The 72,089-nt window shown below is 35.5% G+C and overlaps 4 protein-coding genes across 5 annotated transcripts; all 4 read left to right on the plus strand.

The window, feature by feature from the left end:
* The first annotated feature begins 1,740 nt into the window (after nt 1-1,740).
* LOC114515549 lies at nt 1,741-6,103 on the plus strand. Its single transcript, XM_028534832.1, has 3 exons — nt 1,741-2,037; nt 4,425-4,660; nt 5,924-6,103. Exons 1-3 carry the CDS (start codon nt 1,893-1,895, stop codon nt 6,101-6,103), a joined length of 561 nt encoding a protein of 186 aa, XP_028390633.1. The 5' UTR covers nt 1,741-1,892.
* On the plus strand, nt 5,934-38,332 carry LOC114515660 (uncharacterized skeletal organic matrix protein 5-like). Of its 2 annotated transcripts, none has more exons than XM_028534956.1 (4): nt 5,934-5,987; nt 6,871-6,919; nt 7,288-7,448; nt 37,183-38,332. In XM_028534956.1, the coding sequence occupies exons 2-4, from the start codon at nt 6,916-6,918 to the stop codon at nt 37,699-37,701; spliced, it is 684 nt and encodes a 227-aa protein (XP_028390757.1). In that variant the 5' UTR covers nt 5,934-5,987; nt 6,871-6,915; the 3' UTR covers nt 37,702-38,332. The 2 variants fall into 2 exon arrangements, with proteins under 2 accessions (XP_028390757.1, XP_028390758.1); XM_028534957.1 differs by lacking the exons at nt 5,934-5,987; nt 6,871-6,919; nt 7,288-7,448 and adding exons at nt 35,285-35,335; nt 35,679-35,727; nt 36,865-36,997.
* LOC114515659 lies at nt 12,849-24,054 on the plus strand. Its single transcript, XM_028534955.1, has 7 exons — nt 12,849-12,904; nt 14,298-14,452; nt 17,536-17,768; nt 19,171-19,225; nt 20,175-20,223; nt 22,875-23,007; nt 23,208-24,054. The coding sequence occupies exons 2-7, from the start codon at nt 14,323-14,325 to the stop codon at nt 23,724-23,726; spliced, it is 1,119 nt and encodes a 372-aa protein (XP_028390756.1). The 5' UTR covers nt 12,849-12,904; nt 14,298-14,322; the 3' UTR covers nt 23,727-24,054.
* A 17,441-nt stretch (nt 38,333-55,773) lies between the features above and the next one.
* On the plus strand, nt 55,774-56,550 carry LOC114515550 (uncharacterized skeletal organic matrix protein 5-like). Its single transcript, XM_028534833.1, has 2 exons — nt 55,774-55,872; nt 56,026-56,550. Exons 1-2 carry the CDS (start codon nt 55,774-55,776, stop codon nt 56,548-56,550), a joined length of 624 nt encoding a protein of 207 aa, XP_028390634.1.
* The last annotated feature ends 15,539 nt before the right edge of the window (nt 56,551-72,089 follow it).

The following is a 72,089-nucleotide window of genomic DNA, read 5'->3' on the forward strand; positions in this document are numbered from 1 at the left end:
AAATAATAACAACCAATCGCTTACTTGGAATTGGGTTATAATTATATAGCATATATATAGCAACATTTGAAGCAAAGATTGCACGAGAGTACTAGTACTCAAAACAGAAATATTTTGGAAGGCTCTGCTCTGACGCCTCCAGTGAACTCTATATATATGGAAAGATCGCTCCAGTTCAAAGTGTGAAGCCAAACATGGCGGATCATGAAGGCTGCTTGGGTACCGAACCAGACTTCCACGATCGCGAAGCGTAAAATGCCCGAAGTGCGCGTGGAAAATAAAAACACGAATTAAAAAGCTATGACGAAAAATAAAAGAGCTAACATTTCGGACATTACAAAGTTTTTAAAATGAATACATACTTAATTACCTGCATGGCAATGTTAATCTTTATGTTATCACGTATATTTGTGTTGTGTTTATAAAACCACAGTTAATAGAATATACATGGTTTGGAGACTTCATAAAAGTACAATACAACTCATTATCTATGTCGGGGAACATTTATGCAAAAAATTGTTCCTTATTCGTCACGTGTCTATTGTATTTTGAACAAGTAAACCAATAGTAAGGTCTGAATTAACATGTTGTTTAAGTCACGGTTGAGGAGCTAAGCCAAGCCATTGCTATTGGTTAGTTGGGCTAAAATACAATAGACATGTGACGGATAAGGAACCATTTTTTGCATAAACCTGGACAATAACATAGATAATGAGTTGTATTGTACTTCCATCTAGTCTCCAAACCATGTATATTCTAATAACTGTGACAAAACTAACCGCGTTCCACTCCTGCACGTCGCCGCCATATTAAATTTTAACCGCTCGAAGGTGGAGGTCTGGTTCGGTACCCAAGCAGCCTTCATGATCCGCCATGTTTGGCTTCACTTTTAGATTACGCAATGTACTAGAACAAGCCTTCCATATTTTTATAGAGTTCACTGGACGCCTTTGTTTAATTAATTCTTCCCAAATGTCGCTATATTGGTGCATTTACGGCTAGAAATGCACGAGTATTTCAAAGCCTGCCTTTTATAGTTGTGGACAGGGCCGCCGAAAGAAATTGTGGGGCCCGGGGCAAACACCGAAGCCCTATGACGTCATGGTTTTAGATATCTGCGAGGCATAAAGTACTTCAAAGCGATGTGAAAAAGTTAAACAAACAATCTTAGAAAAAATAAAATAACAATGACTGTCACTCGAACTTTCGACTAGTGTGCGAATATTACCATGAACCCATGCAACATTTTTTATAGTGCTTTAATTTTAGGTTCTTTCATCTGGGCCCGGGGCATGCATGGGTCTTACACCCACAGCCATGGGCTGGTAATTACATTATCCCATGATCTTAGCCGAGGTTCAACGAAGCGTAGAGATGATTTTAAGTTATTGAAATGTGCCTATAACATCTGTTACCATCCCGTGAATATTATTTATATTATTTCAATACCTCCCAGTTACATTGTTGAATCTCGGCTAGACGGGTTCATGTAAACAGACCCTATAGTCGTATTATAAAGCTGTCTTGGCGAAGATTGCGCGGTTTCTGAGACATATTCGCATCAAGACCGAGTCAACGCGTGATAGCATAATGGCATGCAGCCGACATACGTTAGGAGCCATTAAATTTCTGCGTTGTGACGTACGTATTTGAGGACAAACCATGGTCCTAATTGGCCAACGGGGAGCGTTAGCCATTTAAGAGCATGTTTTGTTAGATTATTTATAAAGTTGAAGCAGCTCGAACAGCGAGAGAGCGTTCAACTGCGCCTTGAATTAACGTTTTCTTTCGGGAAAAATATTGACTATTTGTATTTTTGCAAAGTGTTAGGAGGTAAAACGGAATAGTGATTTTGCGTTACTGGCAAGACATCTGTTGGTATAGTGAAAAGTATGGCAAAAGAAATTGGCGCCTCTTCCTGTAAAAGGAGTACGCGACGTATTCTTAAAATATTTTTCCTGAATTTCTGGATAATAACGTTAAGTTCACAAGCGAATGGTAAAGTGACGGACATTTGTTACGGCGGTCCTAAAGAAGGTCAGTGAGATATATTATGCTCTTATGCGCTGAGTTACTGCATGCATAGAATGAGGATAACTGTGAAATTGATTGCCAGCCTTAAGCGAACTAAACCCAATTGATGCTTTTTCCATTATAAAATGCCGCGGATGAAAAATGCAAACATTCATACAGAATAGAAAAATATATAGAAGAACGGAGCAAGAAAGTTTTATGTTCAAAGTTATTGAGTATTTTTAAATACACTATATACTACATTTAAATTACCAAATCCAATAATCAAAATATATGAGCATGCAGTGGCGTAGCCAGCCCGACAATTTAGTCATGCTATGCTAATATTTTAAAAACATGAAAACAATGAATTTCTAAAGAAATGAACAATGATAATAACATAAAGTTTGGATAGCATGACTAAATCGTCAGGCTGGCTACGCCACTGTGAGCATGGAATTAAGAGATTATCGCTGCGTGAACGTAAACATTTAAATCGTTTCGGCAAGAAGTCCTCTTATTGTATTTTACATTATTGGTGACAAAAAGCTATTTAACATAGCTTCTAATTGGTTCAGGATTTAAAAAGATCCAATCAAATGCATTGTTCGCAGAGAATGTTTATTTAAATATGAATATTAATTTTGAAACGTTGAGATGAACTGAAAGACGTCTTGGCGCGGGTTTCACCATGGTAACAGTTAATGCTCTTTCACAACAGGTACATTTACCTGTAATTAGTGACAAGATTGCTGACGTTTTCCATTTGAATATATCTTCAATTTAATACACGGACTTCACATTTAAACTAACTGTACTCTTCTGTTTGCCGACTGTCAGATTATTATTAGAAGCAGCTTCTTTTAAACGTCTTGTTGATCATGATCAATTACTTTGGTTAAATTCCGTGCTCTGAATTTTTTTGCATGTAAACATTTTTTTGCATTTCTATTCAGACAGTCGGTGCATTGTGTTATTTAAGATCTTGTTTCGGTAATGGTGATACAGAATTTTATCTTCTCTCTATAGTGCTTAACGATACTCTTTATTAAGGTAACTCCCATTCAGATAGTCAGTAAGAGAATATATGTTTGGAGAAAAAGGTGCATTTATTGAGGAGAATTATAGAAATGTTTTTCTCCTGCTTTTTTCCGGGTCCATATGCTTTCAAATTTAGTTTTACATCAACTTTTTCGGTTCAGACTTTAGTTAACGTCTTGCGTGTTGAATTATCCAACAACATTTCAAGCTACGCAAGTAGCGTAGCCACGTGAATAATTATAACCCAAATTTACATAGACAAAGTCGTCAAGCTGACTAGTGACTAAGCCATTGCTGCTGAAGAACGCCAAATACTTTTTGCTCTATGCATCTTATAATGAAACTGTGATTGTGAAAGATTTATTAAAAAATCTTCCAACCTGGCCCCATCGACATAATTATATTGCTTTATACTATACCTATCTACGTACTGAAAACGTTAATAGCTAAATCTTTTAGTGAGAAATACGTATTTTTGTTAGGTGTGACCTTAATAATCATTTAATAAACTGATAGTGCGCACGATATAAATTATATATTTGAAACTTTTTCTGAAGGAGTTTCCTTTTAGTTAGCAAGAACTAATTAGTTATTTCAACTTGTACACATTTATTATGAATTATACAATCCAAAATTTTCCAACCAAAGAAGGCAATAACGTCAGCCGACATTCAGACGCCATTGCGTATATGACAACGATTATATGGCAAATGGCAAAATTAATAATTAGTGCACAGCGACAGCCAACTTGTCACCATAAGTCAGTCCCGCGTTGATATTCAGTAGCATTAATTGTAAATCGAAAAATTATAATGACTCATTTTTTGTTTTACACCCAGACGTGTTGACGAGGATTTAACAAGATGTCTGTCGCATGTATGCTAATTAGCACTTTATAGATGATTTTGATAGCTCAACATATTGAAGTGTATCAAGAAGAAGTATTTTTCAAATATATTCGACAACTTGCGCTTTAGACTAATTTTTGAACGAAGCAACTAGAAAAAAATAAATCAAAGCTAGAAAGATCTTACTTAAATTATGAGTGCAAATGCAAAATACGGAAAATTTAGCCATGCGAAGTTGGCATATTCGAGAACTTCGCATGGCTATATTTTCCGTAATTTACAACTCGCAGCCAAACACTCAAAAATGTTATAATTTCTTCCCCATCACTCCAAAAAGTATTTCAATTTCTTTTTCATCATTACTGAGTAGAACTGTCGGGGATTTTGTTTTTGCTACTCACTGTAAATGAGCTGATATACGGTGAGCATCTTGACCAATCAGATTGCGGAATAGCTCATATACAGCGAGAAGCTATATTATAATATGTGCGTAACTATGGCTACTTCTTATTCTGTTTCCAGATCGCCGTTTGGAAAGTAATGCCACGATCTCTCTTAAGCTAGTTCATGTGAACTTTGCTATTGAGTGCATTCTGGAGTGTGCACAGGATAAAACAAGATCTTGTAGATCGGTTAACTACAAAATATACTCAAATTCTGAAGGAGAACTAAATTGTGAACTACTTAAAGTCGAAGAACAAGAAGAGAATTTAAAGAAGAACGAGAGTTATGAGTACTATATTGTCCAAAACAATAGAGTAAGGATGTATAATAATAGGAATGTAATTTTTTGACGTTAAATACTTCTGAATGTGATTAGGGAGCTTTAGCTGTGATTACGAGTAGGACTGCGAGAACAAGATTCGTATTAATTCGTAATAAAATATTCACATACAGAACTGATGCCGGAGTTATTCTAAGCTGGAGTTGCTACCACTTTATGAAATTGTAAGAAAATTTCAGGAGATGGAAGATTTCCAATTACTAATTTCCATATCTAGAAACTTTCTTACAATTTCAAAAAGTGGTAGCAACTCCGGCTTAGAATAACCTCTGCAGCTATGAGTCCAGCAAGTGCCGTTGCGTGTTCATTACGTGCACATTTTGAGAAAATTCGATCGCGAGGACACACTGAAAAGAATCTCCAGTTACACTTCTGATAATAAAAAAATATTGGATGAAGCTGAGCAGGATATCCAGAATAATTCAGGTTGAGGTCAATGTTATCTGCCGAAGCCGAAGGCTGAGGTAATCCCCCCTTACCCTAGCTAACCCTAACAACCCTAACCCTAACATTGACCGAATAATTACATTCAATTTTCAAAAAATTAATGGTATTTTGTAGACTTCTTCCGGTTTTTCGAATCTTTATTAGCGATTAATTTTTCCATTTCCTGCCTTGAAACTGATGTGAAATGAGCAATCGTGCTTGTAGCCATTAGCCATTCTAAATTTTATTATGTATATGTGAAGACAAGCTCGCGAATTTCCAGCGCTTGTGCACGATACCGCTGTAAAACGGCGGGCGATTTTCTGCCAGTCAGCAGACGATTACTTTATCTAATGAATAATGATATGTAATACCAGTTTTGGCTGATGGCGTGAGCAAACAACACGCGAAAATGACGAATCATGTACACTTATAGACGCACTCGTTGTCACTGCATAGTAAAGCTCCGGCCTATAACGATTTTGATTACCCAACACAACGAGATTAAGTGTGTCAAGAAGAAATATTTTTCGAAAATGCCATCTATCCTCCTGACAGTTAACTTGTATATCTTGCGGCGGTTCAGATTGATTTGATTCTTACATCCAACAACATATACTGTTTTGTAAAAACCTTCTCTAAATGATTAGGAATTATATAAAAAGCAAAAAAATCAATCCTGCATTTGAAATACCATTAGCTAACCGCTGCATTCTTAAATAATTTAAAATTCATCAAAAAATGGCCTGATCAAATTTATCTCAAGTTAGGCAAATAATCTAAAAAGAATGAACTCATTTTCTTTTCACAGAAAGTTGCTGATCATTTCCAATCAAATCCTAAGCCTTCGGCAACGGAAAAAACACTCGAAACAGGTAAGACGTGTAGAAAGCATACATTCGGTCAAATCGCGAAAGTGTTTCTTCAAGCTTTGCTTTCCACATGGAGGCAGATTTCCATTGTTAAACCAGGCCTTCATCACTGCAATTGAACAAGTTCTTGTTGCACTGATAAAAGTCCGGGTAACCAATGCAAAGAAGTTGGCGGGGGGAAAACGTGGGAGAAGGAAAAAACAATGTCTAGGAACAAGAGTTACATCAAAAGGGGGTCATTTTAGATACAGTCGTTATCTATATATATAGTCGTTATCTATATATATATATACAGTCGTTATCAAAAAGGTTGTCCCTATCAATATATATACAAATATATAAATATCAATCACGTGAGCATTAAACATTGTTTATTTAGCTCATTTTTGTCTTGTTTTTTTATTATTATCAATTTTGTTAACCTTACTATTATATTTATGAAATTTTTAACAAAGATTTTCACGGATTTCCAATAAAATTAACGTATGCAGTAAAATCACGTGACTGATATTTACGTATTTATATATATATTTCAATATGACAACCTTTTTGATAACGACTGTATATATAATATTATATATACATATATATATATACTATCTCAGTATTTATATATATATATATATATATATATATATTTTATCTCTGTAAATATATATATGTATATATATATATATATATATATATATATATATATATATATATATATATATATATATATAAGATCTAAAAGGTCGCTGAATTTTTTTTAATTTCTAAATGTAAAATCATTGTTATAATTATATAGAGCTGCATCGCAGAATTCCAAACGATAAACGATATCAAATGTGCCCAAATAATTTTATGCACTTTGCATATATTTTTTTTATATTCCATTGGTGTACAGTGGTTCAAAACTCTTCACGTTCATGCAATGAAATCCTAGAGAAAAATGGGTAAGTATCTTTGGTATCAGATTTCCAGAGACAGTTTGAGATAAATTTACATCAAATCATGCCTGACTTTGGGCTATTGAAGGTAGATCGCGTCCTACAAAGGAACTGCCTTTCGAATATCGTTCGCAATAATAATGCGTGGAATAAATTTAAGATTTCAGACATTAATGATTCACACGAACTTGCAAAATTAAAGGTTTTAAACCAAAATTCATTATATAATTAATATCTGATAAGATATTTCCTAAATTTCTGAATATTTGTATGTGTATTATTAAATTCTTAGTTCACAACACCACTTTTACATGCAATCAAATATTTTTACGTAAAAATAATTTCGTGGAATAGTAAACACAGTATTTCCGTAGCCATGATCCGAGCCTTTTTACAACCAAGGTCATCGCCAAGCGGTATTTATTCACTGCGAACTACGAGTGGGTCTTCGTACAGAGTTTACTGTCACATGGCCGAAATATCTGAATGTGGAAAAGGAGCTTGGACACTAGTTTTGAAAGTGGATGGCGAAAAGGTAAATATAACAATTTATTATATGCATGCCTGAGGTAAATGTCGCGCGCTGATTGGTTGATTATCGGTCTGGAAGAGCAGTTGCGTACGGGAGACGACAATTTGGGGGGGGGGGAGATTGTATTCATGTTGTGCCTTTCAGGTCTGTTAACATGAGTATATGAATATTTGCCCCACCCAATTATCGTCTCCCGTACGCCACTGTGGAATTTTTATACACACATATTCTCCGCTCGTGAAAACATTAATTATAGAAATCAAATTTTGGAAAAAGAAACGAATAAAAGCCATATGCCGTACAATGACGACGAGGAGCACTCTGCGGGTTGGGAGAGTTTTACTATCCTGTGGAAATAAATGACCCAAATGCCAAGTTTGAAGCTGAAGATATCAACGCTGAATAAAACAGCAACAAAAACAGCCAAGAAGAAATTGAAGAATTTATACACCACCAGAAAGCGAAAACCACGATATCGAAAACGAAAAGCGACACGAGGGTTTTCTAACGTTATTTGGAGACCATTAACAAAGGTGAAAAACAAATTGAGTACTTACTGAAAGCAGAACTTGACCACTTATTTTTCAAATTTTTCATCAATGTCCGTAAATCAAATGGCGACGTATACGAGCCGTCTACACTGTCAAGTTTTCAGAGAAGTTTACAACGATACTTGATACCTGAAAATGATATGGAAGAAAATGACAAATATTTTAAAGGACGGTGAATTCGAGAATTCGGGACAAGTTTTAGCTGCGAAAAGAAAAAATCTTGTAAAACAAGGAACAGAATGCAAACCACAAACAACGAGAGCACTTACGTGTGAGAGACGACGAGAACACTGTATTTGTCTCGGGCGAAATTGGTGATAGCTGTCCAAGCGCGTTGCAAAGAACTTTGTGCTGGTTTTTTACACGTTGGTTTTCGTGCAAGAGATGAAAGTTGAAAGTTATGCTTGGGCGACGTAGAACTACAAAAAGACCCAGAGGACAATCGTGAAATGTTAGTTTGGCTTGCTGAAAGAGGAACGAAAACCCGCTCAGGAACAGAGCAAGGTCACCATGTTATATCAAGTGAAGAAACATTTCCTCCCGTAAAGTTACAAGGTTTCTATCTTAGAAATGCGCGCTTACTGTCACCTAAAATTGATGAGTTGTCAGTTCCTTTAAATATGAAGTCGCTGGAGTTGGTTGCTAATACTGAGACGTTGCTTACAGATGAAATTAATAACCAAATAATATCCATAAATGGGTCTATCCTCGAAACCACAGGTCTTACAGTGGTGGTGTATCTGGCTTCGTCTCTACCGATATACCATATGTTAAAGGAAACATGACCTGGAGAATGAGGCTTTTAAGTGCACGTCGGTCTCTCTACGCCCTTATCATCTCCCAAGACAATTAGCTGGGCTAATTTGCTGTGTTTTATACAACCCGCCTGACACCGCTGTACAACAGGGATCTCGTATCCTATAATAGCGATAAATTAGATTTCGTTAAGCTATCCCATCCGGCTTCGGGCTGAGGTGTTGTTATCTTTGGTGATTTCAATAATTTGGATGTCGATGATCTTTTGATCCATCATAATATAAAATCAAACAAGTGCTGCCGAATTAATTGACATTGACGGCGATAATTAAACCGAGCAATAAACTATAAGTTGCATGTTTACAGTCGTTTGACTGTAAAAATGTCGGACGAACTGTTCCGAAAATTTTACAAACATTGTTTGTTTACAGCATTTTAATTGATTTTTTTCTAAAGATTTTTTTCCAGTATTTTTTTGTTTTGTTAATTTTCACTCTGCAAGCGCACCACCAGAAAACGACGGGAAAATACTCCTGAAACTTTTATTTTAGCAGCGAAATTTTATCTATAAGCCTGAAAAAAATTGCAAACTAACAAAGCTATGTAATAAATCCTTCGTCGCTCTGTCAGTACGAAAAACCTCAATAACTTTCTCGTACAGACCTCGCACTCGGTTAATAAGTAGTTAATATTTGTCCGAAATATTATAATGTCTGGACGGTGATTGCTTAAATTTGATGTCCAGGCAGCAAAGTATACATGCATGAAACAGTCTGAGAGTCTTCTGTAATCTGAGAGTCTTCTGAGAATCGTGTGTAGCTAAAACCAGCGAAAAAAGCGAAATAAAAAGCGGGAAAGAAGAAAAAAGCGAAAAAATGGACTAGAATTATTTCTAAAAAAACTATGATGTATTTAACAAATAGATTACAATGAACCGTTGTCTGTTCAGTTATAGTTACTCGCCCCGGCGGCTCGTGGCCACTTTTTTTGTTCTTATCACATATGACGTCATACCGTGTATCTATAACTGAACAGACAACGGTTCATTGTAATCTATTTGTTTTATATAATAAAACTGAAAAACGACGACTGAGATTGCTCGAGAATTAGCGAAAGGTCATTTGTTTCGACGTTAGCAAACCGGGGTTTTTTCTTTTCTTGTTGCTCAAAAACGTCAACTGCCTCAACTAAGTCTTCTTCAAGGTCTTCATTTGCCCAGTCAAGGATAAATTCTGGTAAATATTCAAATAATTCCGCCATTTGTTTGCAATTTAAAAACAAGAAAATTGCTGTGACGTCATTCCGTGCGTCTGTCCTCTTATAGATCATGGCTCTCGACCAATGAAATTGCTTGAATTCTTTACGTTATTATATAAAACTTAATAATAATAACTATGCATTACGTAGAACTTAATTTGCCATACATGTTTGTAAAAAATGTGTTTTCTACAAAAAATTGGTATTCACAAGCAATCACCTTTCTAACTTTTCTAAAGCAATTATTCGGTAAACATCACTGAATAAATATCTCGTCATGCCTTCTGTTTTTATTTAGCGACATATATTCACCTCGCCTTCGACATTCATAATTATAGGTATTTTAAATATTGTTGCTATATTAACAATGCAAAAATGAAGCTGTTACTGTTATATTTGAAATTCTTACTTCTTTTTGAAGGACACATTTTCACACAACTCCGCTTACTGGACCAACAAAGAAACATTTCGTGAAGAACATGGATTTGAAGGAATGACAAAAAAAGAAACAAAACTTGCTTCGTACTGGAACACAAAATTCACAAAGATATGCGTTGGAATGGAGAAGAGCGATAGCGCCGGTGTAAAATGGATCGTAATCAAACACGAAGCAAATTCTCTAATTGAAGTTATTGCCGATGAAGAATTCACAAGAATAAATGCTGGGAGGAATAATTGGGCATCGTTGATATCTGACTCGAAGTTACAGCCACACTGTGACAAAGAGGGTTTCAACATTCGTAGAGAAACTCGGACGTATGTGCGCTTCGGAATAGTCGCCAACAATGAAGATGACTGCCTGACGTGCAACTCATGCATTGGTTTCGGAGCTTCAATAACTGGCTGCAATAAATTCGTTAAACAGATATCATGTGGAAATATATATAGCTGTGGTCCTTGGATTAAACATCAGCATATTCCAGTTTTCGGATACATACTTGTCCAGTAACATCGCGAATGTAGGAAGAAAAACGAGGAAGAAACACTGAGACTTAGATTATTAGCCGTATCCTTAAATGTAGCGGCCAGGGGCGTAACTTTGCATCAAAATTTTTTGGAGGGCGGGGGTGTAACGTAATTTTGCCCGATTAAAAGGGCGTGGTTATGTCATTTTGCTAGTGAAGTAGGACATGTCGAAAGTTATGGTTTTGAGTTGTATATTTAAATATTGTTATCTATATTTGTAAAGTATAAATGTTAATAAGTATCGGGTACAAGCAAAATTTACTGTCATCTTGGGTAAAATTGCTTATGTTAAACATTTAAACAGTTCTGGGGCCGAACAGGATGCTTATGCGCTGCATTGTTAAGGGTGATTTCAATAGTATTAGGTTTTTTGGGACACGCATATGCCTTATTTATACGCCTTTTCAAACCAAACTTTAAGAGAGTTAAGTTCCAATTCTATAATGCATGATTCCTGGACAGGGACTAAGTTGAAATATTTCACTACAGTCGAAGTTTCAATAACATTTCGTTTTTTACGAAAAAAAACTTTTCGTTTACTGAAAAATATCCGCACGCGTAACTCACGCGTGATGATGGCGAAAGCTGACGTGATATCCGTTACTTCACTTCCGGTTTAAAATTTATAAATTAATTTTTTTAACAGCAAATCAGTAGGAAAAATGAAATTTTTCTATAGTAAATCACTTTCGTTTAGGGACACCCTGTATAACAACTTAGAAACTTGTAATCCTATAGTTACCCATACTACATCACTATAGTTACCCATACTAGTCACTCCCAATGGTGGAAATTTGATGATTTTTGTAAAAATGATAACAAACTAGCTTTTAACGCTAAAACGGCGGAATTCGTTTTTTTAGTTCTAAATATCTTTGCCTCAGAGCTGAACCTCAAATAAATAAAACGAATATTCAATGTTTTAGAAGCTATTAATATAAAACGTCTGCCCAAAGATCGATCTATATCTCAAATAAACAGTCGCATTTTACTTAGACTGAACGAATTACTACACTTTTAGGTTCACCTTCGACCCAATTGTCTTCAAAGTCTACCATGAAAATTTTATCAAGTTAGCTTTATTACTTTTTGAGTTATCTTTTCCCAAAATAAGGAGATTTCAAATTTGCTAAGGAAAACGTTAAACGGTTGCCAAGCACAAGTTCTGAATAGATTTCAGCTTTGTAGGTATATTCAATTTTAATCTTCTAGTCAAACATTTAGTTGCTTAATATCCCTGTTTAAAATGTCCATCTAAAAATTTTAAGAAACTGTAGGGAGCCACCTTAACACACTATAAAGACAGTCATTTGAAAAGGAATTAATTCCACGTAACATGAATAGATGAATATGGACCCCCCATTTGTCGTGCTGGTTACGCCACTGGAGACTGCAGCTAGCGCTGTTTTCGTTTAAGGGCAGCATTTTATTTGAGGGAACTATTCTTTGTTCATACATGACAACTACTCAATTCAATTGATGATAACGACCACAATCATTCATTCATTCGGCCGAAAAACCCAAGACACCGGAGCCACTAAAGAAAAAATAAAACATAAGACAAATCAGCTTCCGTGTTGTCTTGCAAATAATTATTTTTCCGAGTGCGTCACTAAATAATTCATTTAGCTGTAATGTCTTTTTAACAACATCCCTCCATCCCTCATTATTGCTCATAAGCAGCTGTTTTAAAGCGTTTCGTAGTATTTTGTAAAAGCTTATGAGCCAAACATTTTAATACACAAATTTTGATACAGACGACCAGTTGATTGATTGTGTTTTATACCTAAGAAACCAGTTCAAGATTTTGAATTTTTATAGTTATTTCTTGATCTCGAGTCTCGTTTGATATTTTCTAAATCTGCAAACGGGTTTGAAATTATCGAAGAACTGTCGACTTTTGTGTAGATGTATATGGTTCCAAAGACGGTGAGTTTTATTGTATAATATTAATAAATAAAAATTGTCTATAAACACGGATAATTTCGACGATGTACACTCGTGCATATTTCAGTGTTTTCCCGGCAGCGGCGATTACTTAAATACGACTTTTTGTTATTACATGTTTATAATACTAATACGACTGATAATTTTATTGATTTCGTTTACTACAATTCGTTTTAGTTTACCAAAGTAAAGAACTAGGAATGCGCAAACATCGATGGAAATTCATGCATGCTTTGATCTATAATAATCATATTAGTTGACTTTTCTAAAGCCGGTTTTCCACTAGCGATATTTTTCGCGCGAAGCGACTTTATTCCTTTGTATTTGAGTAATTTGCTCCAGATGGTTGCAGTTGAGAGCTTTAGAATAAAAGTAAAATGTCGTTTCGCGCGAAAAATATCGCTACTGGAAAACCGGCTTAATGCGAATTGTGGGCAGTTATTGACAGGTAAAAATTAACATGTTTCTTCGTGTCATGTCAAGAAAAATTAATAATTATACTGCACGAGAAAGAATGGCATTTCAGCTTACCCAAAAATTATGAAAATGCAAAGTTTATCTAGAACTGAGTTTTATTCAGGGGCCATAGCCATGCATATAATTATTCGTCTGATACCGACTTGATGCGATTATTCCTGCGCCTACGGTGTGAAAAAAACCCCTCCCTCCCTCGAGAGGGCGAGATAAGCATGAAATTTGAACGGAAATTTTGGAAAATCGAGAGCGTCTCAAACATCAATGAATAATATCAATCAATAAATAGTTCAATAGACTTTTTCAGCTTGTATACAAATTAACCCATTTCAAATGACATGGTCTGAATAGTTAAGTTTTATTGACCATTCCATGATCACAACATCTGAAATGAGTTAATTTGCATGCAAGCTGAAATTGTGCATTGTAGGAACAGTTCGATCATAATGAGACCTAATGGATTACATGCAAGCTTTTCATTGTATTGATAACTTGTTATTAATCAAGCGCGAGGTCATGCATATACGGATCGAAATATCGGACAGAGGTCTTATTGTATGTACACAAACTGAAAGGCTCTGGTTTTTGTCAGTGAAAAATAAGCCCTCTGAAATTGTGTCGTTAGAATAATAAGGCTCACTTTTCGAGTGTTCTTCCCCAACTTGCTGTCGTATATGGTGTTTTATAGTTAACCTTAATTATTTCTATTTTGGTGTGATATAAAACAAATTTTAACCTCTTTGAATGGAAAATTCCCTCTTTCAAATCAAAGGGTTTTGTGGAAACAAAGGAATTTTGGAGAACAGTAGCATGTAATATGTTTCAGAGGTGGAGAGTTTACAATGAAGATTAAACATCTACCTTTACAGAAGCATCAATTTATTCTTTTATAAATTTACAGGCAAAATAATCAACTTATTTCTGTCATGAACATTCACGGAATTCGGTTATTCTACCTGCTGCTGCTGTGTACGCAGACTACCACTTGTAGTGATGACACTACCATGACATCCAGTGCAATGACATCCCGTGCAAATTTCAGGTTGGCAGCTTCAGGTACGCAATTGATTTTGAGTATTTTTTCCGGTACTAGTCAATGTGCTAAAGAAAAACATGGAGGCCTGTCTATATATATATATATATATATATATATATATATATATATATATATATATATATATATATATATATATATATATATACAGTAGGAGGCAAAAGTTTGAGTCCAGTCGTTGTAGAATTCCAGTATTAAATCCTGGCAGCGTATTCCAGTTAAGACATGCGTGCTAGTGTTTCAATACTGTAAACCATATTAATTGCACATTGTATTGGTCCTAATGATCTAAATTATAACAAAATAAAGTCCTTATTCCTTTACACTGCCCAAGATGGGTGCGAAAAAGGGCAAAGTGATGGCGCACAAGGACAAATAGTTGCATTAAGTATTGAAGGATTCTTTCCTCGTGAGATCGCAGAAGAAGTGAGAATTTCAAAAGGTGGTATGCAACTAACCTTGGAGAAATTCGAAGAAACTAAATCCTACTCAAGCAAACTTTTAGCTGCTTTGGTCATGCTGGGTTTGGCAATATTGAAAGATGTAATAGAATCGTGATTAAAGGAAAGTATTATCAAATTCTTCAAGGACATGGAATTTCATCTGGCACAAAGATGATCGCGCGTCTAAATACATGATAATCACCCTAAACACATGCACATCTCCTATGTGCCAGAAATCTTTTAGAAGCAAACTCGTTCTGGTGATCTCATTCTCATGGCATTTTACCTCAAATTCCAGATCTAAAACCTATGGAGCATGTGTAAAACCATTTTAAACGGAAAAGGGCGAGGCACAGACCCACCAGCCAGGATGACTTGAGGCAAGTGCATGGTCGACGAATGCTGGCAAGGTATTCAACGTGTGACCTTAAAAAACCTATGGAATCTATGCCAGCAAGAATAAAGGCCGTTTCAAGAGCAAAAAAGAGGGATACTAAGCATTGACATGTAATGCATTTTTGCATATTAACATACGTTAAATGTGTATCATAACATCCCATAGTTGTTGTGCAGCATGTATTTTTCAGTTCACTTATTTACTTTTTTCTAGTTCACTTTTCAGTAAGGTTTTCTGCAGAAAATTAATATATTCTGCTAAAACAATGAAATACAGTCACTGGACTCAAACTTTTGCTTCCTACTGTATATATATATATACATATATATATATATATATATATATATATATATATATATATATATATATATATACAGACTAGCGAAATTTAGCAAACATGACGCGACGCCGAAAAAATGGCGTGATATGGCGTAATCACACACTCAGTAAGACATCACGCTATATCCACGCCGTCTTCCGACGTTTTAAACGCGTTTTCCATGCACTATACATGTAGGCGAATTTGTTCTCGCGAACAGATAAAAAGTATACAGGAAGCGGTTTTCGCAAACCAATAACATCACCGGATTTGAGATATGGCTTTGTGTCGCGCGAATAAATTTGTCTAGTGGGAAACGGGTTTTGAAACGTCACGTAGAGGGCGTCACGTCGTGTTTTCTAAAATTGACTTAATAACTGAAGCAGGAAGTTGCGCGTGCGGCTGCAATCTTATTGTACATGATCACTTTTAGTGAGTTCTTGTGATAGATTTTTTTTACGTTTCCCTATTTTTACGGGGTAGAAGAATTGATGCAAAGATACATGCATTAACAAATCTTTTAAAAAAAAAAGAGTTCAATTATTATTATTATTATTATTGAAGACTCTGATTTTTCAACCTAAATTAAAGTGGTTAATAAATTATATCAGTAATGAAATATAAAAAAAAATTTACAAGACACAACTTACTAGATCTAAGAACAATTCTTGGTAAAAATGTATTTTTAAAACAATCGTTTTAACAGAGGAAATGGTCGTAATAGACGTTGCTTTTTAGTTCCTAACTGGTAAAATATCTCTTTGGCATGCATATTCAAGAATCGGTCTGATTACTGTTGTATACAGTGTAAGGAAGATCAATGGATGGTAAAAGGAAATTTTAATATTTTTTATTACACGACAATTAGCGATAATTGGGGGGTTTATTAGGTTTAATTCAGCACATGGAAAACTGGACACCTGAAAGGGACCAAGGGTGGTCAGAATAAACTACACAGCTAAATTTTAAATTCAAAACACCTTAATAATAACGTTATTGGTTATGGACTCAAAAGAATATTTTTAAATAAAAATCTATACCAATAGGATTGGATTTAAAGCTGTAGTAATTTATTCTGACTACCCATAGATCCGCCACTGTACAATACTAATTACTCGATTTCATGAAAATAGTACGAAAGAGTGATTGTGGTTATGATTAATGTGAATTAACATGCCCATGCTACTCTAAGTTACCGACCGGACAATCTAAAAATTAGCTTGACCATTGATAGCATGCATGCAAACCAAATGCTGCGGGTTTGCTTTCCACCGAGTGGGTAAATAGATTAGCACTATCACAATATTATTATGAAAATATTTTAAATATCACATTATTTCATCAGGATGCTTAAATCTTTATACTTCATGTAAAATAGTAAATAATCCACCTTTCACCGACTCAACAAGTCAAAATTTATGCATTCCGATCGGGTCAAAAAATTGGGAACAAACTTGCTGATTGGTCTAAAACGAAATCCCCCTTTTTTGGTGTCAGTGAAATTTCTCAGCCAATCTCTGTATTTACAGATGCACTCGAGCTCCATGAAGTATCTTTGCTAAGTGATACCAATATTTAGCTAGTACATATATCGATGATCAAGGAATGCTAAAAATAATATTGAAATGCTGCTGTTTTTACAACTGTTTATTTGTTTTACGATGTAATTATTCACGATGCTGCTTTCACTACTAACCCTCTCTATATTTTTCGACCATCTAGTACATTAAAGTGAATTGGATTTGAGATTTTATCAATTGTGAGGTTAATAATTAATTGTGAGGCTAAAGTTAAATAGCAAGAAAATCTGCATAATTATGAGTAATTTATCAACCTGTACGTTCTAGATTACTAAAGAGTTTTACTTTTAGTGGCAAATAATGCTTTGGAAATGTCTTTTTCTTTGAATCTGTAATCGTTTTGCAGATTTCGGGTTGGTTGGCCACGTAATTCGCCGATATGATGCAAGGAATGCTTTGGAATGTGCTCAAATTTGCTTGGCTGAGCACCCTGCTTGCAAATCGATAAATTTCAACAAGGGGAAAAAGTCATATGATGTTGACATGAATTGTGAGCTAAACAACGCTACAAAGTCAGAAAATCCTGAAAAACTTCAAGAAATGAAAAACGTTAATTATTATGAAGCAGTCACTTTGAAGGTATGGCTTACAAACTGTTCTTCGAAACATGTCCTCGGTCTAAAAGCATAGAAGGCCATGTTACACGGTGCAATTTTTCTTGCAAATTTCAATGCAATTGCACTTTTAAGAGATGTAAATTAGCGTATCTAGAGTATTCAAAATCTAAGTGCAAGAAACGTCCATGGAGTGTAATAAATATAAATGTTTCCTAGTTGCCAAATTTACGTCTCTCAAAAGTAGAATTCCATTACAAGTTGCAAAAAAAATTGCACCGCGTAACATGCAGGGCCTCAATATGCATGGGCCTCAACGTAGCCAGCCGTAGTAACCCGAAAACTATTGAAATCACTCATTGTTAAAATTTGAATGCCGTGCTCACGAATTTCAAGCCGTGGAGATTTAATGCAACTTATAAAATGCAAAACGCTTTGTGTTGCTAGGGAAAGGGACATGTCGAAGGTCATGGTCCTTGAGATGCACGTATTGTTATCCATATTTGTAAATTGTAAATATTGTTAATAGATATCATTTTTGCGTACAGGCAAATTTTAGTGCATCAAATTCATGCAAAACAAGTACGATCGTACTATAGGGACCAGGAACTGCGTAACCGAGTTTAATTTCTGAACTGCATTGTATTTATAACAATGGAGAGGACAATGTATTTCTAATCGTTTCCGTTTACTTATACAGGGTGTCCCAAAAAAAAGTCCCTTCTATTGAAATCAAGCCTTTGTTAGAATCTGATTGCTTTAATATTATGATAAACCCAATTGAAAGCAAGACGCTTTATTTGAATGCCTCAACCTAATAACTATGCTATTTACACACTACTGCGTTGATCATGCATTCAAATCAACAAAGGCTTCATTTCAATAGGGGGACTTTTTTTTGGGACACCCTGTATATAGGCTGAATATTAATGATATGTATATATTATTTGCTGCAAATATATCAAGAATTGCTTGTAACTTGCTTCAAAGGTCAAAAGTAAAAATTCGAACTCCGTCAATCGATGCGGAATATTGCTTAGAATAATTGTGCCAAGTTTCATTCCGATCAAACAAGTAATGAAAGAGCCTTAGGGTTTTTTTAAAGAGCGTCGCCCCCTAACAACAACAACAACAAGATTAGCAGCGGTTAGGGACCAGTTCCTGGTCCAAAAATGCGTATGACAAACATTTATACACCTGTGGGTCCCAACAGAGTGCCTAGGCATGCAAACTCTAACAATTGCATTGTTATGTGTGATTTCAATAGTTTTCGTTTTTTTTGAGACACCGTGTATGAATATGGGCCCCCCAATTATTGATGCTGGCTACGCCACTGAAATCTATGAAGAATAAAGCATACATATGGATAAATTTCGGCCCATAATATTGAAGCGTTTCAATGTTTGTTTGATTTTTATTTCATGTAGGAAGCGGCTGATAATCCTGAGGTAAATCCCAAACCTTCAACGACACAAGAAACAGGTAAGACATGTGGAAGCGTGAATTATTCCAAAACATTGTTTTGCCTTTAGTTTCGAGTTGAAAATTCCGTCTGTCTGTCTGTCTGTCTGTCTGTCTGTCTGTCTGTCTGTCTGTCTGTCTGTCTGTCTGTCTGTCTGTCTGTCTGTCTGTCTGTCTGTCTGTCTGTCTGTCTGTCTGTCTGTCTGTCTGTCTGTCTGTCTGTCTGTCTGTCTGTCTGTCTGTCTGTCTGTCTGTCTGTCTGTCTGTCTGCCTGCCTGCCTGCCCGCCTGCCCGCCTGCCCGCCTGCCTGTCTGTCTGTCTGTCTGTCTGTCTGTCTGTCTGTCTGTCTGTCTGTCTGTCTGTCTGTCTGTCTGTCTGTCTGTCTGTCTGTCTGTCTGTCTGTCTGTCTGTCTGTCTGTCTGTCTGTCTGTCGTCTGTCTGTCTGTCTGTCTGTCTGTCTGTCTGTCTGTCTGTCTGTCTGTCTGTCTGTCTGTCTGTCTGTCTGTCTGTCTGTCTGTCTGTCTGTCTGTCTGTCCGTCTGTCTGTCTGATAAGAGAGATCGGTGTGAAGATCCAAATTAAACTTAGCAGATAACTAAAGCCCATTTTCCACTTAATTAAGCGGGAAAACTTATAAAATTGAAATAAATTTGTCCCACGGGGCTATGTGCACACGAGCGTCGCTAGCGTTTTCAAAATTGTTCCTGAGAAAAATATGCCTAATATATGTTTTAAATTTGCTGCAACGTCTATTGTAAATTGATGCTGTAAATTTTTTTTTGCAAGAAAAAAATGCAAAATCCTGGAAAACTTTACCGCGGGGGCATAGTCTGAGCTAATTCGTAAACATGCAAACATTTAAAATTAGCTAGATTATATTATATACACTTTGCATTTATTCTTTTCCATGCAGTGAGTGTTGAATTGTTGTTAGATTATTAATTTAACGTATATTTTTAATTTTCTTGTAGTGGTTGAAACGCTTTTACAGTCTTGCAAAGGAATCCTGGAGAAAAATGTGTAAGTATGCAGTGTAATGCATGCAGCAAGTGTAGTTTGAGATAATTTTTTCGTTCACATCATACTGACTTTATCACATTGTGCTACCGAATGTAGACCGAGTTTGACATAGATTTCGAGTTTCGGACTGATCGCATGTGGGAAGATATATATATATATATCAATCATATTACACAACATATGCATTTCTAATTAGATTTCGAGTATCTATCTATCAATCTATCTGCGGCCAACGTTTTTGCAAATGGGTGTATATATATATATATATATATATATATATATATAAATATATATATAATAAATATATATATATATAATATATTATTTATAATATATAATATATATATATAATATATATAATATATAATATATATAAAGATAAAAAATAAACTTGGTTTACTTCATAAGATTTTATTCACTACAAACTTGTTTCGTATGACAAGCAACGCTTGCCACACTCATCAGGTGAATTTAAATTCACCTGATGAGTGTGGCAAGCGTTGCTTGTCATACGAAACAAGTTTGTAGTGAATAAAATCTTATGAAGTAAACCAAGTTTATTTTATTTTATCTTTATACTAGCTCTATACTTTGGTATATCGAGCACTCTACTCATATATGATTCTAAATACATATTTGATATATATATATATATATATATATACAGTCGTTATCAAAAAGGTTGTCCCGATCAATATATACATATATATATATATATATATATATATATATATATATATATATATAATATATATATATATATATATATAAATATATAAATATCAATCACGTGACCATTAAACATGGCTTATTTTGATCACTTATCACTTGTTTCTTTATTATTACAATATTGTTCACCTTACTATGACATTTAAGAAATTTTCACGACAGATTTCCAACGATTTCTCATAAAATTAACGTATGTAGTAAAATCACGTGACCGATATTTACGTATTTATATATATTTCCATATGACAACCTTTTTGATAACGAACTGTATATATATATATATATATATTATATATTATATATATTATTTATAATATATATGTATATACACCCATTTGCAAAAACGTTGGCCGCAAATAGATATATAGATAGATACCCGAAATCTAATTAAAATTGCATATGTTGTGTAATATGATTGAAATCCTATGCAAATGTAATCATATGCAATTCTAATTAGACTTCGAGTATCTATCTATCTATCTGCGGCCAACGTTTTTGCAAATGGGTGTATATATATATATATATATATATATATATATATATATATATATATATATATTAATATTACTTAACGTTTGCAAGGTCCGGATGAAAAAAACTGTGTCCGAGGTCTCAAAAACAGCCCGCGCCCGCAGGCCGAGGGACATTTTTGAGACCGAGTCCACAGCTTTTTTGCATACATAGCGAAGCTACCGGTAAATAACGTGTTTAGTTTTTTAACCTTGACTTTATTGACTTTATCAAACACAAAAAAATACATCAAATTTAATGAATAAACCATAAAAAATATATAAATTCTGCATGCAATTTCAGAATTTTAATACATGAACAACTCCTTATAAGGATATCCTGGTCAAGAAACAGCCAATGAAATGGCCAATATTGTTACCATAACAACTAAATCACGGCAAATCGATTAAAAAAGCAAGGTATTGACAGGTGAAAGGAGACGTAAAAAATCCAAACTAAGAACTAGTTTTTCGGGTGCTTTTTTTTAACAGTCTTTTAGCCTTTTCCAAGAAGGTTTTCACACATTTTATTCGTACTTTGCTTTAGTTTTGTCGTTTTGCTTACTTTTTTCGCTTCTCAGCCAAGCAGATTGCTTCATTTACACAGTTAAGAAATAAATTTATTTATTCATTACAATATTCATATGCAACCCTACAACCAATAGCAGTGGCGTAGCCAGCATCAATATTTGGGGGGGCCTTTATTTATGTTAACAGACTGTAAAGACAATTGATTTGAAAAGCAATTAATCCTGCGTATCACGAATATATGAATATGCCCCCCCGAATTATCGTTCTGGCTACGCTACTGACGAATAGCTGCTATAATTTGGGATCCTAGACATGCTATTGGACATACTTGAACTGATAATTTTCAGTAAAAACCATAGCTAAGAGTGCGTAGGTACAGAACAAAATATTTCCTGTTGGCCTTGGAGAGCACTTCGGGTTTAATATGAAAACAAGCAAAAACTTTGAATGCTCTAATGTATCAGTCTCCTTATTTAAACATCCGTAATTAATTCACACATTCGCATCTACGAAAAGGAGAAAATCGCACATAAAATCGCACATAAGGCCCGTTTACACTTGGCGATTTTCCCTGCGATTTCATGTGCGATTTTCTTTCTTTGATAGATGAGAACGAGTAATAAATTATATACGAGCACCGATATATTTGTACAGACTAATCTTATCAGCGGACAACTTACATAAAACTGAGAGCAGTGTGAAAACGAAAAGCTTTTAATTTTTTTTGCGAAAACCGCTGGAAAACTGAGCCCTCTTTTTTGGGAGGAAATTTGCCAAATTTGATCAACGTGATCAGTTGTTATTAGATCGTTACGTCAGATCGTTACAGATCATAAATTTGTTAAAACTCATTTACATTACCAGAGCCTTTTTACAACCTAGATCATCACCGAGCGGTATTTATTCACTGCAAAATATGAACGGATCTTCGTACAGAGTTTACTGTCACATGGAAGAAATATCTGAATGCGGAGCAGGAGGTTGGACACTAGTTATGAAAGTGAATGGCGAAAAGGTAAACATAACAATATTGGAAGTAGCTACTTGATGCTTATGGGACTTATTTCGAATTGATATAGGAAAAAAGCAAAGAGGCTAAAAGTTTTTCAGAAAATTTGATTGCTAAATATTTTCTTATCACATTCAACTATTTTATTTTTCCTATTTGCTGATGATTATCGTAATTGATTGGAAATTTTTTGGAAATTCCTACAGAACACATTTCATTACAACTCGCCTTACTGGGGTGATAAGAAAGTTTTTAACGAAGACGATGGACTCGAGGGAATGTCAAAAAAAGAAGCAAAACTCCCTTCATACTGGAACACGCCATTCACGAAGATATGCCTTGGTATGAAGGACAAGAGCCACAGTGTAAAATGGATTGTGGTTGAACACACAGCAAAGTCGCTTTTCAAACTGGTCGCAAATGGAGAATTTACCGAAACAAAAGTGGGGAAAAATCAATGGAAATCACTCATCACTGACTCGGAATTACAGAACAACTGTAACAAAGAGGGGTTCAACATTGACGGAGGACAGCAGACGTATTTGCGTATAGGGCTGGTGGCTAACAATAACAACGACTGTAAGTCGTGCAACTCTTGCATTGGTTTTGGTGCTTCAGTACGTGGATGCGATGGCAAGATAGAAGATATGGCATGTGGCACTTTATACAGGTGCGCTGGTTACTATATCAATAAACCAGTGTTTGGATATATACTTGTGCACTAGCATCGCAATTTTAGGAAATTCATTCAAGTTGATGAGTACTTCGTTGTAACGTATTTAATTTGGGTGCAAGAACCAAATTAGAAATATTGCCTGTGGTAATATTTATGACTGTGGGCAAACTTACATGAGTACCCCAGTTTCCGGATACATATATGTGCAGTAGCATCATAGTTGAATTGAGCATGTTTGATACAGTGGCGGAAATATAGGGGTAGTCAGAATAAAAAAAAGTTATTTTGAAATCCATAGCGAATAGCGTTGTTTAAGTTTAGCTGTGTATTTTATTCTAACAAATCTAACATAGATCCGCCACTGGTTTAATAGAAACGTTGGGATTTAGTCTTTTGTATTATGATTATCATTGTACGTATATGCTATAACATGGTATTAATAATCGCAATCATTCCACTTCAAGTTACAGCAGACAGCAGACTTTCTGGGAAGCCAAACGGCAATTTTACAGAATTTGAGGTTCATCGCTTCATTTAATGTATTTTCCCGTCTGTAAAGGCATTGAACGTGCCTGGAGTTTTCGAAAATCGTATCCATTTGCCATTTAATGCCTTTTAGTATGAATCAATTTTTTTAGTAGTTGGTGACTGAAATGACAAATCAGATTTAACTGCCAATTAACTTTTTCAACTATCAGAATTTCTGAGTTAACTGCAATTTAAGTACGCAAAATGTAGTTAAGAGTATTTTTGTTAAGAGTTCACGTATAATGTGAAGTTTAAACCATCTTTTGATCTCTGCAACAACTATAGAAGAATACCTACAAATTGAAATATTGTAAGCTTTTTTCCAATTCGTTTTGGCAGAGATTTACTTTAACACAAGTGATACAATCCTACGAATTTGTAACTGTAGCGGCCACGATTGTTTGACCATTTTGGTCTTATTTTACTGAAAATTACGCGATAGAAGAACAACAAGATTCCAAAGCAAAGATCAAATGATATCAACTTTCATGTAATTTACGTAAACTATAAACAAATAAATTATACAAAGAAACAATTTAGTATAGAGCTACCTGCATGTACTACCGAGGAATATCAACAGTAATATTAATTACATATCTAAACCAAACAATTGCGTTTTGTGCGGATTATACTAATCCTTTTGTGTTAAACGCGCTATGTCATATTATACAATTGACAAAATAGTCCCGCCTATAAAAGTAAATTAAAGTCAATTTATGCTAATTGTGATAACGTTTGTGATTACAGTAACGCTACTTTGAAAATGCGACGGCCAGACGTACATATGTTAGGATCGAACTAGTCCCTGAGCGGGTGCAGAGCGCTGCAAAGGTATTAATTCCGCTCGGAGATTAGGAAGTACACCCGGAACCCAGAAGAACATAGCGGAATCCAAATTTGTCCAAATTCTATGTCATGGACACTGAGCTATAATATTATTATAATTCCTGGAGGGAGTGCTCCTCGAATTTCAGTTACGTCACCGCCGTCTTTTTGAAGCAAAAAACATGGCGGACTTCGCCTTCTGCGCAGTGGGCAGAAGCTCTGTTGACGACACATGGTCCTAAATGGCCATGGTAGTTACCACTGACTAGGGTGAATTATGAGCCCGCTTTGAAACAATCCCTTCCCGGATTTTTTGGGAAGTTTACTTATTTTGTGCGAATTGCGAAACCTCGTTGTGGATCATTCTTTGTTTACCCTTCTCGACCAATCTGATTGGTCGATCATACTTTGTTTACTTTTCTCGACCAATCAGATTCTTCTGCCGGCCGCCATTTTGGGTAGGTACTTACATGCCGCATGTATTCACGAAAATGTCGACCAATTTACAAAATTTGTGCACGTTTTTCCAGCACTTTCCTTTTAATTCAGCATTATTTTTATTATGAAAGTATAATTTGATTATTCTACTTAAACCTACGGTAGGCATTTAGCAGTCGACGTGCCGTTTTACTATTCATTTTTCTGGGCTTCTATGGTCTAGCGTAAGGCAAATTTAATGAAAAAAGTGATCGGAATTTATAACACAGTTTCCAAACATTATCAATTTTGAGTCGGTTTCATGCAAGGCGGCCATTTAAGGAAATTTCAGCAAAGACTTTAACTGAGAAGTTAAATATATAGCTTCAAAGTCCAGAGCAATATACATGCTATAGGTTATTGCTAGCGCTGTAATATACATGGTAATATTTTCGACACCTAACCTGACAGCTGTAGCTAATGTACAGTGCGACCGTATATTCTGTTTCAAAGACAGTATAATTTATATACTACAAGGAAAATAGGATCTCGTTCAATTCGTACGAAAAAGTAAAAGTTCGTTGAACATTTTTTCTGCAGCTCTATTTCGTATTAGCGAGATTAAAAACTCCCAGTGGCACAGGCAGCATCGATAATTAGGAGGCCCATATTCTTAAATTATTCATGTTAAGGTGGCTCCCTACATTTCTCACATTTTGAACAGGGATATTCAGCATCTAAACGTTTGACAAGAAATCTTGAATTTTATAAATATAACTTTCTGGCAACATTCCTAGTGCCGAAATCTATTTAGAACTTGTGCTTGCCACCCGTCGCTATATAGCCACAGAGACGTTTCAAAATGGCCGTTAAATAGAATTCAATGGAATTTACATCGCAAAGAGTTCGGTGACCCCAATTTCTTTTCCATCAAAATTTTACAAAATAGATGCTTCATCGAGAGTGAAGTTTTAAAAAAAATAACGTTTTTTGCAATAGAAAAATTCGCACCACACAGAATTTTTTTTAAACCTAACTATTAACAAATCATCTTGATCTATGGTACAAAATCTTGATAAAAAAAATGGGGATCACCGAACTTGCTAGTTTGCAATATAAACTCGATTTAAGGTGGTCTTATACACAAAATATTTTTCTTTTATTTTGAAAAATATAAAAATCTTTTCACGCGATTTTGCTTGCCAAGTTGCTCTGAGTGAAAATAGACTTGTAAGAGCCTTCCACCACCCATACTAGTCAAACCCAATGGTGGAAAATTGAAGATTTCGTATAAACGGTAAAAAATAGGTTTGACTAGAATTTTTTTGCATATATTCATTAATTATAGAGAACTCAATACAATAGAATGAAACGATGGAATAAGCCAATGGACTCCTTTTGTTTGCTCGGGGTAAAACCCTAATTGATATTACTTTTCGTTTAATTTTCCCATTCTTTATATATTTTTTGAGAAAAAATATTCAGGTATGATTAGGGAGACATTCAGGTTTGCACATTCGAAATTTTAAAAACAGAATAAACCGTGGCTTTTTTCTAAAAGACTACCTTAATTAACAATAATTGACGGCCATTTTGAAACCTCTCTGTTGCTATAGCAATGGTTGCCAAGCACAAGTTCTGAATAGATTTCAGCTCGATAGGTATATCAAATTTTGTCTTCAATGAACAAGATTCAATAATTGCTCAATCATGCATTCGGCCGAAAAACCTACGACACCGAAGCCGCTTAGCAAAAGAAAAAACCATAAGACAAATCAGCTGCCACGTTGTCTTGCAAATAATTATTCTTCCGAGTGCGTCACTAAATAATGGGTGGTGTCGCAGCTCCTCGCAAGAATGATTTTCACTGGCTGAACATTACAATATATTTCTATTTCAACCAATAACATAGCTTCGTTCTTTAAGAACATCCTTCCATCCCTGATTATTGCTCATAAGCAGCTGTTTTAAAGCGTTTCGTACTATCTTGTAAAAGCTTATGAAACAAGCATTTTCGTACACAAATTTTGATACAGACGACCAGTCGATTGACGTGTTTTACACGTAAGAAACCAGCTCAAAAGATTTTGAATTGTTATAATTGTCTCTTGATCTCGAGTCTCGTGTGATATTTTCTAAATCTGCAAAGGTTTGAAATTAATGAAGAATTAACGACTTTTGTATACATATATATGGTTCCAAAGACGGTGAGTTTTATTGTATAATATTAATAAATAAAAATTGTCTAGAAACACGGATAATTTCGACGATGTATACCCGTCCAATTTTTAGTGTTTTTCCTGGTAGCGCCAATTACTTAAATAAGACTTTTTGTTGTTTACATGTTCAATACTATATAATACGATTGATAATTTTAATGATTTCGTTTGGCTTTATTTTACCAAGGTAAAGAACTAGGAATGCACAAACATCGATGGAAATTCATGCATGCATTGAACTATAATAACCATATTAGTTGACTTTTCTAATGCGACATGTGGCCAGTTATCGACAGGTGAAAATTGACATGCTTCTTCGTGTCATGTCTAGAAAAATTAATAATAATTAGTGGCGTAGCCAGCCTGACGATTTTGTCCCGCTATGTAAATTTCAAGTTATTTTAATGATTCATGTCTTTAGAAATTTATTGTTTTCACAGTCAATGACTGGCTACGCTACTGATAATCATACTGCACGAGAAAGAATGGCAATTCAGCTTACCCAAAAATTATGAAAATGCAAAGTTTCTCTAGAACTGAGCTTTTTTGAGGGGCTATATATATAGCCATGCATATATTCGTCTGATACCCGACTTGATGCGATTATCCCTACGCCTACGGTGTGAATCAAGCCCCTTCCTCTCTCCACCATGAATTTTGCAGTCTAGCTACATCCCGAATGCCAGGTGGTGAGACAAGTATGAAATTTGAACGGAAAGTTTCACAAAATTGAGAACGTCTGAAACCTCAATGAATAATATCAATAATCAGTAAAAAGACCTTTTCAGCTTGTATGTAAATTAACCCATTTCAAATCACCTGAAATGGTTAAGTTTTATTGGCTATTCCATCATCACAACATCTGAAATGAGTTAATTTGCATGCAAGCTGGAATTCTCTAGTGTAGAATCGATCATAATAAGACCTAATGGGTTACATGCAAACTTTTCATTGCATTGATAACTTCTTATTATTCAAGCGCGAGGTCTTTATGGATTGAAATATCGGGCTTATTGTATCTACATAAACTGAAAGGCTCTGGTTTTTGTCAGTAAAAAATAAGTGCTCTGAAATTGTGTCGTTAGGACAATAAAGCTGACTTTTCGAGTGTTCTTCCCCCAACTTGCTGTCGTATATGGTTTTCTCACCTTAACTTATTATCTTCTTTGGTGTGACATAAAACAAATTTTGGGCTCGTTCAATGGAAAATTCCATCTTTCAAATCATGAAAATATTCTTACAATTGCACGAAAGAAATTCTTCTTATTATTACATTTTTGGCATGGAAACTAGGGATCCAAGGATAGTGCAAAGTTTCCATGCCAATGCATGTTTCTCAGTTTAGTCTCTTTTCCTCGTCAAATACCTGTGACTACATTACCTTCATTTATATGATAGCAACAATTTATCCGTCATTTCAAAAGAATGGCCAAAATATTTGCATTGTAAATTATGTAAATAAACCGCGGTGCATATTGTTTCTATGATGTGGATGCTTCGCCGGACGCGTAAAACGATACAAAACAATATACTTCAGTAGAATAAATACTGTATACCGCCAAAATAATTTGATTACTACACAAAATGTCCGCATGTATAGTATCAATCATGAACTGTACGCAGAATATCAGGCATCGACTTGCTATCGACATAATATATATTCGTGTAAGAGATCTATCAATACATAAACAACAAAGCGTCGTTTCTCCCTAACCTCTTAACTGTATTCATGGAATAACCGAATAAACCTTCCAAATTATGTTTGTGTTGAATTGAATGCTCGTAATTCATAACATAAGTTGATAAATTGCGTAGATTCTCAAAGAATTGCTTGATTTTTACGCCCGGAATGTTTCAAGCAACACTCGTCGCTCCTCGTTTCTTTCAATCGTGAATATTTATCAAGCCCAGCGGCACATGGGCAGTTGTGACATATAGGAAAAAATCGGGTGTCCCGGGGTAAATCCCTTTAAAACAAAACCCAAAGCACGGAAAAGCAATGCCTCAAAATTTACAGTTACGGTCAAAATTTCTCAATATTTTGGTGAACTTAGCAAAAGGGATTGTGCAATAATAAATAAAGCAAGTTAAACTGATTTAAAAACTTCAAATTACTGATCATGTACAAAAAGTTACTAAAACTGCATAAATCAACCTACCCCCCGGAAAGTTTACATAGCAAGTCGATGCCTGATATTCTGCACACAGTTCTTAATTGATGCTATACAAAACGGACATTTTGGACAGTAATCAAATTATTTTGGCAGTATACAGTATTGATTATAAGTACATTGTTTTGTATCGTTTTACGCGTCCGGCGAAGAATCCAAATCATAGACACAATTAATTAGACAAACATAGACAAATAATTTACAACGCAACTATTTTGGAAATGTTCATGAGAGGTCAATATATTCATGAGAGGTGCAGAGTTGACAATGAATATTAAACCTATTCGGAACCATCAGTTTATTCCCTAAGAATCACAGGCAAAATAATCAATTCACTTGTGTCATGAAGATTCATGGAGTTATGTTGTTCTATACATGCTGCTGCTGCTGTGTACGCAGATTACCACTTCCATGACATCCAGTGCAAATTTCAGGTTGGCAGCTTCAGGTAGGCAATTGATATTGAGTCTTTTTTCCCGGTACTAGTCATTGTGCTAAAGCAAAACATGGAGGGGGTCAATATAATTATGCAGACTAGCGAAATTTAGCAAATATGACGCATACTAACTGAAGCAGGAAGGGGCGTGCGGCTGCAATCTTATTTTACATGACCACTTTGAGTGAGTCTTTAACGTTTTCCCCATTTTTATGGGGTAAAAAAATGTATGCAAAAATGCTTGTTTAACACGTCTTTCACAAAATAGTAAAATAGTTTAATTATTATTATTATTATCATTGGGGATACTGATTTTGTGATCTAATGTAGTATAATCACATCACTAATGAAATTTGAAACAAAATTTACAAAAAAAAACTTACAAGATCCAAAGACACTTCTTGGTAAAAATGAATTTCTAACACGATCTTTTTTACAGAGGAAATGGTCGTAATGGCCGTTGCTTCTTAATTCATAACTGGTAAAATGTCTCATTGGTAATATATCTTGAAGTTTAGAATTAGCATTGTTTTTCTTAAAAAAATTGTCGCAAAGTTTATCACGGCTCTCTTTTAAAGAAGGCATATATTCAAATATTCTAAAGCATTGCTATAACTAAGTTAATTGACGGTGCAATTATCCTCAGTGAACACACGTTTTTGCAGGACTTCGATCTCTTCACATAAATAATCAGGAATACAAAAATGCCATACTTGGCATGGATATTCAAGAATCGGCCTGATTACTGTTGTATGCAGTGTTAGTAAGATTAGTGGATGTTAAAAGAATATTTAAATATTTTTATTACACGGCAATTAGCGATAAAAATTTATTAAGTTTAATTCATGGAAAGCTTGAAACCTGAAAGGGACGTAAAATAACATATAATAACAATACACTTGATTTCATGATAACAGTACAAAAGAGTGATTGTGGATTATGATTAATGTGAATTAACATGCCCATGCTACTCTGAGTAAAGTAAGTAGCAAATAATGCTTTGAAATTTTGTATTCTTTCAATCTATCATCTTTCTGCAGATTTCGGGTTGGTTGGCCACGTAATTCGCCGATATGATGCATGGGATGCTTTGGAATGTGCTCAAAATTGCTTGGCTGAGCACCCTGCTTGCAAATCGATAAATTTCAACCAGGGAAGAAATTCAAATGATGTTGACATGAATTGTGAGCTAAACAACATTGTTAGCGTAGCTGGAATATTCAAAATCTAAGTGCAAGAAATGTCCATGGAGTGTAATAAACATGAACGTTTCCTATAGTTGCCAAATTTCTACATCTCTTAAAATTGGAATTGCGTTGCAAGTTGCAAGAAAAATTGCACCGCCTAACAGAGCCTTGACATTGCTAAAGAGTAGTATTTATCTTCTTTCAACACAAAACAGAGAAGCGTCTATTGGAATTTATCAATGATGCTCCACAAAGTATATTCAGCTAATCTGAGTATAAAATCAACCTATCAGTAGCCTGACCCTCGAGAAAGCTGAATTATCCTAACATTTTCTTAATTCTATATGACTTCGGCATTGTTAAATTTTCCGGAAACATGTTTTTCGCTCAACTGTAGAGCAGTTTTGCTAGGCCAGCCGAAAGTCAAAGGTCAAATGACTGAATTGTTAGTATTGTGACATCTTCGAACATTTTTCCCATTGAAATATGCAAATGCTGTTCTTTTAAATCGTTCTTTTCGAGATCGACCATGAAAATAGTCTCGGAACTGTCAATTAGCACCAACGGCCAATTGTTCTTCAAATATCGCCACTTTGCCAAATTTTTCTCCATATGATAGTGAAGAATTATAGTCAAGAATTAAGTGAAGAGTTATAAATATTTTAACATAAAAAAGTATAAAAAGCGGTAATAAAGGCTAGATTTTCAATAAAATACGAATATTTTGTCTGTTCTATCGATAGGATAATTTGAAGCACCAAATACATGCACTAAAGAATATCGGAATTAAAAAAAAAATCTCGAGACTTTCGAAAACCTGTGAATCACAATGCTGAAAACTTCAACATTCTTAAAAATTGCAAGCAAAATATTGAAAAGCAAAATTTTTCGTACAAAACCCCGTGAGCCCGTGATATTTAAATGCGGCGTCGAAAAAGTTCCCTCTGTTAATAGCTTTGCCCTGGCGCTGCCAGCTGGAGTGACGAATTTTAGGATCTACCCAAATTCAATTTCATCCGTCTTCCGACGTCTTAAGCCCGTTTTCCATGCACTACATGTAGGCGAACAGATAAAAAGCTGTATACCGGAAGCGTTTTTCACAAACCAATCACATTACCGGATTTCAGATATCGTTTCGCGTCGCGGGAAAAAATTCGCCTAGTGGAAATAGGTTTTAAGGCGTCACGCAGAGGACGTTACGTCTGTTTTCTAAATTTCTTTGCTAACTGAAGCAGGAAGGGACGTGCGGCTGCAATCTTATTTTACATGACCACTTTGAGTGAGTCTTTAACGTTTTCCCCATTTTTATGGGGTAAAAAAAAATGTATGCAAAAATGCTTGTTTAACACGTCGTTCACCAAATAGTAGTTAGAAATATATTTTAAAAATTTATAACGTAAATTAGCGAGTGAGTGGGAAACTTTATTTCGAGAGGGTAGTATATAATAGTACAAAAGTACTAATGAACTTGTAGCCCTCAAAAAATAAGGCATAAAAGCAATAAGGCATTTTTAGTCTAGGACCTGTAAAGGAGTTTGTATGCATTTCATTTAGGACAGATTATCTCAACTGTTTTAGGGTAAAATAACCATGGCGGTCAACATGGCATATGTGCCAAAATGTGAATCCGGGACGAAAGTCTTGAAAATGACCACACCCAGAAACGGCATAGTCGACATAGCTCTAAATCCTGAATTATCAAAGCAACAGTTTTTCTGAATTGTTTATATAGTTCAGAATGGTTGCTTTTAGGGGTGGTCACTGGAGAGTGAAATTACCCTAAGTTTCATATTTTACAAGAAAATGAATGTTTACTATTCCAGGTCAACTGCTAATTATGCATAAAATTACAGATTCACCTGGCAAAGTCTAATTTTCCCTATTTTCTAAAAATTTTTGCCATATGAAAAAAAAATGCTTATTTTATATATTTATTATAAATTTCCTAGGAAATAACAAAGTTTTGTTGCGATACGACATATTTCATTTCACTTACCCCCCGCCATAACACGATTTCAGCCATATTTTGCAAGTTTGATCGCCGTTTTTCGCCGTCCGTCGCAAGCACCATCCAAATACTTTACTTTAGCACGATTCTAGTGGACTAAAGAATTATTCAACCAATTTTCGATGGGTTTTGAAGTAGTGCCATGTAATATTTTATCATTTTTGTGTCCCTTGACATTTCATCAATTATGTCGCCATTGCCATGTCTCGCCGCCTTTCTGCACGATAAATGCCAGTTCTTGATCCCCAGCTGTATTTTTTTCACAGCATCGATAAATAATTGATAGTACAATAGCAGCTATCCAAAATTTAAAAGCATTTGTCCCACTTGAAAGTAAAAAACCACCCCTCGTTTATCGGGAATGAAATTCAAGTACGAACGATTCAAAATAATTTGAAAGTCTCGCGCAAACTCCGGGACGAGCCATCGTGGACAGCATTCCGGGGGGATAAAAACTCAAGCATACATTTGTTCACAACCACAATCAGTCAACAACCCGAGTAAAATTTTGGTGTGGTCATTTTCAGGACTTTCGTCCCGGATTCACATTTTGGCACATATGCCATGTTGACTGCCATGGTCATTTTACCCTAAAACAGTTGAGATAATCTGTCCTAAATGAAATGCATACAAACTCCTTTACAGGTCCTAGACTATTTAACTTTAAATTAAATTATATCCGAAATTATTAGATGGAATATTGATAATTACTAGATATACATGCATGCAGCAACCCCTCGCCTCGGTTGAACGAAATCAGTTAAGCATAGGGATGGTAACATGATTGTTAGAAAATTTATGTGGGTTGGGGGTTTTGGAGAGTACATGGTATAGAGAGAAAAAGAAATTGAGAAAAGTATGGAAATATTTTTCTGTACGTGGAAACACTGTAGTCATAGCAACTCGCAACGGCCGTATATTTTTAAAGAATCCAAGTTTACTCTCATATTTTTGTGAAAAAATGGCAAAAATACGACAAGATTTCTACCTTTTTCTGGAAGTTAAGTCATTCATCTATAGTCAGTGTTATGGTAAATTGTTTTAATTATTAATTACCATGAAATATAACATCAGACGTCTCATACAACTTCCGAAGTTTTATGTTACGCTTCGACCGGTTTTTGTCATTATGAAAACGGAGTTTATAAATGAAGTTATAATGTCGTTTATCACATAACACATTCAGATTTATAGTGAAATACATTTGAGAATATTAAAGTTGTGTTTACCACAAGAGAATTACTTTTTAAAGCTGTGCCGGATGAAATATTATCAAGTGTAAAAAACTAAAATCTTCCGACTTCATTATACACGGTGAATTCGGTCGAAACTCGAAAATTTGGTCTTGTTATTTGTTAAAACGTGAAAAGTCCTGACCACATTCGAGTTTTCCCCTAATTTAATTAAAAATACATATATTCCATATATATGAAAACATAAATTTAAAAATTTCATCAAAATTTTGCGAAATGACTGTTAATCACTGACGTTTAAAAATACAAATTTTTGTCTCGCCCAATCAAGAGCTTAGTAGTTCACACTGGCGCATGCGCATAACGTAGAAGACCGTCCATCGCGTGAGGTCCATTGCATAATGGCGGACGACTTTGCATTGATTTCGCATTTGCACATCGTGGGTGTAAATATCCGAGCGGAATTAGTACCCTCGCACGGTGCTCCGCACCGGCTCGGGGACAAAATAAGGCGGATATCCCAATTTATGCAACAAATCTCTGAAGAATAAAGCATATGAATAAACCGCAGCCCATAATATTGAAGCGTTTCAATATTTGTTTGATCTTTATTTCATAGGAAGCGGCTGATAATCCTAAGTTAAATCCCAAGTTTTCAACAACACAAGAAACAGGTAAGACATGTGGAATCGTGAATTATTTCAAAACATTGTTTCGCCTCCAGTTTCAGTTGAAAATTCCGTCCGTCAACTCGAGCTTTCATCAAAACAATTAAAACAAATATTTTTGTTGCACTGATGAGAGAGTTAGCGGATAACTAAAGCTTAAGAAAAAAACGTAAAAACCCTCGAAAACTTTAACGCGGGGTCATGGCCTGAGCTGATTCGTAAACTTGAGAAGGATTTCAAATTTGCTAAATTATATTATTATATACTTTGTATTTATTGTTTTCCATGCGGTGGGTGTTCAATTGTTGTTAGGGTATTAATTTAACTTATATTTTCAATTTTCTTGTAGTGGTTGAAACCCCCTTACATTCTTGCAAAGAAATCCTGGAGAAAAATGGGTAATTGCAGTTAGTGCAGTTTGAGATAATGTTTTCGTTCACGTCTTACTGACTTTACCACATTGTGCTACCGAATGTAGACCGCGAGTTTGAAATAAATTTCGAGTTTCGGAATGATCGCGTTTGGGAAGATATGTATTAATATTATTTAACGGTTGCGAGGTCCGGATGCAAAAAAATGTGCCCGAGGTCTCAAAAACGGCCCGATCCCGAAGCCGTTTTTGAGACCGAGGGCACAGCCAAAAGTGGCGGTAAACAACGTGTTTGTTTTTTAACCTTGAATTTACTGACTTTATTAAACACAAAAAATACAAAAAAATTTATGAATATTGTTACAATAGGAACTAAATTACGGCAAATCGGTTAAAAAAACAACGAATTTCAAATTTCCAATGACTTGACAGGCGAAAAGAGGCGTAAAAATCCAAACTAAGAAGTTTTTTCGGTGTGTTTCTTATCTTTAACTGTCTTTTAAAAAGGTTTTCACACATTTTAGCCGTACTTTGCTTTAGTTTTGTCGTTTTGTTTACATTTTTCACAGCGGGCCGGATGCATTTCACAACGCCTATCAGTTTCAACGTCATGCTGCATGTTCAACACCATACACACTAGCGTCTCACCAGGTCCGAATTAAAGTGTAGTAGGTCAGACACATGAACAGCTGCTATAATTTGAGATCCTGGACATACTATTGGACATGCTTGAACTGATATTTTTTTAGTAAAAACTATAAAGTGCGTATATAGGTACAGAACAAAATATTTCTTATTGCCTTTGGAAAATCGCACATAAAATCGCACATAAGGCCCGTTTAATTTTGCGATTTTGCTGCGATTTTATGAGCGATTTTCTTTTTTTGATAGATGTGAACGAGTTATAAATTACCAGCTCTACCGTAACTACCGTATCACACTTTTGCATTTATGGAAAAAAGAAAATCACTCGTTCAGGCTCATATTGTTAGCGGACAACTCTTGAGAGCAGTGCAAAAACGAAAAGCTTTTGATTTTTTATTTGAAGACCGCTGAAAAACTGAGCCCTCTGTATTGGGTGGAAATTTGCCAAATTTAATCAACTTGATCAGTTATAAATTCGTCAAAAATAATTTAAGTTAGCAGAGCCTTTTTAAAAACCTAGACCATCACCAAGCGGTATTTATTCACTGCAAAATATGAACGGATCTTCGTACAGAGTTTACTGTCACATGGAAGAAATATCTGAATGCGGAACAGGAGGTTGGACACTAGTTATGAAAGTGGATGGCGAAAAGGTAAACATAATAATGTTGGAATTAGCTACTTCATGTAAGATAGAACTACTTTGAATCAATAAAAACGGCGAAGGGACTGAGAGAAAATTTGCTGTTTATTGTTAAAAATTTTTCTTATTCATCTAAGTATCTTGTATTTCCCCCTCGCTTGTGATTATTTCAAATGATTTAAATTTAAATTACAGGACACATTTCATTATAACTCTTCTTACTGGGCCGATAAGAAAGTTTTCAACGAAGACGATGGACTCGAGGGAATGTCAGAAAAAGAAACAAAACTCGCTTCATACTGGAACACACCATTCACGAAGATATGCCTCGGTATGAAGGACAAGAGTGACAGTGTAAAATGGATTGTGATTAAACACAAAGCAAACTCGCTTTTCGAACTGATCGCAAATGGCGAATTTATCGAAACAAAAGTGGGGGAAAATCAATGGAAATCACTGATCACTGACTCGGAATTACAGCCCTACTGTAACAAGGAGGGGTTCAACATTGATGGAGGACATCAGACGTATTTGCGTATAGGGCTAGTGGCTAACAATAACAACGACTGTAAGTCGTGCAACTCTTGTATTGGTTTTGGTGCTTCAGTACGTGGGTGTAACAACCAACTTAGAAGTATTGCCTGTGGTAATATTTATGACTGTAGACAGACTTACAGGAGTACACCAAATTCCGGATACATATATGTGCAGTAGCATCATAGTTGAATTGAGCATGTTGGATCCAGTGGCGGATATATAGGGGTAGTCAGAATAAATTATTTTGAAATGCATAGCTAATTGCGTTGTTATTAAGGTGTTTAAGTTTAGCTGTGTATTTTATTCTGACCTAGATCCGCCACTGGTATGATGGAAACGTTGGGATTTAGTCTTTTGTAGTATTATTATTCAATGTACGTAGCGTCGTATTAATAAGCGCAAGCACTCCACTTCAAATTAATGGCGTAGTCACACACACATATCCACGCCATTTTCTCGACGGCTTAGACTCGTTTTCCATGCACTATACATGTAGACGAATTTATTCGCGCGAACAGGTAAAAAGTAGGTAGCGTTTTTCGCTAACAAATCACATCGGATTTCAGATATCGCTAACATTCGTCGCGCGAATAAATTTGCTTAATAGAAAACGGGCTCTATGGCGTCACGCAGAGGGCGTCAGGTCGTGTTTTCCTAAATGAGGCAGGAAGTAGCTTGCCGCGTACGGGCAGAGCAAATCAGAACGCCAAAATTTTTCATACTTCATGTAAAATAGTAATTAATATACAATCTTCGTGGATTGGCCTAAATCTAATAACGCGATTGGTCAATCACGTGGTTTCTTGTTTTCTGGCGACAGATCATGGGAAGCTGAGACGAAGCCTGTATCTTCAATGCAGCAGTCAATGCATGAACTCAGATTGTATATTAAAAGTGTTATATAGGCTTTATGTTCGTGTTTTGTTTGCAAATAAACGCACTTGTTGACCACACAATGAACTCGAAATTTCAATACTGTACTCTGCCTATGGCCTGGTGCAATATTGAAATGTCTCATTTATTGTGTGGTCAGTGCGTGCGTATCTTTGTAAACAAAACACTCAAAACAGTCTATAACCCTTAAATAATCTACCTCTCACCTACTCAACTAGTCAAAATGTATTCATTCTGATTGGGTCGATAAAATGTAAACAGCTTCGGCTTCAATCTTTGTATTTAGAGATGCACTCTCCAAGTAGTACCTTAGCTAAGTGGTATTTAATTAGTTCATATATCGATGATCAATAATATTGAAATGATTGTGTTTTCACTACTGTTTATTTATTTCACTATGTAACTATTCACGATGCTGTTTTCACTACTAGCCCTCTCTATATTTTTCGACCATCTAGTACATTAAAGTGAATCGGATTTGAGATTTTATTGATTGTGAGGTTAATAATTAATTGTGAGGCTATAGTTAAATAGCAAGAAAATCTGCATAATTATGCGTAATTTATCAACCTGTACGTTCCAGATTACGAAAAAAATATGCTTTAAGTGGCAAATAATGCTTTGGAAATCTTTCAATCTGTAATCTTTCTGCAGATTTTGGGTTGATTGGCCGCGTAATTCGCCGTTATGATGCATGGAATGCTTTGGAATGCGCTCGAAATTGCTTGGCTGAGCACCCTGCTTGAGAATCGATTATTTCTAACGAGAGAAGAAATGTAAATGATGTTGACATGAATTGTGAGCTAAACAACGCTACAAAGTCGGAAAACCTTGAAAAACTTCAACCAATGAAAAACGTTAATTACTACGAAGCAGTCAGTTTGAATGTCCAAAGCATCTGATGAATCATATCGGGGAATTACGCGCCAACCAACCCGAAATCTGCAGAAAGATGACAGATTGAAAGAAAAAGACATTTCCAAAGCATTATTTTCTACTTAAAGTAAAATGGCTTACAAACTGCCCTTCGAAACATGTCCTCCTCTTAAAAGCATAAAGGCCATGTTACACGGTGCAATTTTTCTTGCAACTTACAATGCAATTCTACACACTTTTAAGAGATGCAAATGAACGTAGCTAGAGTATTCAAATTGTAACGTCCATGGAGTGCAATAAACACGGTGAACTAAAATAGGACTGGAACACCAGCTTTCTACTTCCTCTCATTAAAGAGTGAAGTCAAGATAACGGATCATGCCAGAGGCGACGGAACATAATATATTTTGGGGGGGCTAATTTCACGAGGCGCTCCCATGGTTGGCGCCGAGCGAAATTTTTTGGAATTTCAATGCTCTAGATCTTCGGAAATGGCCATTTCAGAGTGTTACTTGCCACTTTCATCGTAGTTTTTCATGGGCAAACACAAACTGAAAACGGCACAGCGCGTGTAGTGATATCTCCTACATTTGAAAAATAATCTCTCAAAATCTGAAAATAATTCCCAAACAAAATGGCGGTCCGAAAATAATAACAATATACAACCACGAATATTCTGCTGTTAAAGACAACTATGAAAGATCAAAGAAAGTCAATTTACATTCACTTGATCTGTATCACACAATATAGGATATCTGATTTGCATTTAATACGCCGGCGAGCACTAAATTGACGACTTCGTGGTAACTTAGTTTGTATATTTGCTCTCCCATTCTGGCTTTCTTCATGATTTTTTTTTTGCGGGGGGGGGCACTCGAATCTTTAAATCAGGGTATTATTATGTTTTATATTAATATAATAATATTATTATGTTCCGAAGAAAAAACGTAACAGGCCTGGAAGTCGAATGAGTCATCACCGGTTGGTACGTACCTATAATTATATGAACAAGCTTTGCTATTGGTTGATGACAGCAATAAAACACAATATTTCTAAAAAAATTGGTAATTTTCTAATTCGGGTATACAATGGTTTTGTCATATTTACTATTGATGGATTAATATGTGTGTTAGGTAAAAATATCATACCCGCATAATGGGAATATTTCATTATGCACCATATTATTTCAGTAAGAAACCTAGGAGTCCACCGTATAAAATTAGATCTTTGCTCTTAAAGGCTAACCTTATTATACATACATCTGCACAAAACAACAGTATTAACCCCTACGACGACACCCAGTAAGGCCATAAATTGGGAAAAGTAGAGTGACACATCATTTTTATTCTAAGTAAAACAAAAATCATCTAGTTACTCTAGAAGTAAATTGGTTCCCATCAACTAAGGACTAGAAATTGCACATTCATTTTGCATATTGGTAGAGTATACCGAAAACAAGTTAATTTTTGGAAGTTTATTTAAATTTTTACAAGGAAATTACCTGAACTACCTGTCAGCCATTAAATTCATTTACACATTTTCAAACAATTTATCAAATGATTCACATGTAGCTGCTTTGCATTGATCTTTAATAAATGCAAATGAATTAAATTAACTGGAGGCATTTTACTTAGATCGAGTTTTTGCTTTCTTACAGTTATTTAGTATGGATATTTATTTTTCAACCGTCGAGCCAGAGAAATTCTTACGAACAACCCTGTCATCTTGACGCGATGTTGCAATTTAGATAATAGACAAGCCAAATGCGCGCTTGCGCGCTTGCGCGTCACATTGCATTTGAACGATAAGTATCTTTATAATATAACAATATCGCCAATTGCTGAACTGGAGAGCACGTTATGTTAAGTACATATTTCATGTTCGATCAATGTATGTTTATTTGTCTTAATTTAAAGCATAACAGTTCGGTTTGGTTACAGAATACCTATGAGAAGGAAACATTTTTTCGCGTAAGTGTGATTCGTCATGATTTTTCACCAACAAGCACCGTAAATAGAAGCAATAACCCCCCCCCCCCCGTGAATACTAGAAATGACGCTATTTGAAAAATTTGCACAGGGGCGATTGCTTCTATTTACTGTACTGGCTGATTGACGAATCATGACGAATCACACTTACGCAAAAAACAATGGGGTAGTTCTTCTGATAGGTACTCTGTGATTTTGTTGTCACGATGTATGACTCAACAAAAGAAAAAACTGCACGCCAGCATAGAAATATTTCGTTGTTTTTCAGCTTGTTTTACCAGGCCAGATTTGAAATTTTCAATTACTCATTTTGAATTGGTGTGATAAACCATCTAGCCTACATGTTTGGCTAGAACATTAAAATTTTAATATAACTTTTGGTCAACATATCTAGGGTCGAATTTATTTCGAACTTTCATTTAGCAATTGGTGTTATAACAACAGAGCCGTTTCAAAATGGCCGCTAAATAGAGTTCATGTTTATATCTGAAAAAGTGAACTCTAATAAATAACTGGAACTATACCTCCTCGTTTTTTTGCGAAGCCAAACTTTAACTCCGATTTTTTTTTTGCATCAAAATTTAACACTTTGAATGCTTTATCAACAGAGAAGTTTAAAAAAATTCTGTGCAGTATTTATAATGCGAAAAATATTATTTTACCTCTTTACCAAGAATCACTTAACTCAGTCTTGCGCAATTTTTCTGTGCTTAGGTTGAAAGGTCGAGAAGTGTTTTTGTATGTTTTAAGAAGTTGTTATACCACATTAATTGAAGCGAAGCTATTTGTAGACAATTACACACTGTGTGTCATTGTCTACAAATAGCTTCGCTTATATTGTTTATGTTGGAAAGTATATTGCCTTCGTTTAAAAGAAAAAAAAATTATCGTTCTATGACTTCAATAGTTTTTAAAGTTGCATAAACGCGAAAGACTTGAAGCAGTTGCTGTTGAAAAGAAAATTATGAGAAGATCGCCCCCCCCCCTCCGCCGCAAAATCCCTCGATCGGAAAATTTTTCCTGCTATAAAACTGGCCCAACTCGAACATATGCAAGCAAAAACATCTGTTTTCCCGTTCGGCCAAGTGAAAGCTGTCAATTGGAGGAAATGTACTTATTAGCATTTCCAAAACGTTATAAATTATAAATGTTCTCGCAGAAGTGATACTTGTTAAATAATTATTATTGGGTGAAAATGTATTATGTGCATCACAAAATCACGGGACATTTTTGAGTATAAGCCGTTTATATTTTTTACTCCTTTCATAGCTATTTGTCCCCTTTGAATGCTGTAAACGCGTGGATAAATTATGTTTGCGCGAAAAACACACATTATAACAGCCCACTTGACGACACATTTAATAACAGCTCACTCGGTGCATGACAACAAGCCAAGCAAAATCGGAAATATAGTGCAGTGAAAGCTTAAAGACAACCTTGCCCCTTGTCCAGTGCCGTGCGGAGGAATTGGGATTTTTATCTCACTCGTTGCTTCCTTCGATTCTGCTATTTCTGTTCCTCGTTCTAGTTCTCGCCATTTTTTGACAATTGTCACAACGCTCCTCCTCCTACTTCAGAGAGTCATTGTTTTCGTTTCTCTTATAATTATAAACTACAGTAGGCATATTTACAACTTTTTGCATGCTTGGCACAGCTGACGCCTGACGGGACGACTGGGCTTTAAAACGAGTTTAAAATTTTGTGAATGCGCGCATTGCATTAGTATTCTTGTTGGAGAAATACATATATTGACTGTATAAGTGGTTTTGAAAGTGTTATAATTTTGAACCAAATAGTGAGTTTGGTTTTACGTTAAACATTGCATTGAAAGCGTTGCTGCTTTATCACCTGTTCGAGACTTCGAGTGAGAAGTATGGCAAAAAAAATTGGTCCCCCTTTCTGCAAAGGTTGGGCATCAATTAGTCTTTTCTGTCTCAGTTCCTGGATGATAATGTTGTTAAGTTCTCAAGCGAGTGGTGAAGCGGTGAACTTATGTTACGACGGTCCAATGGAAGGTAAGTATTTATCCAGTTTCATAGCAATAAACGTACATATATGTTTTAAAAATACGCTGTTGCCGCTCGCAAGAGATATCACTGCCCCTACCCAGCTCAATTCCACAACAGCACTTATTATTCCTCATACATGGAACGAATTAGTATTATAATAATATATATATACAAACTAAATTCAACCGCCTGTTGTCGACGGTTCATTGCATAGAGTTTGGTTATCGCATTGTTCCGTTGCAATAATCCGAAAGTGATTGTATTTCTTCATGCAGAATTATTTCGTGCCGATCAATCAATTGTAGATCAGTTAACCACAAAACACTGTCAACTAGGGAAGGAGAACTATAATTAACTGTGAATTACTTAACACCGGGGAACCTGAAAGTAGATGGAAAAAGAATGAAAGTTTCGAATATTACATTGTCCACACAAAGAGAGAGTAAGGATGTACACTTTAAAAAAGGTGGCTCCGTACAGTTTATTGAAATTGTCAAACACATTTAGAGCAGAGCTAATAACAATGCAAATTTTTTGCTATAGAAGACTAAATCTTAGGCAAAATATGTAGAGCGGAAATCTATCCCGAACATTTGCCTGACGACCGTTGCTATATGGGATTTAAGGGTCGCTATAGAGTTTAACTAAGTTTATATCGGAAATGAGTTCGGTGACCCCAAGCTTTTTAGCATAAAAACTTTACACTTTTGATACTTTATCGATGGAAAAGTTTTAAGACATTATTTACAGTGCGATTTTTATATTGTTATAAAATTCTGTAGTGTTAAAATTCTGTACTTCCGCGAATTTATACTTTGTCAATTGGCGACAAAACCCAATTAATATATTTCTCTCACTCGATTTAAATCCATCTCTACATCTCAACAAAAGAAATGAAAACTATTATTCTAGAGTTCTGAAGATTAGTGCAGTAATTTACATCTTCATTTTTCGAAGGATCTATGCATTTTGCATGTAAGCAAACAATCCTTAGTTTTGCTAACCATTAAATAATAAGATCAACTGAAGAATATTTTGTATAAATGCGTTTCACTATGGTAACGATTAACGCTTTACTAAACAACAGGAAATTACTGGTAATTAGTGCAAGATAGCTTTTGCATTAGGGATTTTCTAAATTTAAGCAAAGAACGCATTTAAGAAAAGATAATTTGGCTACGTTGAGACTAAGCGCCCGACTTGTAGTGACAAATATTTATAATAAATTGAGTAAATAAATATAATAATTCAAACATTTTGTTAAAGCTTTTCGAACCCGTGTTACGAATTTTCAGTGACCAAATGGCCTTTGCATGTATAGTAATGGGAATTCAATCCATGCATGCTTAATGCATTTTAATACCATTACATACATAAAGAGAACTGCACGGCTGCGGCCCTTTGGCACTTGGTCGACTGAGTCATAAATTTACTCAACAGCGGGCATCGTCCAGGGCCGTGGCTACATGTGTATACATTTTGAACTGTTGTATTTGTTTGAAATACGACGAACTTCCTGCTCATTTAAGATATTAACTTGGATGTTTTCTATTGTTTTGTATAAATATGCGCTAGAGTCTTAAGTTTGTCGGAAAAAGCCGAAACATGCTAAATTTAGGCAATTTTCTATACCTCTCGACGCTACTTTTAATTTGGGCGGGAGCATTCATACTGAGTCTCGTTTTTATACGTTGTTGTTCCTATGGTATGGAAACACAAAAATTTGAAAATAAACTATCAAGGATAAAATGATATTAATGATTGAACATAAAGTAACTGCTAAGGTGGACCAGAAATAAAAATGCGCTTTGATTGAAAGAAGTCCATGAGTAAATCTTACTCAATTATTGAGTATTTGCCAATTTTACGCAAATATTTGAGTTAAATATACTCACTGCTTGCGTAAAAAAAATTATTCCTTTATTTAAGTAAGAATAACTAAAAAAATTGAGTCATCTTGTTTGAGTAGTTTCTATTATAAAGAGTAGTGGGGAAAATTTTGTTTACCCAAAGTTTAAAGTGCTTATATCACTTGTTGGATCTTTACAGACTTGAATAGGGCTTGAAAATTTTGTTTATAAGTTCTACAACCTTTTTTGATATAATTAAATAGTTTCGAAAATACATCGGTTGGGGGTCCCTGAGTCCCAGGCCCCCGAGCACGACGGAAATTTAGGCAAATCGTCATGTTTAGATGTAAATAATTCCGAAACTATTTAACAATATCAGAAATGGTTGTAGAACTTATAAACTAATTTTTCAAGCTTATTCTAATCCGTAAAGATCCCACAAGTGATATAGGCACTTTAAGTAAAACAAGACGCCGTTTTGCGTTAACTCCTGCGCACGTGCCAGTCTTCAATATAGAGCTTCTGAACATAAACAATACAGTTGGCGTATTGTTTCGCATACATATTCGCATTTAGATGCCTTGCGAACCTAAATATTCGATCGCGAAATTCAGAAGCACATCGCAGTATAGAAGTTCAATTGTTCAAAAATGTAAATAAACCGCATGATACATTCGCTTCGTCTTACACTTTGCCTTTGGAATTCGCACTTATATAGTTGTATTAAATCTTCGATCCTGTGCAAACTACGCGACGTGTCAACGCGCCCATACACGACCACATCATCTTGTTAAACGGCGAAATAGCAGCATATTATTAAAATAGGACCGGGTCTACATGTATTAAATATATTCTTACCCCAATTCAATCTAAACTTAATCAAACAGCATGAAAAGAACGGTTTATTTGTTCCTCTTGGAGGAATTGCCGAATCATGCGAGCGAAATCGAATCGCGCATTGGAAAATTAGCCAAAGCTGTGCACCACAACTCTTGGGAGACAAGACTGGGACGTAGATAAATACGGTCACATACACATTTTAAATACTATTATATTTCGCGCCATTACAGACTTGCGACGACGAAAAATAAAAAAAACAAAACAAAACAAAACCGGGGCGAATTTTCAACTCCGTCGCTGACGCCGGAATAATAACTTCATCCCATATCTTGCGTATGAACGATTTTTTACTCTTCTAATTAAGGGGATGATTACATGAGCCCTGTTACCCGAGATTCAACGAAGCGTGAGATGACTTTGAGGTATTGAAATAAGTCTTTATGATACCAAACAAGCACATGCTATTGTTGTGGTGATTATATGACTGTCAGGATCATGTTATTTGCTCATTTCAATGCCTCAAAATCATCTCACGCTTCGTTGAATCTCGGGTAACCGGGCTCATGTAAACAGCCCTTAAGTAATAAAGATAGATAGTCACTATTACGCGGCACAATCTGCGTATAATTTGAACGCAAGAAATTTTTCTCGCCAATTTGTCAACATAATGGTCATAACCTTGAAATCTGGAATGATTGAAGACGTGGCATTCTCCTTCGTACCTTCTCCGCCTGATACCGGTGCAGATCCGCAGATGGTAGCGGTCTTGAACCCGCATTTAAATTTTCTAAAGTTTGGAAACTCACTTGAGAGCTTCGTTTTAAATTAGAAAATCACCAATTCTGAGTGCTTGATATCGCTATGCGATAAAAATGTTTCTGTAAAAATTAACTGTATGCTGAATTTCATCATTTGTTGCCATACGCACTCTACAAAAAGCAACCTAATAAAAAACAAATGAATCACTATAGTTAAGTTATGTACAAAACAAATGAATTACTATAGTTAAGTTATGTATATACTCTTCTACAACAGCAGTACATTTATCGATGTAGGCCGACTACTGAAAGATCAATCCCATGAATTAATTAATTGAAAAATCTTCATCTCTAAATAACAGGTTTTTCTTGTAAAGCTTTTCATCGATACTCATATGTAGATTAGTACCTATGATATAAAATCTAAAATTTAGATATATTTTGCATTAATTACTGTATATTATGCCACTTTGTGACGATTACTAATTACTATGAACCAAAATGTGACAAATTTACATCGGTCAAAATATCTCGTTAATTTAACAATGCATTTAGTGTCTTTAATATTGAAACATATCTCCTTGACTATGCGCAGTTCTCTCCTCATTAACAATCTGATATTCGCCTCTCTGACTATGGAAAAAAGTGATTCTAGGTTTCTGCACAATCTGATCAAAATGGCGAATTTTGATATCACATGCTATTGCTAACAATCGTTTCGTCATATAATAGCTGATTTATGTGAATTCTCTCAGGTAGATATAGAAAAGAGGGATTCCTAAAAAGTGTTTCTTCATGATTTGATGAAAATGATTTCCCTAAGGATTTCCCTAAGCACGCACACTAGCTTGCTGTTATATAGCATCATGCATAATCATAACACGATTTATTTGGCAAAAATCTAACAAACCTGTAATGCCCAATTGTAGCGATTGTTTATTTGATACGACTTTTCATGCTGTTTCCAGATCGCCGTTTGGAAAGTAATGCCTCTCAAGTAATGCTAGTTCACGTGAACTTTGCTGTTGAGTGCATTCTGGAGTGTGCACAGGATGAAACAAGATCTTGTAGATCTGTTAACTACAAATCCTCAACTTCTGAAGGAGAACTAAATTGTGAATTACTCAATGTCGAAGAACCAGAAGAAAATTTAAAGAAGAACGAGAGTTATGAGCACTACGTTGTCCACAACAATCGAGTATGGATTTTTAAGAAATTTTTCACTTTCATACATTAAAGATAAGATTTAATTAATTAAATTTATGATATTAAGTTAATGATTTTTTTCATAGCTCATAATAATGAAGTGTATTAGGAAGCAATATATTTTGAGAATATGTTCCTTTTTCATACACAGAATAAAAACTTTTGCATAAGATTTGCATCAGATTTGCAGCCTGCCAAAACTGTTACAAATTTTGAATTTGCAGAGCTAAAAACTTTTTTTTTCATATCTGGGTGAAATATCCCGATTCTGCACATAATTTCTGGTGATTGCCTGATTGCTAGCATCGATCCAGGAGATTTCCGCTTGTTTTTCAAAACAATACCAGACTTGATTTTACGTCCAATGATACTTGACGTAAAACAAAACGCCTACTCGGGCGTTCGCTCCGGCTGGGATTTTACACAAGATACTTATTACAAATTCCATTTCGACCATTGATTCCGACACATGACGCGTACTATTTACATAGCCCTAGGACTTCCGTAGGTTGTTTCTGGTAGCACCAGTTTTTTCTAAACGGTTCTACTAAAAACCGCCAGAGGCCGCACGACACCGCCAGGGCCGCACGAGGTATAGAAAAACGCCCAACAGAAATCTGAACTTTTTTTTGTTTTAATTTTGGTAAATATGAAACGTGCTAAGACAAGGAAATTTGTGACTAGCTGGTCTATATTAATGTATAATCGCGTATCAGATTGTAATCGTATCGCATATTATTCTCATTGTTAAAACTGTGCTGTGTAGACAGTGTAGTTTTAAAATCACCTGCCTTGTTTATGTCCCGTACAAAAATCGAATAAACTAATGTGATGTTCGAGAAGAAGGATATTCGTAGTCACTGCACACAAAAAACATATTGGTTCATCTGAAAAGAATGTGTAGACTGCGAGACGATGCAAAATCCACAGAAAACCAGTACAGCTGATTAAAAATGTGAATAAAATCGTTTGCAACATGATGCCAACAATCTACTCAATGCATGTCCGCCATCTTCATTCTGAGCCTGCATGTGACGACTCGATAGGGGGTGGCGTTTGCGACAAGGAAAAAAATCAAAATACAGGCCAGGCCATCAGAGGGAACATTTGTCTGCCGCATGCGCTAGTAGGAAATAGCGTGGAGTACACGAGACGCACGATTTTTGCGGGAATCGTAGCGGATATTTAAATGAATTTGTAAATAAACAAACTGCATTTGTGTAAATAAATTTACTGCGATATAAAAAAGGTGATAAAACTTTCAACAGGCGTTTTAACATTGATAAACAAATATGTGCAGGGAAAGCAGTTTTGCTTCGCCAGCCGAATGTCAAAGGCAAAATGACTGAATTGTTGTTGTATTGTGACATTTTCGAATACTGCATTTTTCCAGCAAAATATGCAAGCGCAATTTAAATCTCTTTAAAGTCGTTCTTTCCAAACTTTTGATTGTATAAAAACTAGTTTTATTGGTAAACAAAATATTCGGCTTTATAAACAAGCGTTAATTTTTGTGGTGATAAATATATATACCATGCACTTATTAACCGAATTTGAGGTCCGTACTAGAAAAATATCAGACCGAGGTCTTGACAGTACGGACCGAGCGATAGCGAGGTCCGTACATAGAGACCGAGGTCTGATATTTTTCCAGTACGGACCGAACGTATTCGGTTAATAAGGGATTTATTATATGGCATAAAGTAGTAAGTTTATTTATTTATACAATGCGCTGCAGCATTCTTGCCGGCTCTTTCGCCAGCCAGTCGCCAAGCAAGCCTTGAAGTGGCTTCCAAAACTTTGTTTTTTACTCGTTAAATAAGAATGATACAGTATAAATATAAACAAAAATCAAAGATGAATATAAATATAATATTCACATGTACCAAATATTGCCCTTCTTCGTCCGTTCTCCGTCGATATTTTTCCTGTCAAAAATAAAAGTGCAAGCTTGTTTTTGTTAAAAAATATGAGAGCTGGACCGTTGCTACGGCAACGGTCTAATACTGGGGGATTCCAGACCGGCAAAGAACCAATCAGCGCACGCCATTTTAGTCACGAGACCGCGTGCCATATAATAAATACCACTTATTAACCGAAATTGAGGTCCGTACTAGAAAAATATCAGACCTCGGTCTTTTAGGACCAAGGTCTGATATTTTTCCAGTACGGACCGAACGTATTCGGTTAATAAGGGATTTATTATATGGCATACAGTATTTAGTTTATTTATTTATACAATGTGCTGCAGCATTCTTGCCGGCTCTTTCGCCAGCCAGTCGCCAAAGCAAGCACTGAAGTGGCTTTCAAAACTTTGTTTTTTACTCGTTAAATAAGAATGATACAGAACGTAATACAAACAAAAATCAAAGATGAATAAATATAATATTCACATGTACCATATAATGCTCTTCTTCGTCTATTCTCCGTCAAAAATAAAAGTGCAAGCTTGTTTATGTTCAAAAATATGAGAGTTTGACCCTTACTACGGCAACGGTCTAATACTGGGGGATTCCAGACCGGCAAAGAGCCATGCAATCAGCGCACGCCATTTTAGTCACGAGACCGCGTGCCATATAATAAATGAAGCGTATTATTATTTTTTGCTAAAAGCGATGCGGTACTTGGTAACTTGTGGTTTATGAACGAAAGTCCTAAAATAAATTTAGCACGCTACAATTATATTTAGAAAACGCGTTTATTACTATTTTTTAAAAAATAGACATTTAACTTATTTCGCTTAGAATTCGTCCTACAATACAAACAAGAAATCGACAGGCATGCTGCAACGAAAATCGACCACGAGTGTCGGAACGGTCAGTTGCTCTTCAAAGATCGCCACTTTCACTTTGCCGAATTTTCCTCAAGTTGATAGTGCAATTAAGTCAAGAATTACAAATACTTCAACATAAAAGATTATCGACTATCGATTATCACTAAAGATTATCGGTGCAAATATTTCAAGATTTGAAAATGTAGCTGGCATTACAAAGAAAAGTTAACTTACCTAAATTATATCTAACACAGCGACTAAACTCAGGCGAAGCTCTTTCAAACACGCGTGTCACCCAAAAACTGTAGGTCATTTGTTCATTTTGTTGCATCGAATTTGACGAAGTATATTCAATCAATTTCGTAGCAACTTTAAACACCAGAGTGTACAAATCATGTGACTTATATGATGCAGGAAAAAAGAGAGAACAAAATCTGTTAATCTATATTAGTTATGTAATCACAGCACATGATAAAAAATAATCCAACAGAAAAATTAAAAATCGCCAGTCATCTTTTTCGGATTAAATGAATTATATGTTTTATTACCTGCAAGTGTTTCGGTGTGCATTTTAACTTTATTTATTAAATGACATCCGAAATTATTTAATAGAATATTATCAATAATAAAATATTACAAAATAACCATTGTATCTTAATTTATATCAGAAATCCATGAAGAATAAAGCATATGAATAAACCACATCCCATAATATTGAGGCGTTTCACTGAGTGCATGATTTTTATTTCATAGGAAGCGGCTGATAATCCTCAGTCAAATTCAAACCCTTCAACAACACAAGAAACAGGTAAGACATGTGGAAGCGTGAATTATTTTAAAACAGCGTTTAGCGACCATGGTCGTTGAGTTGACTCCGTGAAATTTCCGTCCGTCAAATCAAGCTTTCATCAGGGCAAAACCAATACTTTTGTTGCACTGATGATAGAGATTGGTGTGAAAGATGCAAATTAAACTTTGCAGGTAACTAAAGCTAATTAATTTTTCCACTGTGCAGGAAATCTTATAAAATTAAACTTGTCCCTTGAGGCACTTGTGCACACAAGCGTCGTTTTCTAGCGTTTTAAAATTGTTCCATAAAAGGAAAAATATGCCTGATAATTATGTTAACATATAGCTTCAACGTCTATTGTAAATTGACGGTGTTTAAAAACTTTTTAGCATGAAAACAAATGTAAAAACACTAAGGCCCGTATTCAAAAAGCTCACTCACACTCACACTCATTGAGTGTGACATATAAATTTTGTTAATGCTGATCAATGAGAAAGTTTTCTCTCAATAGATGAAAAGATATAAGGTAAATCACTGAAAATCAAGCCCCTGTTCAGCTGAAAATACCGCCATTGAAATGTTATGAGAAGATTAAGATCTCCCACTCAATGAGTTTGAGTGTGAGTGAGCTTTTAGAATACAGGCGTAAATGTCGTTACCGTGGGCGCATTACCTGAGCTGATTCGTAAACTTGGGAAAGATTTCAAATTAGCTAAATTATATTATATACACTTCGCATTAATTCTTTTCCATGCAGTAAGTGTTGAATTGTCGTTAGGATATTAATTAAACGTATATTTCCAATTTTTTCTAGTGGTTGAAACCCCTATACAATCTTGCAAAGAAATCCAGAAGAAAAAATTGTTAGTATGCAGTGTAATGCATGCAGCAAGTGTAGTTTGAGATAATTTTTTCCGTTCCCTTCAATCTGCATGACCTTTTCATATTGGGCTACCGAATGTTGATCGCGCGTGGGAAGACATTAATTTATTAAATTGTAATATTCATAATATTATGCAACCCTAAAACCAAATTACCATTCAAATATCGAATACAACAGCAATGCGCGAAGCTAATTAATGGATAACTCCGCCTAATTTCAACGTCATATATTAGGATAAATATTTTAGCTTCAAAGCATGTTCAACAACATATACATTAGCTTGGCACCAGAGCCGAATTAAAATCTATTAGGTCAGAAAATAGTGCGTAGGCACAGAACAAAAGATTTCCTATTGCCTTTGGAAGGTACCTGGGGTTAAATATAAAAACAAGCAAAATCTTATGAATGTTCTAATGTATAAGTCTCCTTATTTTAAACATGCGTAACTAATTCACACATTCGCATCTATGAAAAGGAGAAATTTGCACATAAAATCGCGCATAAGGCAACAGGTGCGAAATTTGTTTCCGCTCTCCAAGAGATCGCGGGCGAAAACTAAACACATCGTATTTTCATTCAAAACAAATCAAACGTTATTAAAAGGCTGTTTTTAAGCGAAGAATTATTGCTTAATCTTCAACGATCTACAACTTAGTAGTTATTCTTTTTGAAAATCGATCCTTTGTTTCTTGTTTTGGGGGGTTTTTTTTGCAATCGCGTTGGTGCATAAATGAATTTGGTGACGTGAACATGAAGGGAATGCTGTATACTTTATCATCGGCTTGCTTAGAAGAAACGCAATCGACGATTAAAACGCGATGTGTGAATGAAATGTAAGTTAAAACTAATGTTATGTTCCTCAAATTACTCATTCTAAATTGCTAAAAGTAACTCTTGCGATTTAAGTTCAAGATTCAAAGTCACAATATTCGACCAATTTTAATGTTCACAGATTTTAGCATTTTTACAACCTCTTTTACCTCTAGATTTGGGTGGTCTGGATCAACATTAAACAGTTCATATAATATGTTGCCTTCTTCCATTGTGCTTGAAAATATGTTGATAAGTTCTGGACGTTCTGTGGATGAAGATAGGGAAACCTGATTATTATTAATTGCTTCTATGGCTCCTAAGACTGATATTACAGTACAAGCATTGCTACCAGAAATTTGGCCAAGTGATGTGGACTGTGAAATGTTGTAAGGAAGCAGCCACTCAGTCACCACAGGGTAAGTATTTTGAACTGCTATTGAAAATGTTTTATACTAGAATATTACGACATAAATAAAAGTATTAACTTACTATCATTTAGTAGTGTTATGTGGCCCTGAATTTCATTAAACGTCGAAAGTGGAATCGGGACGTTTGGTTCACAACTTCGCTGAACATCATCACAATTCGAGGTTTCGTCAGCACTCCCAGCAGCTCTATTTGGACGAACAAGTGCACCAAAAAACATTTTTTTGGCCGGCCAGGTCGCTTAATTTTTTAACTTTTACGCTGTGTAATTTATATGGTGTTAAAATAATGAAGTTTTTAGTGTCGTAGAAGAAACAAAACTTGTAAAAGGAAATAACAATATTTGACAGAATTAAAAACTTACTTTTGCAAAATATTTTCTATTTTCTTTGTGCTTGTTGAGAGCCCTGGTACAGGAACTACATAAACTTAAACTATTTTATTTATTTTTTTCTCTACTACGGACAACTCCAAAACATTGACGAACAATCTCTGGGTCAAAGTTTACACAGTAAAAACGGTCTTTTTTCGAGTTATAAGATGTTTTCTCACACACTTCACATTTTTTAAAGGACTTTTTCCTGCTAAAATAAATTTTAATTCACAAAAATCCGAAAAGTTATTACGTTTTTATTTATTACGTTTTAAATTTCCCGCGCCTTGTGTGCAAACACGCATTGCGTGTATTCCACGCAATTTGCGTGGCTCAATTTGCTTGGGCATGTGCAGTCAAATTTCCGACCTGTTGCATAAGGCCCGTTTACACTTGCGATTCTTGCTGCGATTTCATGTGCGATTTTCTTTTTTTGATAGATGTGAACGAGTAATAAATTACGTGCCCCTATACTAGAAATACACGCACGCAGCAACCTCTCGCCATTTCAAACGAAGCAAAATATTTCCTGAGCTAGCCAGACATAACCTTCAATATTATGAAATGTCCTAAATGTAAAGCCGATAGCTGATGTTTCAAATATTTCGGAAACAAACACAGTCGTAAAGGTGAAGTGAAATCACCCGTTTTCCTGCTGCTTTCCGTTGCATTAAGTTATAGACTTTCACAGTTTAAGTGAGAGTTAATACTTCATTATAGCTGAACCTTCAAAACATCAAAACAGCCCAAATAATAGAAATAACTAAGCAGTGAACGTCGAATGTTGTTTTTCGATTATTAAATTCGTGTAGTGATTCCAGTCGACTCTATAAACCTTTAAAGTGATATTTGTTATATTAAAACTCCGTATTACACTTTTAAGGACTCTTTTGGAAGTTAAAACGATGATGTAAAGCCTTAAATAGTCGGTCACGTCTTCTTCTTCGCAAAACCGAGCAAAACGACATACTGTACCAAAGTCATAAAATGTATTCGTACAGCAAACACGAAATAAACCTCGAAATAAACAAAATAGACTCCTATCATTCCAAGGATTATAATCGAGTTGTTCCTTTTCACCGCTAATTCTTCCAGTTCTGATAATATTTTAAACTCTTCCCAGTGTTTTATCTGTTATTTGATTCCACATTTCATATTTTGTTTTCGAAACATTTTTTTAACAAAATAGTTTGCAAAATGATTAAATGACAGTTAAATTGCTGACGTTTTTCACTGAAACAATCATGACGTTTTTCACTGATTGTCTTAGCCAATCAGGAAGTTGCTGATTACCAGTCTACACTCGTTTGCATTTCGCGCATGCGCACAAGTACCATGACCATTGATCGTCCATGGTCCAAATTCCAGGTTTAGGCGACTTTGGATTCCGCTATGTTCTCCCGGATCCCGGGTGTAATTCCTAATCTCCGGGCGGAATTAGTACCCTCGCACGGTGCTCCGCACCGGCTCGGGGATAAACATCCGTATATAACTGATTCACTCATTCGCAGCTACCAAAAGGAGAAAACCATTCGTAAAGACTAATCTTGTCGCCTGACAACTTACATAAAATTGATAGCAGTGAGAAAACGAAAAGCTTTTAATTTTTTATGCGAAGACCGCTGGAAAACGGAGCCCTCTTTTTTAGGAGAAAATTAGCCAAATTTGATCAACGCGGTCAGTTATAAATTCGTCAAAACTCATTTACATTACTCAAAAGCCTTTTTGCAACCTAGATCATCACCAAGCGGTATTTATTCACTGCAAAATATGAACGGATCTTCGTACAGAGTTTATTGTCACATGAAAGGAATATCTAAATGCGGAACAGGAGGTTGGACACTAGTTATGAAAGTTGATGGCGAAAAGGTAAACAATTATAATGATATTGGAAGTAGCTACTTTATGTAAGATAGTAGCTACTTTATGTTAAGAATTTTCTAATTCATCTAAATATCCTGTATTTCCTCCTCGCTGGTGATGGTCTCAAATTATTGGAAATTATTTGGACATTCTTTACAGGACACATTTCATTACAATTCGTCTTACTGGACCGATAGGAAAGTTTTCCACGAAGACGATGGACTCGAGGGAACGTCAGAAAAAGAAACAAAACTTGCTTCATACTGGAACACACCATTCACGAAGATATGCCTCGGTATGAAGGACAAGAGTGAGAGTGTAAAGTGGATTCTGATTGAACATGAAGCAAACTCGCTTTTCGAAGTGATCGCAAATGGAAAATTTATCGAAACAAAAGTGGGAGACAATCAATGGAAATCACTGATGACTAACTCGGAATTACAGCCCTACTGTAACAAAGAGGGTTTCAACATTGATGGAGGAAGGCAGACGTATTTGCGTATAGGGCTAGTGGCTAACAATGGCAACGACGACTGTGAGTCGTGCAACTCTTGTATTGGTTTTGGTGCTTCAGTACGTGGGTGTGTTGATAACAAAATAAGTAATATTGCCTGTGGCAATATTTATGACTGTGGAGAAACTTACAGGTATACCCCAGTTTCCGGATACATATATGTGCAGTAGCATGTGTATCGATGAGGAGCTGAGTAAAACTATTATGATATTAACTTTGATATTAACTTTGATTATAATTTGATTAGTTTAGTTTGATTGACGTTTCATGTAGAGCACGAGGTTCACTAGGTAATATGAGCTGATTATTACGAACTGTAGTCTGCATGTATGTGAGAACACGTTTTGTGTGCAACTGGTAAATTTACTCTGTTCTGTGCTAACCTGTGAAAATACGGTTTATGGATTAATACTGGGAAAGATATGTAGAACGCGGAAACCCGGCAAGAAGTAAGTAAAGATCAACGTTTATATGTAATTTACATAGCATTCGAATATGATAATAAGCACATGTAATCTAATTTATATTTAGCCATATTTTGTTAATCCTTATTTTATAGATCGAATAATTTTAATTCAAATACGAATTTCATCACAATAAAATTCCACAAATTATACGATTCCGTGTACTGCGTTCTGATACACCAGCATGATAGTTCAATTGAGCATGTTTGATACAATGGGGGAAATATAGGGCCATATGGGTTGTCAGAAGTAATTATTTTGAAACTCATAACTGGCGCTGCTATTAGGGTGTTTAAGTTTAGCTGTGTATTTTATTCTGACATAGATCCGCCACTGGTTTAATAGAAACTTTGGAATTTAATCTTCTGTAGTATTACTATTCATTGCACGTAATACTATTTTCTATAGCATCGTATTATTAATCACAAACATTCCACATCAAATTTCAGCAGACGACTATACAGCAGACGTCGCAAGTTATTAGGGAGTTTAAGCTTCGCGTTTCTCGAAAACGGTAAATGGCAATTTTACAGAATATCATATCCACCTCTTCATTAATTTTGATATATTCTCTCATATGTAGGCATTGAACGTGGCTGGAGTTTAGTCGAAAATCGTGTCCATTTGCCATTTGTTGCCTTTTAGTCTGAAATCTTTCTTCGCCGGCCTGGGGCCGATTGTATAAAAACGTAGTTAGCTTTTAACTATAGATGGTGACAGAATTGACCAATCAGAGTTAACTGTCAATTAACTTTTCAACAACAAGTATTTCTGAGTTAACTACGATTTAACTACGCAAAATGTAGTGATTAAGAGTTTTTTTGTTAAGAGTTCACCCATAATGTGAAGCTTAAACCACCTTTTGATCTCCGCAACAACTATAGAACAATACCTACAAATTGAAATATTGTAAGCTTTTTTCCATTTTGTTTTGGCAGAGATTTAAACGCCTTCCAATGAAATTTGTCATTTTCCAAACTTTAAAATTTCGCCAAAATTGGCCAAATTTTGCTAAATTCTGCGGAATTTTGATTTTTTTCCGGGTTGCCAGGTCGTGGTATATATGTACCTTTCCAGTTATGCAAATTGAATTCTGTGTCCAAAACTTCACAAACCTTACCAAATAACCGGTCTCTTTTCCTAATTACTAATATACACTGCAGCCAGCACACCAGGACAAAGCGACTGAAGATAACTGTCATCATGTCGGATTCCGCTGGCAGCGGGTGGTTGATATGGCCCAGTGTAAATCTAAAGAGAACAAAATTTATGTCAAACTTTTCAATAGCATATTGCTAGCCAGTATTCTGAAATTGAATTTTTCTTTTAAAACCCAAAGGAGGACAAAGCAGGGAAAATTGGATATCAAACCCTGCAGTATAAGCTTAAACAATAAGATAGAGTGTTTTTGTACTGAGGTTTGTGCAAGGCTCATATAACGCATCTAACGTACGTATCTCCCTACAATTTTGTAATACCTCTTCTCAAGGAGCTAATTCCTCGGAATAATTTTTTACTGAAATATGCGCGAAGAAAATATCTTTGTCCCATTGAAAATTTTGACATTTTTTTAGACTTTTAAAATATTACTAAAAGTTCAGTATGGCGTGACTGATAGCGTATACATTATCCGTTTTGCCATTTTAATGAATTTTGGCGTTTCGATTTGAATTAAATATTTTATGTTTATCGTGGTGTACGTCCCTGAACTGTACATGCATTTATCCGCACCCTTTATATGTATAAAGTATCAAGGGCTGGGTTTAATCATATAGTGTTCAACATGGCGTGTTTTTCCCGTGCAGGTTTGCCAGTAGCCTGCGGTGCAGACGCTTCGAATTCCTTCGTGCATGTTCCTTTGTAATTCGAAGCGTCTGCACCGCAGGCTTTTGCCAGTGCCTCAATGTTTGACGTCAATCAATCTTAGCTGTTTTTGGTAACACATTTTAGCTTTGTATGTATTGGCGGAAAAACTGCATGTCATCATCGAATTGCAAGTTGACATTAGCAGTGCTTAGATATAATACAGCCCTGATCGTTTTATTTTACTTTAAAAATCTAAGCGAGCGTCGCCCGTAATGGAAAAACGCCTTATCCTAAAATCGAAAGTATCCATTCTCATTTACATGGGTATGGTGTTCCATTTATCCCATGCACGTGTCTTTAAAATAATTAAGTTAAATGAATATTCTTGTATGAAGTTACGTGCCAATATAACCAGGGAGCAGCGCGGCAGCGTCTTCAAACAACTTAGCATCAAATGTGGTATTTTAGGCAGTTGTTATACCACATTTGATGCTGTTGTATAAAGATAGGTGGATATACATGATAGGTTGTTATACAGTGTGTATAAAAAAAAGTAAAGATTCAAAGGGTCTTAATTTCGAGTGGAATTACACACACTTCGAATTCAAGCCAGGAACAGTTGATGGAAAAATGAATCAACTATTGACTATTCCTGCCGGAGAACTATAGATCCTTCGGCAGGAATCGCGATGCCGGTGCAATGCGCAGTGGCTCTAATTTCAAGCGTGTATAATTCCACTCGAAATAAAGACCCTTTGAACCTTTAGAATTTATCTGGATTTTGTTGGACGTAGGGTCTTTCACACATTTTGTTGGACGTAGGGTCTTTCCGAGGAACGACAGTTGAAGGTCGACTGGCCTTTGTTGCAGTAGTTGACGAGTGCCAAACAATATGAACTGAGTTTTTTCCGGATTAATGAGCAGCTGGTTAAATTAAACACCAGCCTGCCACCCTATTAAGATCGTTTGTAAGGAGGTTCAAGCCATCCGCGAGATCAGCAACTTTAAGTGCTGCATAGAGTTTCGTATCATCAACAAAGGAGTCAATCTCAGATCCAGTGCAGGCATTGGGAAGGTCATAGATATATAAATTAAACAGTAATGGTCCCAGAATGGAGCCCTGCGGCACACCATGAGTCACGGTCCTAGAAGATGAGAGGGTTTTGCCGATTCGGACTTGTTGCTCACGTTGAGAAAGATAACTTGCAAACCAACGTAAGACATTCGGTGAAACACCAAAGTTTTGCAATTTCTTCAACAATAACGAATGGCTTATACTGTCGAATGCTTTAGTAAAATCAAGAAGGACCATTGCAGTTATTTGTTTTTTGTCCATGGCGTCCAAGATGTAATCAGTTACTGCAAGGCCCAATGATTCGGTTGAATGTTGTTTTCTGTTTCCACTTTGGTTAGTTGGGAATCTTTCGTTTTGGATAAGGTAATTTGTAAATTGATTATGGACTACTCCCTCGCAAACTTTAGATAAGACAGGCAGCAAGGAAATTGGGCGATTATTCTCAGCTTCTTCATAATCATCATTCTTTGGAATAGGGGTTATCTCAGATATTTTCCATTGGCTGGGAAATATTCCTTTGAGAAAGCTTGAGTTTATTATTGACGTGATCGGTTGAACAATGGAAGATAAACAGTCCTTGAGGACTTTTAAATGGACTGTATCGTTACCAGGAGCTTTATTGGAGGGCATCATGGTGATAATTTCACTCACTTCTTCTGTTGTCACTTGTCTAAGTTGAAACATATTGTCGTCCACTGTCGCTGTAGTCGAAGCGTTTTGCTATTCTCAGTTACACGCGTCGGTTTGTCTATGATTTGCTTTAAGTTATAATTAGCACAGAATTCGTCCAAAGCTGTAGAATGACGATTATTTTTGAGCATGTCACAGTTGAGATCTCCAAGGAGTACTACGTCCTTATTTAGTGTTAAAACATAGTTCATAATCGGTGATAGATGATTACTTAAACAGGATATGGGACAATCTGGTGGTCTATATACCACTCCAATGACCAATGATCGTAGTTTGCGTTGTTGACACTGAATCCACAATTGGTGAAAGTTGTCTGATGAAATACTGCTTAGGTCTTTACGCAGTGTAACTTTAAGTCCATGCCTAGCATATACACAAACTCCACCCCCTCCTTTTGAAATTCCATTTTCGCGCTGCGTTTTCGTTTTGTTTCATTGGCGCTTCGTATGATCCCTGTTTGCCCGAGAAAAAACAAAGTAGGCATGTCATTATTATTTATAGGGAATGAATAAAATGACAATGTCGGTGTCGTAGTACGAGTAAAATTTTAATCTCGAATGCAGCTGAATGTATGCAGTAGCGTAGGCAGCCCGACGATTTTTCCCGCTATATGCTAATATTTTGGTGTTCATTGACTGTGAAAACAATGAATTTCTAAAGGCATGAATAATTATAATAACTTGAAATTTACATAGCGGCACAAAATCTTTAGGCTGCATGGCTACGCCACTGCATGTATGTGAATAATTTGATCAATGTATATAAACACTCTCCTTATTATACAAGACCCTTGTCCCGGCGAGACTGTTTTGATATCAATAAAGTATTCTATATAAATTTATAAATGCCTTTTATAGATATAGCCTTGCCCTTAAGCGATATGCATACAGGCAATGCGTGAATGCCATGAAAACACAAATGTAGGTTTTGTGGGCAAAAGGGGAACGTCATGAGTAACTTATTGAAAAGTTTTTTGTAAATCAAGGGGCGTAAAAAATAAAAATAAACAGATGATAGTTAGTAATTTGTTAGACAACCGCCAACCATGTGGTGTGTGTTCCTGACTGTTCCAGTTTGTGGACTATATATCCACAAACAAGCGTGATTTTTGGCACTTCACTTGACGCACGTAAATTTTAGGGGTTTCGATGCACGTAAAAGCGTAGGTTCGATTTCTACCGGGGAACTATAGTTGACTCATTTTGCTTTAATTTGAATTTGACGGGTGTATAATTCCATTCGCAATTTCCCGTAATGTTGACAAACACAAGCAGAGCGGCTGGTTAGACAACACCTCCTTCTGTCCAAACAATGCAGAAAATGTTAGTGTGTACCAATTCATGTAGCAGAATACTGTAGCTAGTGGTTAATCGTTGTCCTTTTTCACTCTGTAGGGAATATATTACCATGCATGAACGAGGCTGTTGTAGCATTTGTTATCTTCCATGCTTCGGTATCTGGGCGACTTCTGCCAAAACACTTCAACTTCACGTTTGGCGAGGTCCCAAACTTTATTTGTGTCAATTCGGCAAACACAGAATTTGAGACATGTTTGCGGCTGGTAGAAATGTTCAGTCACTCGTGTGACTGGATATTAGATGTTAATTTACCCGAAGGTATGTCATTAACCTCATAAATATAAAATATTAAACGCCCTTTTTGTTTCAATGATCGGTATATATAATACCCTTCCCGCCCGGTACAGTATTGAACTTTTATATCATCTTTGTCAAATCTTTGTCAAATCTTTTTCTTGCTGCTGGCGGTGTTGCAGCAGTCACGATCGAGCGCAATTGCCTCATTCTGGTAAAAACAGAAAAGGAGGAACGAGAGGCCAGGCGAAAGTTGAAAGAACTTTAGAACCTATAAATCTATCTATATATTATATATCTTCATTTTGTGCTGGGTATTCCCGGCTCTACGTGGGAAAACATACAATAATGAAAATTTGATTAAGACAACTTACATTTTAAATTGTCAGAATGTTCCTTTGCAATTTACAAAATATACTTCTAAATTGGTTTCACTTGACCATTACCCATTCGGCTCGCGTAGTGAATATAATTGTAGATACAGTGCATTGCGTAACTTGGACGCCCCTATATGTCTCCCACATTGAGATGTATGGATTTCCGAAATTCGGACACCCTTATATGTCTCCCACATTGAGATATATGGGTTTCCGAAATTCGGATATCCTTATATATGTCTCTCACATTGAGATATAGGGGCTTCCGAAATTCGGACATCCTTATATGTCTCTGACATTGAGATATAAGGGTTTACGAAATTCGGACACCCTTATATGTCTCTCACATTGAGATATAGGGGTTTCCGAAATTCGGACACCCTTATATCAATGTCTCTAGCATTGAGATATAAGGGTTTCCGAAATACGGACACCCCTATATGTCTCTTACATTGAGATATAGGGGTTTCCGAAATTCGGACACCCTTATATGTCTCTCGCATTAAGATATAAAGGTTTCCGAAATTCGGACACCCTTATATGTCTCTCGCATTGAGATATAGCTAGTGGTTTCCGAAATTCGGACACCCTTATATGTCTCTAACATTGAGATATAGGAGTTTCCGAAATTCGGACACCCTTATATGTCTCTCGCATTGAGATATAGGGGTTCCGTAATTTGGACACCCTTATATGTCTCTCACATTGAGATACAGGAGTTTCCGAAATTCGGACACCCTTATATGTCTCTCGCATTGAGATATAGGGGTTCCGTAATTCGGACACCCTTATATGTCTCTCACATTGAGATATAGGGGTTTCCGAAATTCGGACACCCTTATAATTTATGTCTCTAGCATTGAGATATAAGTGTTTCCGAAATACGGACACCCCTATATGTCTCTTACATTGAGATATAGGGGTTTCCGAAATTCGGACACCCGGCCTACATGTTTGAAACCGGCGGACACGTGGAATCCTTATAAATCTAAGACAAAAATCCTTTTCATGCGGATAGTCGAATTGAGCCCGCAATATTTTTTTTTAAAAAATTAAGAATCCGCAGAATTTTGTTAATTTCGTTAATATCTGCGGAAAATTACAAGTTTGGAAATGTTCAAAATTCTTTGGAACACGTTTTTACTTTAACACAAGTGGTACAATCATATGAATTTGTAACTGTAGCGGCCACGATAGTTTGACCATTTTGGTCTTATTTTACTGAAAATTATGCGATAGAAGAACGACAATAATTTTTTGTTCAGGGGCTCCCAACGACGAAAACCCCCACCAAAGAAAGCAACCCAGTGGAAGTCACAAAGGAAAAACCAGTAATGGTTTATAGCAACAAGTTAAATATATTAAGCCGTTTACAGGTTAGTAACCTTGCACTTAATGAGGCAACCTTTTGGTTAATATTAAAATTTAATTTAGCACTGAACCACAACAGTTGAGACAAAGTTGGAAAAAAGGTTTCAGTCCTGAAGAGCATATTATTATCCATGCAGAGATAATAAAGTTGCTAGCAAAAGGGGTCATAAAGCCCTCAAAACATGAGGAAGGAGAGTTTACCTCCCCTATTTTTGTAGCAGAGAAAAAAGACGGCTCATATAGAATGATCTTGTATCTTAAAAACCTGAATTCTTATTTTGAATTCTGAATTCTGTATATCACCATTTAAAAATGGACACAATTTGGACTGCCATTAGGCTAATTACACCTATAATTGCTTCATGGCATCCATTGATTTGAAGGACGCCTACTACTCAGTACCTATTGCCAAGGAAGATCAGAAGTGATTGAAATTTGTATGGGATAGTACCCTTTACAAGTTTACATGCTTTCTAAATGGGTAAGCCTGTTGTCCTCGCAAGTTTAATTTACAAAACTGATGAAGCCTGTTTTTGCCATGCTACGGCAAAAGGGGCACCAATCATCTCCATATATTGATGACTCTTTTTGACCCAACATTTATTTTATGCTTTCCCTCCATTTATTATTTGTTATTATTAAAGGCATTACTACTTCGGCTTGCTAGTGATTGCACAGCTTTGAAGTCTCATTGTGACTCCCTAGTGACGTAACTAATGACGAAATAGAATTTAAAAATTAAACGAGACTTACCTGGAAGTGTACGTTAAAGTTTGATTGTAATTCTATGAGTTATTAGTAAGGAACTAGGGAGTCACCCACCCTTTGTTGGTATGCATTACCCTCCCTGGGGTATATTGAAAATACTCGGTATACTATAAGACTGATTCGAGTCTTGAGTCATTTCGGCCATTGGAAATATCAGCAAAAAATTTAAATGAGAAATTAATGTCCCACAATATAGCTTCAAAGTCCAGAGCGATATACATGCCAGAGCTGTAATATACATGGTAATATTTTCGACAGCTAACCTGACTGCTGTAGCTAATCTACAGGGGCCAGTTGTATCAAGCCCGTTTAGCTTAAATGGTGGATAAGTCAAAATTAAATAACACTCTTAGATCTCTCTTGAACAAGTCAACTTGAATATTATGCACTGAATATGTAGTTGTAAACAGTATCTTTGTATTTAGGTTAAAAACATTTAGTTTGCTTGTTGAATAAAACGATAGACTTGCTTTCTATTTTGAACTTATCCACCGTTTAAGCTAAACGGGCTTGATACAACCGGCCTCATTGCGATTGTGTATTCTGAATCAAAGACAGTTATCATTTATAGACCTGGAGCGAGGGGAATTCGACGAAATATTACCCCTAAGGGAAGATATATCCCGAGGGCTTCGCCCGAGCGATATATCTTCCCGAGGGGGTAATATTTCGTCGAATTCCCCGAGCGGAAGGTCCATAAATTATATATTATATCGAAACAACGTGTAGGCAGCGCAAAAGCTGGATGAAATGGCTTCTTTTGCCTCCATTTTGAAATTGTTGACAACCTCGAGTCGTGTGCAAGGCATCCACGCGTGGTACACGCAAACTCGAATACCCTGCTGCAGCGGGGTATTCGACTTTTTTAGCATAATGTGAAAAAATTCGATGGAACTGCATGATTAATTTACTGATCACGTGGTACAAATCGAGCTTTCTGATTGGATGATTCACAGTTGAGATATAATATTATAATTTATGTACTGCAAGGGAAATAAGATCTCGTTCAATTCCTACGAAAAGGTAAAACTTCTTTGAATATTATTTCTGCGGTTCTATTTTGTATTAGCAAGTTTAAAAATTCCCAGTGACGTTTCAAAATGGTAGTTAATTAAAAAATAGTATTTAATCGAATTTATATCGCAAAAGAGTTCGGTTGCCCACAATTTCTTTTTCAACAAAATTTTACAAGATAGATGCTTTATCGAGAGTGAAGTTTTTAAAGAAATAACGTTTTTTGCAATAGAAAAATTCGCACTACACATAATTTTTTTAAAACTTCACCGTTGACAAATCATCTATGGTACAAAATTTTGATTAAAAAAAATGGGGGTCACCGAAGTTGTTTGCGGTATAAACTCGATTTAAGGAAGTCTTTAATATTAAGGTAATATTTTTTTTATTTTGGAAAATATAAATTTTTTTTCACGCCATATTGCTTGCCAAGTTGCTCTGAGTGAAAAAAGACATGTAAGAGTCTTCTATGACTATAGTACTCATCTAGACACACCAAATGGCGGAAATTAAAATGGACGATTTTTGCAAAAACGATAACAAACTAGGTTTCAACGCCAAAACGACGGAATTGGTTTTCATTAGTTCTAAATATTTTTGCCTCAGAGCTGAACCAGTAACGTTTCACAGGCTATAAATATAGAACTTCTACGATCTATTTCAAATAAACAGTCTTTATTTTACGTAGACTGAACAAATTACAACACTTTTAGGTTCACATTTGACCCAATTGTCTTTAAAGTGTACCATGAAAATTTTATTAATGCTAGCTTTATTACTTTTTGAGTGTTCTTTTCCAAAAATAAGGAGAATTCGAACTTCAGTTTGCTAAGAAAAGCGACAATTTTTTTGGCATATATTCATAAATTATAGAGAACGGAATAAAATAGAATGCAACAATAGAATAAGCCAATGGACCCCTTTTGTTTGCTCGGGATAAAACCCTAATTAATGTTGCTTTTCGTTTAATTTTTGCGTTCTTTATATATTTTTTGAAAAAAAAATTCAGATATGATTAGGGAGACATTCTGGTTTGCACCCTTGAAATTTTAAAAACAGAGGACAACCTTACCTCTAATTAGCGGCCATTTTGAAACCTTTGTGTTGCTATAGCAATGGCTGCCAAGCACAAGTTCTGAAAAGATTTCAGCTTGATATAGGTATATTAAATTCTGGTCTTCTAGTCAAACATTTAGATGCCTAATATCCCTGCTTAAAATGTGCGTCTAAAAATTTTAAGAAATTGTAAAGAGCCACCTTAACACACTGTAAAGACAGCTTGTCATTTGAAAAGGTATGAATTCCGCGTAACATGAATAGATGAATATGGACCCCCCAATTATCGTGCTGGTAACGCCATTGGAGACTGCTGTTTTCGTTTACGGGCAGCATTTTATTTAAAGGAACTTTTCTATGTTCATAGATGACAACTACTCAATTCAATTATGATAACTATCGCGATGAACAAGATTCAAAATTGGCTCATTCAATCGGCCGAAAAACCAACGACACCGGAGCCGCCAAACAAAGAAAAAAATCATTAGACAAATCAGCTGCGGCGTCACTAAATAATTTATTTAGCTATAATGTCTTTTAAGAACATCCTTCCATCCCTAATTATTGCTCATAAGCAGCTGTTTTAAAGCGTTTCGTAGTACCTTGTAAAAGCTTATGAAACAAGCATTTTAATACGCAAATCTAATACAGACGACCAGTCGATTGACGTGTTTTATACCTAAGAAACCAGTTCAAGTTTTTGACGTTCAAGTCTCTTCATCTGGAGTCTCGTGTGATTTTTTGTAAATCATCAATGGTTTGAAATTATCGAAGAAATATCGACTTTTATGTACGTATATGGTTCTAAAGACTGTGAGTTTTAGTGTATAATGTTAATAAATAAAAGTTGTCTATAAACACGGACAATTTCGATGATGTATATTCGTGCAATTTTTAGGGTTTATCCCAGTAGAGGCAATTACTTAAATACGACTTTTTGTTATTTACATGTTTAATAATAATACGACTAATAATTCTAATGATTTCGTTTACTACAATTGGCTTTAGTTTACCAAAAGGTAAAGGTAAAGGGCTAGGAATGCGCAAACATCGATAGAAATTCTTCTTTGCAAAGAAACTCGGCGATTTATTACAATGTTTGGTTACCGCTTCCATTGCTCCAGAAAGCTCTGTTAAAAGCTTTGAAAGAAAAAACTTTAAAGGCTTTGTCGTGCATGAGTTTAGTGTGAACATGCATGAAAAGTTTTTACAATTTTATGTTACTTGCATATTACTTGACAGCCATGGCAAAGAAGGCATTCGTACCGGTCTTGAAGAAGGCTTAAAGTTACCAATGGTTATAATATGAAAGTGCCTATAATATGAAAATAGAGTGAGGGGTTTTGTGGGAACAGAGCAGAACCATTAGTTTATTTCTTTATAAATTTGCAGGCAAATTAATCAGTTTATTTCTGTCATGAGGATTCACGGAATTTTGTTGTTCTACTTGCTACTGCTGTGTACGCAGATTACCACTTTCATGACATCCAGTGCAAATTTCAGGTTGGCTGCTTCAGGTACGCAATTCATATTGAGTATTTTTTCCCGGTACTAGTCAATGTGCTAAAGTAAAACCATCGAGAGGGCGTCGATATAATACAGACTAGTGAAATTTAACAAGATATGGCGTAATCACACACATAGAGTTGGACATATCATGACCACGACCATTTTGGTCTATTAAAGACAATCGGATTTGAAATTTTATTAATTGTGAGGCAAGCTGTCGTTAAATAGCAAGAAAATCTACATAATTATGCGCAATTCATCAACTTGTTCTAAAATTCTAACGAATTTTACTTTAAGTAGAAAATAATGCTTTGGAAATGCCTTTTTCTTTCAATCTGTCATCTTTCTGCAGATTTCGGGTTGGTTGGCCAAGTAATTCGCCAATATGATGCATTGGATGCTTTGGAATGTGCTCAAAATTGCTTGGCTGAGCACCCTGCTTGCAAATCGATAAATTTCAACGAGGGAAAAAATTCAAATGATGCTGACATGAATTGTGAGCTAAACAACGCTACAAAGTCAGTAAACCCTGAAAAACTACAACCAATGAAAAATGTTAATTATTATGAAGCATTCAGTTTGAAGGTATGGCTTACAAACTGCTCTTCGAGACATGTCCATTTTTCTTGCAACTTACAATGCATTTCTACTTTTAAGAGATGTAAATTAGCATAGCTAGGGTATTCAAAATTTAAGTGAAAGAAACGGCCATGGAGTGTAATAAACATAAATGCTTTCTAGTTGCCAATTTACATCTCTCAATAATATTATTGTAACAGGGCCTCATGATCAATATTGCTAAAGTAGTAGTATTCATCTTCCTTCATCACAGAAAACAGAAAGGCGTCTACCAGAATTTATCAATGAGCCTACACAAAATATTTCCAGCTTATCTGAGTATAGAATAAACCAATCAGAAGCCAGACACTCGAAAAAGACGAATTATCCTTATATTTTCTTAATTCCATATGACTTCGGAAGTGTTAAATTTTTATTCCAAATACGTCTTTTTATTTTAAAATAATTAGGTGGAGACGTATTTGTTTTTCGCTCCATTGTAGACTTTAAATTTCTAGAAGAACGGGAACAAAGGACTATGCATAATAACTAGTTTTGCATGTGGAGGCGCCTCGATCATGACCACATGATCTCAGATCAGCCGGATACACGAGTAATTAAACTGTTTGGAGACATACATTCATTTTAGTCTCACCTATCGGCATTTGATCAGCCGCTCAGCAGGCTATAGTAATTCAATTATAGAAATCAGTAAGGAAACTTCTCGCATTAAACATATAAACGATGTTTTTTTTTATGTTTAGGCAGGCCAAAATTTTACATGACTTCTTGAGTAGTAAATAATTTTCATCTTCATATTACAAAAGTCGGTTCGATATTTTTGAGTTCCTGAATAAGAAGTAGTACGTTTGAGACTGGAATATAATTTGTATTCAAAATAACTTTTTACTTTAAAAAACTTTTGACACAACTCAAGGGCAAGAACAGAAGCTGTTGTTTTTGACTTGGGGAAAATGTGCTGTTCTTGACGCTTGAATGTATCAAAAAAACCTTTTGGCATGCTGTGACATGCAGAGTCAAAGCGGCTTCAAAAACGAAAATATCGAATATTTCAAACTCAAATATTGAAAAACCACGGCCAGAAGCCAATCACCGCACATTTACGCAGTAAGGTGCTATGCATGGTCTTTGTGCAATAATATAAATTTTGTTGAACGTATTGGTTTAGACAGTTTTTTCAACAAAATTTGCTGCTAGCACTCAAATCTTTAATTCTGGGTATTGTTATGTTTTTTAATTGCAGGTGCGATCGGAAGAAAAACAGCCCTCGAAGTCGAACGGGTCATCACGGATTGGTACGTACCTATAATGTGAACAAGCTTTGCTATTGGTTGATTACAGCAATAAAACACAGTGAACTATAAAAATTGATATCTAAAAGAACAAATCATAAACTCTGTTCACTATTGTTAGAAAAAGCCAATCATGCTCAAAACTCGTTCATATTAGGTCTTTAAACATATATAAACATTAATGGGGGCATAATGGCGATGGTTTCTCAGAGTGATAAATTTTTAATCGCAGGCAAATGACATAAATTAAACTATGATCTTTTTCTTTGACCATTACCCCGAACAAAACAACAACAGTAACCCCTGCGACATCACCCAGTCAGGCCATAAATTAGGAGAAGTAGAGTAATGTAAACAATTATATGTAACGCTATCACATAGATTTTTTTTGACATAAAAATTAGAAACTGCACATTCATTTTGCATATAGTGATAGAGTATACCCAAAACAAATTAGTTTTTGAAAGTTTATTTAAATTTTTAACGGGAATTTACCGGAACTAGCTGTCAGCCATTAAAAACATCAAATTCATTTACTCATTTTCAAACAATTTATCAAATGATTTACATGCAGCTGCTTTGCCTTGGTCGATATTAATGCAAATGAATCAAATTAACTTGAGGCATTTTACTTAGATCGAGTTTTTGCTTTATTGCAGTTATTCAAAATCATTCACACTCTTGTAAGGAGATCTTGAATAGAAATATGTAAGTATCTGTATGTCTTCCGAATGCACTTTGACATTATTTTTTCACTTTTTAACACGCATGCACATATAATCGATATCTATTTTTCACCTTTTACGTAATTCCAAACCGAAATCCTACGAACAACCCTGTCACTTTATTTTGACGCAATATTGCAATGTTGGTAGACAAGCCAATCTCAACAATTACCAACAGTTGCACGCGCTTGCGCATAATTTTGCGTTAGAACGATCTGTATTTTTATGATATAACAATATCGCCAATTGGTGAACTGGAGAGCAAGTTATTTAGAGTACATATTTCATGTTGGATAAGTGTATATTTATTGTTGCTTAATTTACTTTTGTCTTGACTGCTCGGTTTTGTCACAGAATACCTATCAGAAGCACAACTCCATTTTCTTTGCGTAAGTGTGATTCGTCATGATTTGTCACTCCGCAAGTACTGTGAAAAGAAGGAATCCCCCCTGTCAATATTAAAAATGGTGCCGTTTTAAACATTAACAGGGGGGTGATTGCCTCTATCTACGGTACTTGCCAAGTGACGAATCGTGACGAATCACACTTACGCAAAAAATAATGGAGAAATTCTTCTGATATATAGGTACTCTGTGTGATTTTGTTGTTGATCAGATTTGTTTCCCGACCTTTACATCGTGTCTGAGACTCGTGAGTGCCTAACAGCAGTAATATAGCATTCATCAATCGATCGAGTGCAACTTGAACTTTACTTTCTTCCCGTGTATGCTGTTTGGATATATTATTTTTCTCGATTATTATTATAATAAAAATATAATATTCTCATTAGAGTTTTCAATATCTTTTTAAAAAAAATGATTTAGCTGCAAGTAACGTGTACTAAATTGTCAAAAGAATGTATTTTCAACATGTATCAGGTCAGCTAGACGCATGCATAGCTTTAATTTGGGCTCTCTTGACATACCATTGGACATGTCTGGACTGATATTTTCAATAGATATACTATGCATTGGTACTGAATAAAGGTTTCATATTGCCTTGGGAAAGCGCCTGCATGGGAGATTATTCAGTATAAAGAAACGAAACACGTGCCAGGGACCAGGGACTTAGCTTGCAATACATTTTAGAAATTTGCATCTTGTCGCAGCAATTATACATGATATATTATTATATAGTTTCGTTAAAAATACTATGTAACTAATTATAAAATTATATAATACATATTATTTCACAACCTAGATCATCACCAAATGGTATTTATTCACTGCAAAATGATATGAATGGGTCTTCATACAGAGTTTACTGTGACATGGACGAAACATTTCAATGCGGGACAGGAGGTTGGACACTAGTTATGAAAGTGGATGGTGAAAAGGTAAAAATAACAATATTGGAAGTAGCTGCTTTATGTAAGATGGGACTTATTTCGA

This window comes from Dendronephthya gigantea, unplaced genomic scaffold (assembly GCF_004324835.1).
Source record: "Dendronephthya gigantea isolate DGI-Jeju-01 unplaced genomic scaffold, DenGig_1.0 000004F, whole genome shotgun sequence".
Lineage (NCBI taxonomy): Eukaryota > Metazoa > Cnidaria > Anthozoa > Malacalcyonacea > Nephtheidae > Dendronephthya > Dendronephthya gigantea.

Excerpts from the sequence above, each read along its gene's own strand:
- LOC114515660 (XM_028534956.1), top strand. Across the intron at positions 7,449-37,182 it reads TGAAAGTGGATGGCGAAAAG|GACACATTTCATTATAACTC; the intron begins GTAAATATAACA and ends TTTAAATTACAG.
- LOC114515659 (XM_028534955.1), top strand. The coding sequence starts at position 14,323 with ATGAACATTCACGGAATTCGGTTATTCTACCTGCTGCTGCTGTGTACG. Across the intron at positions 14,453-17,535 it reads TTTCAGGTTGGCAGCTTCAG|ATTTCGGGTTGGTTGGCCAC; the intron begins GTACGCAATTGA and ends ATCGTTTTGCAG. Across the intron at positions 17,769-19,170 it reads ATGAAGCAGTCACTTTGAAG|GAAGCGGCTGATAATCCTGA; the intron begins GTATGGCTTACA and ends TATTTCATGTAG.
- LOC114515549 (XM_028534832.1), top strand. The coding sequence starts at position 1,893 with ATGGCAAAAGAAATTGGCGCCTCTTCCTGTAAAAGGAGTACGCGACGT. Across the intron at positions 2,038-4,424 it reads TTACGGCGGTCCTAAAGAAG|ATCGCCGTTTGGAAAGTAAT; the intron begins GTCAGTGAGATA and ends TTCTGTTTCCAG. Across the intron at positions 4,661-5,923 it reads ATATTGTCCAAAACAATAGA|AAAGTTGCTGATCATTTCCA; the intron begins GTAAGGATGTAT and ends TTCTTTTCACAG.
- LOC114515550 (XM_028534833.1), top strand. The coding sequence starts at position 55,774 with ATGAACGGATCTTCGTACAGAGTTTATTGTCACATGAAAGGAATATCT. Across the intron at positions 55,873-56,025 it reads TGAAAGTTGATGGCGAAAAG|GACACATTTCATTACAATTC; the intron begins GTAAACAATTAT and ends CATTCTTTACAG.